The sequence below is a fragment of the Pelophylax lessonae genome (genome assembly GCF_965119305.1).
Source record: "Pelophylax lessonae genome assembly, chromosome: 1".
In the NCBI taxonomy this organism is placed as follows: domain Eukaryota; kingdom Metazoa; phylum Chordata; class Amphibia; order Anura; family Ranidae; genus Pelophylax; species Pelophylax lessonae.
In genome coordinates this window covers 326052624-326124712 of record NC_138768.1, presented here as the reverse complement: position 1 = coordinate 326124712, position 72089 = coordinate 326052624, and the positions used below count along the sequence as shown (strand labels likewise).

Below are 72089 nucleotides of genomic sequence, written 5' to 3'. Positions count from 1 at the left end.
GGCATAAGTGGGTGTGCTGGATGGGGGTGATTGGAGGCATAGGTGGGTGTGCTGGATGGGAGGGGGGGTGATTGGAGGCATAGGTGGGTGTGCTGGATGGAAGGGGGGGTGATTGGAGGCATAGGTGGGTGTGCTGGATGGGGGGGGGGGGGTGATTGGAGGCATAGATGGGTGTGCTGGATGGGGGGGAGGGGGTGACTGGAGACAAAGTTGTGCTGAATGGGGAAGGAGGGGGGGGGAATAGGAGGCATAGGTATGCTGGGGGCATATTGGTGGCAGAGTAGTGGTGGGGCAGGAAGGGCATACGTGGAAGAGATGTGCTTGGGGGCATCTATGAATGGGGAAGAGCTTCACATAAAAGCCCAAGGCTATTAACCCCCCCCCCCCAACAGAAGTTCAGAGTCTAGAGGAAGATGGGGCATCCCTGCACAGGATCCAGCTGCTTGGGATAACTTTCACTACTGGTAAGTACACTCACTAAAGCTAGAGATTTTTTTTTTTTTTTTTAGCTAAACTTCATCTTTAAACTAGTAGTAATGTCTAGAGATGTACCGAACGGTTCGCCGGCGAACGGTTCCCGGCGAACTTCGAACGTTCGCGTTCGCCGCTGCGGGCGAACATATGCGATGTTCGGTCCGCCTCCTATACATCATCATTGAGGCAAACTTTGACCCTGAACATCACAGTCAGCAGACACATTCCAGGCCAATCAGCATACCTCCCTCCCACACCCTCCCACCTCCTATAAATAAGCAAGGGCAGCATCCATTTTAGATCATTTCTGTGTTACTGAGAGCAGGGAAAGTGCTGCTGCTGCTGCTGTTATAGCTGGGGACAGTTCCCGGTCTTGTTAGCCAGTGTTCTTGGTACACTCCTGCTGTAAGGACAGCACCCCAAAAAGCCCTTCCTAGGGCTGGTATTTGAGGTTTTTTTTGGATATATATATATATATATATATATATATATATATATATATATATCTATTGTCCCCAAAAAGCCCTTTTGAGGGCTGGTATTTGTGTAATTTTTTTTGTTCTGTGATATATATATATATATATATGTATATATATATATATATATATATATATATATATATATATATATTGTCCCCAAAAGCCCTTTTGAGGGCTGGTATTTGTGTAATTTTTTTGTTCTGTGATATATATATATATATATATATATCTATTGTCCCCAAAAGCCCTTTTGAGGGCTGGTATTTGTGTAATTTTTTTGTTCTGTGATATATATATATATCTATTGTCCCCAAAAGCCCTTTTGAGGGCTGGTATTTGTGTAATTTTTTTTGATCTGTGATATATATATACATATATATATATATATATATATATATATATATATATATATATATATATATTGTCCCCAAAATCCCCTTTGAGGGTTGGTATTTGAGTATTTTTTTAATATATATATATATATATATATATATATATATATATATATATATATATATATATATATGTAGCATGTCCAGAACCAGAAAAAAAAGATCATATAGGTGTAAAAGGGGTTCCCACCATCCCTGCTCTACTGAAAAATTATCTTTTTTTCTGGTTCTGGACATGCTACAGAGCTGAAACTTCACAGGTACACTTTTTAGACCCCCTAGACACTACATCACACAAAAAAAGTTCTTAAAAATTGTCATTTTTGATAGAGAGCCAATTATTGAAAAAAAAAAAAAAAAACTTAACAAAAAAAACATTTCTTTGGATTTATTGTCTGGGGGGTCTAAAAAGTGTACCTGTGAAGTTTCAGCTCTGTAGCATGTCCAGAACCAGAAAAAAAATAGAATCAGGGTTAGGGCTAGGGTTAGGGTTAGGGCTAGGGTTAGGGTCAGGGCTAGGGTTAGGGTCAGGGCTAAGGTTAGGGTTATTTTTAGTGCTTAGGGTTAGAGTTAGAGGGGTAGGGGTAGGGCTACTAACTCTAACCCTAAGTATCTCACCGTAACCCTAACCCTAGCCCCTAACACTAAACCTAACCCTAACCCTCTAACCATAACCCTAACCCTCTAACCTTAACCCTAACCCTCTAAGCCTAGCCATAAAAATAACCCTAACCCTAACCCTAGCCCTAACCCTAGCCCTAGCCCTAACCCTAACCCTAACCCTAACATTAGCCCTAACCCTAGCCCTAACCCTAGCCCTAACCCTAATTCGTATTTTTTTCTGGTTCCGGACATGCTACAGAGCTGAAACTTCACAGGTACACTTTTTAGACCCCCCAGATGCTAAATCCAAAGAAATTTTTTATTTTTATTTTTTTTTAATTTTTCCAATAATTGGCTCTCTATCAAAAAATTTAAATTTTTAAGAACTTTTTTTTGTGTGATCCCTCTCCGGCATGCCACAGTCCAGGTGTTTGTCCCCTTCAAACAACTTTTCCATTACTATTGTGGCCAGAAAGAGTCCCTGTGGGTTTTAAAATTCACCTGCCTATTAAAGTCTATGGCGGTTCGCAATGTTCGCCGGTTCGCGAACATTCGCCGATGTTCACGTTCGCCGTTCGCGAACAGCGAATTTTATGTTTGCGACATCACTAGTAATGTCCTGTGTATATATTTTTTTCTTTTTAGAGGACCCGTGCAGGTATAGGCCATAATGTGCTAGTATGCACAGTATTTTATTACATTATGGCAGACTTACCTGTCAAAGAAGCCTTCTTGCATTGTGGTGTGATCTATCCAGTGGGTCCCAGGCACTTCCATCTTAGCCTGGTCTTCCTTGCGGGTTCCATGTCTTCAGCCACTTGAATATGCGGGCCACGATGATGTCACTCCCGCATAAACAAGGGAATCACATCGCTGCAGCATGGGGGCGGCCAATGTACACTGAGCTGCGCATGCACAACACATTGTACAGGTAGGAGGAAGCTTTTATGACAGAAGAGACCGACAGGGCATCTTCTGTCATAAAAATGTTGCCTGTCAGCATGTTTTCAAAACGTGCCTTTGCTACCGCTTTAACTATACACCTGTTTTAGAATCGCACCCATTTTAAAAGAATGCCCTGCCCCTAATTGAAGTTCACTCTCTGCCTATAGTGGTTGACTGGGCTTACAGCAAAAAAGTGGCCCTTGAAATGTTTTTCTAAATGTTGGCAACTATGGAATTCAGAGTTTTAAAATACCTGTCTTTGTTTCCCTAATGCTGCATCCTCTTTTCTATTGGGCGCAGCGTAGAAGTTTTAGGTTACCTCACCTGCCAGCTTCCCATAGCCAGTAAGGAAAAGCAGGGAATGCATAATCTCATTGCAGGGTTATGCATTTCCCGCTTCCCCTCACTGGCTATGGGAAGCTGGCAGGTGAGGCAAACTAAAACTTCCACGCTGTGCCCAGCCATATGCCAAATGGGTTTGCGGGGTTGCCTGTGTAGATAAAAATCCTTGCACCAGCGCTGCTGGGCCGATATGTGGGGCTCCGCCCCTTTTTTCAATTTACTGTATAGACAAACAGCCACTGGCCGGGGAGGAAGGTGACAGGGGGCAGGACCAATTGTAACTAATGTATGTGCACCCACAGGGGTGTATAATAAACCTGAATTATAATAAACCTGAATTATACACCGCTGTGGGTACACATACAGTAGTTACAATTGGTCCCGCCCCGTCACCTTCCTCCCTTGCTAGCAATGTATACAGGCCGCCGATGCCTGCTGGAACAAAGGGGTAGAGCCCCGCACATCGGCCCCGCCCATCCCCGACATCACTGCTTCATTTTGACAGCTTCAATCACTCTCATTGTGGCTGCCCCCGGCTAGCCCTCCAATTACTGGCTGTGCTGTATAGATGTTACACTGCTGCATGTCCTGCTATAGGCTGCACTCATTTATGTTCCATCTGATGCCGCCATTCTTGCCTCGGCTCCTGTACACTGCTAATTAAGACTTTAAGATAAGTGTGCTATATTTAACTAATTGATGTCTTTGCAGTTTAGCAAATTCCTGAACCTTGCACTCCATACAATGCAATCCTGAACCATGCACCCCAAACAATGCACTCCTGAACCTTGCACCCTGTACAACCCACTCCTGAACCTTGCACCCTGTACAACGCACTCCTGAACCTTGCACTTCATACAACGCACTCCTGAACCTTGCACCCCATGCAACGCACTCCTGAACCTTGCACCCCGTACAACACACTCCTGAACCTTGCACCTCGTACAATGCACTCCTGAACCTTGCACCCCATACAACGCACTCCTGAACCTTGCACCCCATACAACGCACTCCTGAACCTTGCACCCCGTACAACGCACTCCTGAACCTTGCACCCCGTACAACGTATTCCTGAACCTTGCACTCTGTACGTAACGCAGTGCTGAACCTTACACTCTGTACAACTCTGGGAGGGGCTGTGTAATGCAAAAGGGGTTCAGAGGTGTGGGGGAGTGGCTGTGTAATGTAAAGGGGTACAGAGGTGTGTGTGTGGGGGCTTTGTAATGTAAAGGGGTCCAGAGGTGTCGCTCCATCAAAATACTCTAATTGGTGCTACACTCACCTTTAATCCAGCGCCAGGCAAAGCTCCCTGGCGTTGATCTTCATGCCTCCTCCTGATGTCGGAAAGGGACGTTGTGGGATCAAATTTACCTTCGGGCTCAAGCCCCTGGTCTTTTTCCTACCTAGCAACACCCCTGCCCCCCATCAAAAGCTCACCCCTCCCTCCACAGCTCACCCTCTGCCCTTGTCCACAGCTCATTCCCCCTCCCCCATCCAAAGCTCACTTTCTCACTCCTTCCCACAGCTCACTTCAACCTTATCCACAGCTCACTCGCTCCACCCCCCTTCCCCCCATTCGACAGTTCACCATAGCATGCGCCACCCCTTCCCCCACCTTTTACCTCTACACCCCAGCTCCCCCAACAACTCCCCCCATGTCCCTTACTCCCCCCTAATGCACAGCTCACTTCCCCCCATCCAGAGGTCACCCTCTCCCCTCATCCACAGCTCATTTCCCTCCCCCCCATCCAAAGCTCACTCTCTCCCTCCTGCCCACAGCTCACTCCCCCTCATCCACAGCTCATTTTCCTCCCCCCATCCAAAGCTCACTCTCTCCCTCCTGCCCACAGCTCACTCCCCCTCATCCACAGCTCATTCGCTCCACCTCTCTCCCCCTCCATTTGACAGTTCACCATAGCATATGCCTCCCCATCCCCTACCTTTCACCTCTACACCCCTAGCTCCCCCAACAACTGCCCCAAACTCCCCCACCCTATCCACAGCTCACTCTCCCCCCATCTATAGCTCACCTTCCCCCCATCCATAGCTTACTTCCCCCCTCATCCACAGCTCACCCTCTTCCCTCATCCGCAGCTCACCCTCTACCCTCCATCCAGAGCTCACCCTCTCCCCCCCATCCACTGCTCACCCCCCCCCCCATGCACAGCTCACCCTTTCCCCCAATGCACAGCTCACCTTCTCCCTGCATCCACAACTCACCCCTCCCTCCACAGCACACCCTCTCCCACCACTCATCCGCAGTTCACTCTCTCCCTTCTATCCACAGCTCACTCCCCTCTCATCCACAACTCACTTCCTCTGCCTCCCTCCATTGGACAGTTCACCATAACATGCACTTCCCCCATCCCCCACCTTTCACCTCTACACCCCCAGCTCCCCCAACAGCTCTCATAAGTCTTTACAAATCCCCCTGCCAACAGCTCTTGCTTTGAACAATCTACCCCTCCAGCTTTGACCCCTGCAGAACATCCACAGCTTCCCTACTGCTGTCTCTCTGCAAAATCATCACCCCCCCCTCCCATCCCCTTCCCTCTATCTTACTTCTTCACAACTGCAGTGGTGCACCTTGCTCCATTCTATTAGGCAGGCTTTTTTTCTTAGTGCAGTCTCCTCTGTGCAGCTCCCCCTGTCAGATCTGTGTAGCACAGGGTCGAGGAGGAGTTTCAGAATGCTTCACTCTGCTCAGTGCTACACAGATCTGACACACACAGAAGCGGGCAGGGACAGAAGCTTTCTCCGGAATCCCCATGAAAAAAATACAACAGTTGTGGCATTTTGACTTTGCGGGAACCTATCAACAAATGTAGGGCAGGTGCCGGTGCTAGCACACAGAATGTCAGTGGGGAAGTGGGTAGAACTTCCTCTACCACCTTCTGTATTAAGTGACAGGCTGGGAGGAGAGGGCTGCCAGAGGTGGCGGAACAGTGTTACGCCACGTTTTGGCTGAAAAAAATCCCTGCTGGCGTCTCACCAATCACTGCATGTGTATATTGGTTGGGATTACATTTCTCACTCTTTACAAAGCTTTGATTTTTTCTAGGCTTAGTAAGATGCCCCCACTTCCATTGTTTTTCTGTAACGCAATACATGTACATTCTGTTTGTTATCATGTTACATTGTGGTTCTTCTTGAACAATAAAAAGAAGGGGACTCTGTGCTTATGGTGACACTGATCCTATTCTGCTTGATAAGCTGCTAAACATCTGCCTATAGTCCCATTGGTGGAAAATAGTAGTATCTATATATTTATGATTCTGAAGGTGCAGTGCTAAGGCAAAATATTAACCAATAAATAAGGTAAGTGAACCCCTATCAATACCATACCATAATCTGCTAGATCAATATGTAAATACATGCCTGCATAAATGTTACCACAAATCACAATCCATAGACATGCTTCACGGAATTGTTTTAAAACAGTTCCAATAAATATTTAAATAAATGAAAAAAGTGTTCATAACTGTGCCTGGATTTTATTTGTGCCACAAGTTTGAAAGATAATCAAAATTGTAATTTAAAAGTGCTGCTAGTACAATGTCCATTTTCTGTGCTACAGTCTATAAACAAATCATACAAATCTTTCAGTGTAATTAGGCAATAAAGTGCCACTCCAAAAGTGTTTTCCACAAAAATCAGTGCACTCCAAGTGCCACTCCTCTCACCCCTTGTGAGCCACACTCGCCGGACTACAGTGGTGATCGAAAGTTTGGGCACCCTAGGTAAAAATTTGTATTAATGTGCATAAAGAAGCCAAGGAAAGATGGAAAAATCTCCAAAAGGCATCAAATTACAGATTAGACATTCTTATAATATGTCAACAAAAGTTAGATTTTATTTCCATCATTTACACTTTCAAAATAACAGAAAACCAAAAAATGGTGTCTGCAAAAGTTTGGGCACCCTGCAGAGTTAATATCTTGGACTGCCCCCTTTGGCAAGTATCACAGCTTGTAAATAGTGTTGAGCGAACACGGACTGTATTATTCGTGTTCGTACCGAATAATTGGATTTTTGTTACCCGAACACGGACCCGAAAACTTTACTGTATGTTCGGGTTTAAAATCCGTGTTCGGTCATTTTATTTCCTGTTTTGTATGTAATGGCGCGCTTTTAATGGCGGGCTTTCAACAGCCAATCAACAAGCGTTTAACTGGTGTGCCTTAAGCCATCCCAGCCATGCCTACTAATGTATTAGTAGCTGTGATTGGCCATCTGAAGCATGTGACCATTTCTTTATAAGTTCGAGAGCCCCAGCGCGCTGCGTCATTCTGCTGTAGTTTAGGGACAGAGCACACATCATACGTGCTGGCTGCTGATTAGGGAAAGACAGTGATTCTGTGAAAAATTTTGTCCGAAAAGAATGCAGGGTCAGGTCGGAGTGCAGGCAGGGAGAGTTATTAGAGCATTTTAGGGGGAGGCTGGAGAATAGGCATGGTCAGTGTTCTACATCGATTTTGCTGTGTGGGGGGTTGTGCAGTGCCAGTGAACAATCTTATCGAGTATATTAGGGACAGGCTGGAGAATAGGCAGGGTCAGTGTTCTACATTGATTTTGCTGTGTGGGGGGTGGAGCAGTGAACACAATCTTTTTGCCCTCAGTTAAGCCCGCTGAGGAGGAGGAGGAGGAGGGAGAAAAAAAATCTATTTTTATCAGTCAGTTGTGTGCAGCGTTTTTGGTTCAGTGCTGACTGTGATAAGACACTGCTGTGTTCACATGTGCTATTGAGTGATTTTAAATTTTATACACTTTTTTCTATTCCACTATTCAATATACACCCTTTTGGGTTAAAAAAATTAAATTGCGGCATAGTCTGTACTAATCTATTTAAAAATTACAATACTTAAAGGGGAATTTTCTTTTTTTTTTTCCTTCATAGCCTGCAGCAGAGCTGACTGACATAAGACACTGCTGTGTTCACATGTGCTATTGAGTGATTTTAAATTTTATACACTTTTTTCTATTCCACTATTCAATATACAGCCTTTTGGGTTAAAAAAAATTAAATTGCGGCATAGTCTGTACTAATCTATTTAAAAATTACAATACTTAAAGGGGAATTTTCTTTTTTTTCCCCTTCATAGCCTGCAGCAGAGCTGACTGACATAAGACACTGCTGTGTTCACATGGGCTATCGAGTGATTTTCAATTTTATACACTTTTTTCTATTCCACTATTCAATATACACCCTTTTGGGTTAAAAAAATAAATAAATTGTGGCATAGTCTGTACTAATCTATTTAAAAATTACAAACTTAAAGGGGAATTTTCTTTTTTTTTTTCCCTTCATAGCCTGCAGCAGAGCTGACTGACATAAGACACTGCTGTGTTCACATGTGCTATTGAGTGATTTTCAATTTTATACAATTTTTTCTATTCCACTATTCAATATACACCCTTTTGGGTTAAAAAAATAAATAAATTGTGGCATAGTCTGTACTAATCTATTTAAAAATTACAAACTTAAAGGGGAATTTTCTTTTTTTTTCCCTTCATAGCCTGCAGCAGAGCTGACTGACATAAGACACTGCTGTGTTCACATGTGCTATTGAGTGATTTTCAATTTTATACACTTTTTCCTATTCCACTATTCAATATACACCCTTTTGGATTAAAAAAATTAAATTGTGGCAAAGTCTGTACTAATCTATTTAAAAATTACAAACTTAAAGGGGAATTTTCTTTTTTTTTTCCCTTCATAGCCTGCAGCAGAGCTGACTGACATAAGACACTGCTGTGTTCACATGTGCTATTGAGTGATTTTCAATTTTATACACTTTTTTTCTATTCCACTATTCAATATACACCCTTTTGGGTTAAAAAAAAATTAAATTGTGGCATAGTCTTTACTAATCTATTTAAAAATTACAATACTTAAAGGGGACTTTCCTTTTTTTTCCCCTTCATAGCCTGCAGCAGAGCTGACTGACATAAGACACTGCTGTGTTCACATGTGCTATTGAAAAATCACCAATTTTATATCATATTTTCTATTCCGCTATTCAATCTACACCCTTGGGGTAAAAAGAATTAAATTGCGGGATAGTCTGTATCGGTACGTGTGAGATACACCTTTCCAATTTTTGGGGCGCATCTTACACCGCCAAGGATTGCAGAGTGTTTCAGTTTGCCTCCTGCCTGTTCCTAACTCCTCCTACTCCTCATCCTGCCTTTGGGGTACAAAAAATAGTAATCAGGGCCTAGTCTGGGTCTGTATGTGTGAGATAGATACACCTTTTGATATCATATTTTCTATTCTGCTATTCAATCTACACCCTTGGGGTAAAAAGAATTAAATTGCGGCATAGTCTGTATCGGTACGTGTGAGATACACCTTTCCAATTTTTGGGGCGCATCTTACACCGCCGAGGATTGCAGGGTGCTTCAGTTTGCCTCCTGCCTGTTCCGAACTCCTCCTACTCCTCATCCTGCCTTCGGGGTACAAAAAATAGTAATCGGGGCCTAGTCTGGGTCTGTACGTGTGAGAAAGATACACCTTTTGCTATCATATTTTCTATTCCGCTATTCAATCTACACCCTTTTGGGGTAAAAATAATTAAATTGCGGCATAGTCTGTATCGGTACGTGTGAGATACACCTTCCAATCTTTTGGGGCGCATCTTCTACCGCCGAGGATTGCAGGGTGCTTCAGTTTGCCTCCTGTTCCGAACTCCTCCTACTCCTCATCCTCATCCTGCCTTTAGGGTACAAAAAATTGTAATCGGGGCCTAGTCTGTGTTTGTACGTGTGAGATACACCGTTTTATAAAATTTTTTCTATTCCGCTATTCAATCTACACCCTTTGGGGTAAAAAGAATTAAATTGCGGCATAGTCTGTATAGGTACGTGTGAGATACACCTTCCAATCTTTTGGGGCGCATCTTCCACCACCGAGGATTGCAGGGTGCTTCAGTTTGCCTCCTGTTCCGAACTCCTCCTACTCCTCATCCTCATCCTGCCTTTAGGGTACAAAAAATTGTAATCGGGGCCTAGTCTGTGTTTGTACGTGTGAGATACATAGTTTTATAAAAAAAATTCTATTCCGCTATTCAATCTACACCCTTTGGGGTAAATAGAATTAAATTGCGGCATAGTCTGTATCGGTACGTGTGAGATACACCTTCCAATCTTTTGGGGCGCATCTTCCACCGCCGAGGATTGCAGGGTGCTTCAGTTTGCCTCCTGTTCCGAACTCCTCCTACTCCTCATCCTCATCCTGCCTTTAGGGTACAAAAAATTGTAATCGGGGCCTAGTCTGTGTTTGTACGTGTGAGATACACCGTTTTATAAAAATTTTTTCTATTCCGCTATTCAATCTACACCCTTTGGGGTAAAAAGAATTAAATTGTGGCATAGTCTGTATCGGTACGTGTGAGATACACCTTCCAATCTTTTGGGGCGCATCTTCTACCGCCGAGGATTGCAGGGTGCTTCAGTTTGCCTCCTGTTCCGAACTCCTCCTACTCCTCATCCTCATCCTGCCTTTAGGGTACAAAAAATTGTAATCGGGGCCTAGTCTGTGTTTGTACGTGTGAGATACACCGTTTTATAAAATTTTTTCTATTCCGCTATTCAATCTACACCCTTTGGGGTAAAAAGAATTAAATTGCGGCATAGTCTGTATAGGTACGTGTGAGATACACCTTCCAATCTTTTGGGGCGCATCTTCCACCGCCGAGGATTGCAGGGTGCTTCAGTTATCCTCATGTTCCGATCTCCTCCTACTCCTCATCCTCATCCTGCCTTTAGGGTACAAAAAATTGTAATCGGGGCCTAGTCTGTGTTTGTACGTGTGAAATACACCGTTTTATAAATTTTTTTATATTCCGCTATTCAATCTACACCCTTTGGGGTAAAAATAATTAAATTGCAGCATAGTCTGTATCGGTACGTGTGAGATACACCTTCCAATCTTTTGGGGCGCATCTTCCACCGCCGAGGATTGCAGGGTGCTTCAGTTTGCCTCCTGTTCCGAACTCCTCCTACTCCTCTTTCTCATCCTCCCTTTAGGGTACAAAAAATTGTAATCGGGGCCTAGTCTGTGTTTGTACGTGTGAGATACACCGTTTTATATCCTTTTTTCTATTCTGCTATTCAATATACACCCTTTTGGGGTGAAAAAAAATAAATTTGCGTCATACTTTGCATATTTGACTGTGAGATACACCCGTTGTATTTGTATACTGGTTTTCTATTCCGCTATTTAATAAACACCCTTTTGGGGTAAAAAAAATTAAATTGCGGCATAGTTTGCATATTTGACTGTGAGATACACCCGTGCGATACTGTTGTTGTTTTGTTCCGCTATTCAATAAACACCTTTCTAGGGCAAGATCATAAATTACAGAAATATGAGGAGACCGTCAAATAGGGGCCGTGGCCTGGGTCGTGGTGCTGCTGGTAGAGCTCCTGTTGCAAGGAGAGGATGTGGTCGATCTGTGCCAGCTACACGCACAAGTGAAACACCTTCCTCAAGTGTGAGTAGGCGACAGAACCTGCAGCAGTATTTGGTAGGGCATCATGCGCCTCTAGAAGTGATGAGGCCAGAAGAAGTACAGGCGATAGTAGATTGGGTTGCTGACAGTGTCTCCAGTTCCTTCAGATTGTCTCCCACCCAGTCTACTGCAGAAAGGTCAGAGTTGGCACCTGCAGCCAATGTCCAACCGTCTTTCACCTCACCCCCTTGCAAATCAGGCAAGCAGTCTGAGCCCCAAGTCATGCAGCAGTCTCTTCTTCTTTTTGATGACTCTGTCAGCAGGGTTTCCCAGGGCCATCCACCTAGCCCTGCCCCAGAAGTGGAAGAGATTGAGTGCAGCGATGCCCAACCACTTATTTCTCAAGATGAGTACATGGAAGGACCATCGCAGCACGTCTCCGATGATGACGAAACGCAGGTGCCAACTGCTGCGGCACTCAGAATTGTGGAGACCGACAAGGAGGGCAGGGGTGAAGATTGGGTGGAAGATGATGTGGAGGACGATGAGGTCCTCGACCCCACATGGAATGAAGGTCATGTAGGTGACCTGAGTAGTTTGGAGGAAGAGGCGGTGGTCGCACAGAGCCACCAGCACAGCAGAAGAGGGAGCAGGGTGCAGAAGTGGAGCGGCCGTGCCCTAGAAACTACGCCTGCTACTACCCAACGCAGCAAGGGACCGAGTGCACCAAAGCCAGCTCAAAGGAGTTCTCTAGCGTGGAAGTTCTTCAGAAAATGTGCTGATGACAGGACACGAGTGGTTTGCACCCTGTGCAATCAGAGCCTGAAGCGAGGCATAAACCTTCTCAACCTGAGCACAACCTGCATGATCAGGCATCTAAGTGCAAAGCACGAGCTGCAGTGGAGTAGACACCTTCAAAACCAAGAAACGTCTCTGGCTCCTCCTGCTTCCTCTTCTGCTGCAGTCTCGGCCTCTCCATCCACCTCTGTAGTGATACCGGTCCCTGCCACCCCGCAAACAGACGATCTGTCAGCAACACCACCACCTGGGTCACCAACCATTTCCACAATGCCCCGTGGAAGAGTTCAGCTTTCCATCTCTTAAACACTTCAGAGGAAGAGGAAGTACCCCCCTACCCACCCGCGATCCCTGGCCCTGAATGCCAGCATTTCAAAATTCTTGGCCTTTGAAATGCTGTCATTCCGTCTGGTGGAGACCAGTGTTGGTCATCTTACTTTAAAAAAGTAATTAGTTACAGTTACAAATTACTTCTCCCAAAAAGTAATTGAGTTACTGACTCAGTTACCACATTGAAAAAGTAATTAGTTACTCAGAAAAGTAACTGCGACTTTTTTTTACTATTCTATAATGCAATTACGTTCTATGAGATCTTTAATAGTTGTGGCGGTGTGGCACACTGTGGGGGTCTGAGTCCTGAGTCCTCCTGACTGTGAGTAACTGTATTTTGTTTTGTTTTTTGGTACCTGCTGCCTGGAGTGGCTGGGGGTGGTGGCGGTGTGGCACACTGGTGGTGGTGGCGGTGTAGCACACTGGTGGCAGTGTGAAACACTGGTGGTGGCGGTGTGGCACATGGTGGTGGTGTGAAACACTGGTGGTGGAGGTGTGGCACACTGGTGGTGGTGGCGGTGTGGCACACTGGTTGTGGGGGTCCTCCTGACCTGACTTAATTTTTTTTTGGTATCTGCTGGCTGCTGCTGTCTCAGTCTGGACTGGCTGGCTGCTGGTGTTGGTGGCACACTGGTGGTGGGTGGGTGGTTGGCTGGTGGGGGTCCTGACTGTGTCTGTGACTGTGAGTGACTGAGTCTGTGAGTTTTTTTTTTTTTTTTTTGTACCTGCTGTGCTGGTGGTGTGTGGCACACTGTTGTTGTCCAGGTCCCTCTGGGCCTCTGGCTCTGTCCTCCTCAAGGCCTGCCTGTCTGTGCCTCAGCCTCTCTCCTCTTCTGGTGTGTGCGTTGGTGGAGTCGGTGGTGGACTTCTTGCTGCCCTGTTGTGGTGGACCGGTGGTGTTATATATATATTATATATATGGTTGTCACCAAAATGGGAATAGAGGGGAAATCGCCCAGTAGTTCTGGTGACCCTGGTGACAACCAGGTCAGATGTTAAAAAAAAAATCACAGTAGTTAAAACCCTCACTTACTCCATCCAAGATGAAAATAATGGTTTACATTGCCACTATTTTCCCTGTGCCACCACTAGAGGGCAACTTTGATAACACCTTGAAGATCTTCACCTTCACAATAGGAATGGGTCTGCTGACTTGCTCTGCTTTTGTAAAGGTCTCCCACTGTGAGAGTGAGCAATAAACAGCATATCAGGATATTATGCAAGTGCGGGATATTTTCTCACCTGCATCCAGCCCCCTATGTTTACAGCTCGTCAGCTTTCATCTCAGTTATTTCCTTTGGTTCCTTTATAACAGTGTTAAGTCATGTGCAGCTGGTGGCTGTCCCCCGACGAGACGATCGTGACTCACTTGCTCCTGAGTCTCCTCCTCTTCTCTCTCCACTTCCTGTATCACGGACAGCGGTCATAGAGGAGAGGGGAATACAATTACATCTACTGCCATCTAGCGGCGGTAGATGTAATTGCAGTAACGCAGCCGAAAGTAACGGCAGCGGCGTTAAAGGGAAAGCAAGAGTAATCTGATAGATTACTCGTTACCCTGAAAAGTAACTGCGTTAAGTAACGCCGTTTACTTAAACGCAGTTACTTCCAACACTGGTGGAGACGCACAGTTTTAAAAGCTTTATGTCGGTGGGTGTCCCACAGTACGTCGTGCCCAGCCGCCACTACTTTTCCAGGCAAGCCATCCCTTCCCTGCACAACCAAGTGGTGGAAAAAATCAGGTGTGCACTGCGCAACGCCATCTGTGCCAAGGTCCACCTAACTACCGATACGTGGACCAGTAAGCACGGTCAGGGGCGTTATATCTCCCTAACGGCACACTGGGTAAATGCAGTGGCAGATGGGCCTGAGGCGGATAGCAATTTGGCGCATGTCCTTCCACCACCGAGGATTGCAGGGCTCTTCAGTTTGCCTCCTCTTCCTAACTCCTCCTACTCCGCTTCCTCATCCTCTACCGCCTCCTCATCCGGTCAGCGTAACACCTTCACCACCAACTTCAGCACAGCCAGGGGAAAATGACAGCAGGCAGTTTTAAAACTTGCCTGTTTGGGGGAAAAACCACACACCGCGCAGGAGTTGTGGAGGAGCATGGAACAGCAGACAAATGAGTGGTTGCTGCCAGCGAGCCTCAAGCCCGGCCTGGTGGTGTGCGATAACGGGCAAAATCTCATAGCAGCTCTGGGCCTAGCCGGTTTAACGCACATCCCTTGCCTGGCGCATGTGCTGAATTTGGTGGTGCAGAGGTTCCTTAAAAACTACCCTGATATGTCAGAGCTGCTGCAAAAAGTGCGGGCCGTCTGTGCGCACTTTCGGCGTTCTCACCCTGCTGCTGCCCGCCTGTCAGCGCTGCAGCGTAACTTCGGCCTTCCCGCTCACCGCCTCATATGTGACGTGCCCACAAGGTGGAACTCCACCTTGCACATGCTGGAAAGACTGTGCGAGCAGCAGCAGGCCATAGTGGAGTTTCAGCTGCAGCACGCACGCGTGAGTCGCTCTGCGGAACAGCACCACTTCACCACCAATAACTGGGCCTCCATGGGAGACCTGTGTGCCTTGTTGCGCTGTTTTGAGTACTCCACCAACATGACCACTGCCGATGACGCCGTTGTCAGCTTAACTATCCCACTTCTATGCCTCCTTCAAAAAACGATTCGAGCAATGATGGAAGAGGATGTGGCACAGGATGAGGAGGAGGATGAAGAGGTAACATTTCCAAGGCTTTCAGGGCAGTCATTCGCAAGTGGCTCCGAGGGTGGGTTCCTGCACCCACAAATGCCAGGGACACAGTTTTCCAGCAGGGGCACAGTTCTGGAGGATGAGGAGGATGAGGAGGAGGAGATGGAGGAGGAGATGGAGCCATGTTCACAGCAGGGTGGCACCCAGGCCAGCTCATGGCCATCACTGGTGCGTGGCTGGGGGGGTACAGAGGACACAGACGATACACCTCCCACAGAGGACAGCCTTTCGTTGCCTCTGGGAAGCCTGGCACACATGAGTGATTACATGCTGCAGTGTCTCCACAACGACCGCCGAGTTGCCCACATTCTAACTTGTGCTGATTACTGGGTGGCCACGCTGCTGGATCCCCGTTACAAGGACCATCCTTAATTCACTCACTGGAGCGCGATCGCAAGATGCGCGAGTACAAGCGCACGCTGGTAGACGCGATGCTGCTGGCATTCCCACCTGACAGCAGGGCCACAGTGGAAGCACAAGGCCAAGGCAGAGGATGAGGAGGAAGAGGTCGCCAACGCAACCAGGGCACCGCCAGCACCTCAGAAGGCAGGGTTATCATGGCCGAAATGTGGAAAAGCTTTGTCAGCACGCCACAACAAACAGCAGCACCAGCAGCTCATATGGAACGTCTTAGCAGGAGGCAGCATTTCACCAACATGGTGGAGCAGTATGTGTGTATGTATGTATGTATGCCTACATGTAGTGAATGACGGGTCTGCCCCCTTCAACTTCTGGGTCTCCAAATTGGGCACATGGCCTGAGCTTGCCCTTTACGCCTTGGAGGTTCTGGCGTGCCCTGCAGCCAGTGTATTATCTGAACGTGTATTTAGCACGGCTGGGGGCATTATCACAGACAAGCGCAGCCGCCTGTCCAGAGACAATGTGGACAAGCTCACGTTCATTAAAATGAACCAGGCATGGATCCCACAGGACTTTTCCATACCTTGTGCAGAATAGAGATGGATACTGACCTTACCCAGCCATTGTTTTATTTTTGATCTTTCTCACTCTTTTGGGGTGTACCCTCATTTAAAATGACTGAAAAAAAAGCAGTGTTGGCTACCTCGTCCTCCTCCACCGCCGCTTCCACCTATACCGCCACATCCACCACCACCTCAACCTCCCTCCTACTCCATATGGACCTCGTCCTTCACAGATGAAGAACATTTTTTTTATTTTTCTGTTTTTTTTTGTTGTTTTTAGTTATTTCCCTATCCACATTTGTTTGCAGAGTACTTGCCATGCTCTTAACTACGTTTTGCTGCCATTTGCAGCACTCTAGCCCTTTCCATTGGTGTTTTAGAGCCATTTTAGTGCCTGAAAGTTCGGGTCCCCATTGACTTCAATGGGGTTCGGTGTCCGGGTAAAGTTCGGAAAAAGTCCGGGACACAGACCCGGACTTTTTTTCAAGTTCGGCCGAACCCGCCGAACACGGACATCCAGGTGTCCGCTCAACTCTACTTGTAAACGCTTTTTGTAGCCAGCCAAGAGTCTTTCAATTCTTTTTTGAGGTATCTTTGCCCATTCTTCCTTACAAAAGTCTTCCAGTTCTTTGAGATTTCTTGGATGTCTGTCACGCACTGCTCTTTTAGGGTCTATACATAGATTTTTAATTAGGTCAGGAGATTGTGAAGGCCATGGCAAAACCTTCAGTTTACGCCTCTTGATGTGATCCCCCGTGGATTTCGAGGTGTGTTTAGGATCATTATCCATTTGTAGAAGCCATCCTCTCTTTAACGTCAGCTTTTTCAAAGATGGCATCAAGTTACTATCCAAACAAGCTGACATTTTATTGAATCCATTTTTCCTTCTACTCGTGAGATGTTCCCTGTGTCACTGGCTGCAATACAACCCCAAAGCATGATTGATCCACCCCCATGCTTAACAGTTGGACAGAGGTTCTTTTCATTAAATTCTGTGCCCCTTCTTCTCCAAATGTACCTTTGCTCATTCCGGCCAAAAAGTTCAATTTTAACCTCATCGGTCCACATAACTTGTTTCCAAAATGCATCAGACTTGTCTATATGTTCATTTGCAAAGTTCAAATGCTGATTTTTGTGGTGAGGATGTAGAAGAGGTTTTCTTCTGATGACCCTTCCATGAGGACCATATTTGTACAAGTATCTCTTTATAGTGGAATAGTGTAACACAACTCCAGTGTCTGCCAGATCTTTCTGGAGGGATCGTGCAGTCAAATGTGGGTTTTGAATTGTTTTTCTCACAATCCTGCGAGCTGTTCTGTCTGATATTTTTCTTGGTCTTCCAGATCTTGCTTTAACTTCCACTGTTCCTGATGACTGCCATTTCTTAATTACATTCCGAACAGAGGATATTGACATCTGAAAACGCTTTGCTATCTTCTTATAGCCTTCTCCAGCTTTGTGAACGTCAACTATTTTCAGTTTCAGTTTTCTAGACAACTGCTTAGATTGTTGGGGCAAGGTCAGATGAGTCTGGGCATTTAAAACCTTTGAGATTGACATCACCTGGTCTTCCCAGACGATGATTGAGAACAATCCATGGCACTGGCAGGTCTCAGCCTTGCAAAGGGGGCAGTGCATGCTATAAATTCTGCAGGGTGCTCAAACATTTGCAGACGCCATTTTTTGTTTTCTGTAATTTTGAAAGTTTCAATGATGGAAATAAAATCTAACTTTTGTTGACATATATATATAAGAATGTCTAATCTGTAATTTGATGCCTTTTGGAAATGTTTCCATCTTTCCTTGGCTTCTTTATGCACATTAATACAAATTTTTACCTGGGGTGCCCAAACTTTCGATCACCACTGTATATATGACCCCTTATATAAATAAGAAGGTCCCAACCACTTTTTGTTATGCAATCTCACTGCTCCGGCTTTCCTCCTTATATTCTTCCTTGGGGGAATATTCCCAGATCAGTCATCCTCCAGCTCCAGGGAATAAATCCAGGGGAGAACCACAAATATTGTAATGCCACTGTAACGCTCCTGCGTTTTTATATGGTGTGGATTTTCAGCTGCAGAAATAGTTCCACGTCAGCAGTCATGTAAGAGATATGCTGAGATACCATTCCCAACCTCAATGACTCATCATGTGTGGAAGGTCTTATTTCAGCCAGTAAATACACACAATTAGCAAGCTGGTTCTTAGAGTGACTTTATGCATGTGGTAACACAATGATGAAGGTTGAGGGATAGGTTGAGTGGAGGTGGTAGGTGATAGACACTTGAAGGTGAGACAGTAGCAGATGGATGCAGGAAGGTTTAGCAATGTTGTATGATAGCAGATGATAGAATAGCAGGTGGACATACAAAAGAGATCAACCCAGTGCAGAAAAGTAGCAGTAGTCTCAAGAGCTAGCAATCTAGTTTATGCAGATGTGATAAACAGTCTCTACTATGCAGAGCTAGATAGTGTAAGCTTAGTATAAGTTTATAGAGAATTCCCCTGCGGGGTACTTAGCACTATTAGCGATACAGCCGAAGGGTGGTTCAGGAGAGGCGGATGATCCAGTAGCGGGATACAGGGATCAGCGCAGCGAGGTTCCGTCAGCAAAGTAAGCTTGCAAGCATGGAAGCTTCAAGCAAGGTTAGCATCCAGCATAGGGGTGTTTGAACGAACACATGTGAGTGAGAACCGACGCCTTAAATAGCCATCTAGTCCGGCGCTGAGTGATGACAGCTCCAGTCTTAAAGGTGTATGCCCACCTTTCCAAAAGTAAATGGTAGGGCGCATACACTTGTGGAAAGTGTAATTTAGGGTACCAAAGGTACCGGAACATTACAGCCACTTTATTTATAATACTTAAAACATAACAAATTACATTTGTACATGTGAGGTTTAGCCTTATGGTTTTCTGCTGCTTACTATCCAATTTGGCCATGCATTCCACAACAGCAGAAATCATGCCACAAACGTGGCTCCGCCCAACATGTTTCATCGATAGGACATCTTCAGATATTGGTCCTAAAAATTTGTGTTTGATAAATGGCTGTGCAAATATCTTTTGACATAAAACTTGCAACTGCCACCATTTTCTTCTCTGTGGTCTCTGTTTTCAGAAAATATAACATGTTTTGGGGTTCTAAGTTTTTTGCTAGAAAAAAATTGTGCTTGCCATATGTGTTTAAAAACATGCCCTGGACAAATTGGTCGAAGGACATGAATGTATTAAGCTACTTCGGTCACAGGTTAGCTCTTTTGTGACTTTGTTGACCCCTTCTTTGTGACCCCTTTTTGTAGCCTAGGGCATTGAAATAATCAAAAGTGCCTTTGGTGTGAGTAATGCCTTGCCTGCGCCCACCCTATGGCAGTTGTTCTGAGAAAGTGCAACTGTAAATGTTTCAGGAGTAGTGATGGACGAACATCGGCCGGGGCGGTTCGCGAACGTCAGCCGTAAATTTTCTCAAAAGTCTGCGAACCGCAAGTTTGCGGCGGGCCCCATTGACTTTAATGGTAGGCAAACTTTAGAAACCTTTAGGTCATATTTGCAGCCACAAAAGACGTACTAGCTGTGCACAAATAGTTCCAGCACATGGACAATGTCATAACAGAAGTATTGCAATTGGAAAAGTTGCCCTAAAATCTTTTTTTTTTTTTTTTACAGCAAAACATTTTTTTTTTTCATAAATCAGCCAGAACTGACAGCAGCCAGTAAATACATCTCTAATACATATAGGTTCCATTCACACATCTGTAAAATGGGTCCGCATCCATTCCACAATGTGGCGGAACCTTTACAGACCCATTGATTTTCAATTCCAGTCTGAAAAATTAGGCATTCACAGGATAAAGAAGTAAGTGTCGGCCATTCCAGGCCCCAAAAATTAGCCCACATACGTTTACCTGACAGCTAAGAAAGTAGTATTCTGTGGCTTAAGGTTCATTAGGCATTCACAGGATACAGAAGTAAGTGTCGGCCAGTATTGACCCCAAAAAATTAGTCCACATGGGTTTACCTGACAGCTAAGAACGTAGTACTCTGTGGCTGAAGGTACATTAGGCATTCACAGGATAAAGAAGTAAGTGTCGGCCAGTATAGGCCCCAAAAATTAGCCCACATGGGTTTACCTGACAGCTAAGAACGTAGTATTTGGTGGCTGGAGGTACATTACACATTCACAGGATACATAAGTAAGTGTCGGCCTGTATAGGCCCCAAAAATTAGCCCACATAAAGGGGCACTCTGACGGGGACACACTAGATATAAAGGGGCACTCTGACAGGGACACACTGTCAGCCTGTTTCCCCCCTCATCCAGCCTGTGTCCCCCCTCATCCAGTCTGTATTCCCCCATCATTCAGCCCATGTCACTGCTGTCATGCAGCCCGTGTCCCTCGCCGTCATTCAGCCTGTGTCCGTGTCCCCATCAGAGTCCTCCTTTACATCCATTGTGTCCCTTTCAGAGTCCCTCCTTTACATCCATGTCCCCATCAGAGTGCTCCTTTACATCCAGTGTGTCCCCGTCAGAGTGCCCCTTTATGAGTCCCGCTCCAAGTTCCCCTTTATTATTCCAGTCAGAGTGCCCCTTTAATATTGCGGTCAGAGTGTCCCTTTAATATTGCGGTCAGAGTTCTCCTTTATTATTCCCGTCAGAGTGCCCCTTTAATATTGTGGTCAGAGTGCCCCTTTATTATTCCCATCAGAGTTCCCCTTTATTATTCCCGTCAGAGTGCCTCTTTAATATTGTGGTCAGAGTTCCCCTTTAAAATCGCGGTCAGAGTGCCCCTTTATTATTCCTGTCAGAGTGCCCCTTTATTATTCCTGTCAGAGTGCCCCTTTAATATTTCGGTCAGAGTTCCCCTTTAATATTGCGGTCAGAGTTTACCTTTAATATTGCGGTCAGAGTGCCCCTTTATTATTCCCGTCAGAGTGTCCCTTTAATATTGCGGTCAGAGTGTCCCTTTAATATTGCGGTCAGAGTTCCCCTTTATTATTCCCATCACAGTGACCCTTTAATATTGCGGTCAGAGTGCCCCTTTAATATTGCGGTCAGAGTTCCCCTTTAATATTGCGGTCAGAGTGCCCCTTTCATATTGCGGTCAGAGTTCCCCTTTATTATTCCCGTCAGAGTTCCCCTTTATTATTCCCGTCAGAGTGCCCCTTTAATATTGCGGTCAGAGTGCCCCTTTAATATTGTGGTCAGATTGCCCCTTTATTATTCCTGTCAGAGTGCCCCTTTAATATTTCGGTCAGAGTGCTCCTTTAATATTGCGGTCAGAGTGCCCCTTTAATATTGCGGTCAGAGTTCCCCTTTATTATTGCGGTCAGAGTGCCCCTTTATTATTCCAGTCAGAGTGCCCCTTTGATATTGCGGTCAGAGTGCCCCTTTAATATTGCGATCAGAGTGCCCCTTTAATATTGCAGTCAGAGTTCCCCTTTAATATTGGGGTCAGAGTGCCCCTTTAATATTGCGGTCAGAGTGCCCCTTTCATATTGCGGTCAGAGTGCCCCTTTTGCAGCAACTCTCAGTCACTACACCTGCCACAATGCTGCACAGTGCACAATAATACTACTACAGTAATCCACTATAATATGCTTTCTACAAAGTATATTATACATTGGATTACCCCCCTCCCCCTCCCCCTATATAGTGCACTGCACACCAATACCAAAAAAAATTGCAGCCCTTTAAATGACTTTTGTGGACATTAACAGAGTGATTTTTGTCACTTCAGATGCCGATTTCTAACTGCCCCTAAAGCACAGACTGGATACCTCTCCCTATACTGAAGAGAGACTGGACCTATACCGAAATACCAGCCCTGAAAAGGACTTTTGTGGACATTAACAGAGCGATTTGTGTGACTGCTGCCGATCTCTAATTGCCCCTAAAGCACCGACTGGATACCTGCCCCTAACCTGAAAAGATACGAGTAGACCTATACCGAAATACCAGCCCTGAAAAGGACTTTTGTGGATCTTCACAGAGCTATTTGTGTCTGGCAATCTCTCCCTGATGCATACAGCAGACCTCTCCCTATGCTGACAAAATGCGGAATGTGAAATGGCCGACAGCTCAGGTCTATTTATAGGGTAGGGGGCATGTCCATGTGCTGAAATGTTACAATTGGCTGTCCCGTTCCAACTGACGGTTATGTCATGGGTCAAAGTTCTTCTGAATGAAAAAGAAAATGGCGGCACGGACATACTCGCGAACACCGGCAAAAGTCTGACTTTTTGCGAACAAGCTAAATTTGCCGCAAACCGACCGCCGGGCGAACGGCAAGGCCATCTCTATTCAGGAGCTTGTCATAACAACAAAAAGGCTGTTAACGTGTAATTTAAAAAAAAAAGCTAAAAGGTAGGATTTTAATGAAAGAAAATTGACCAATAGGGTATTATCTGTCATAAATCATTCTCCCTACCTGTTAGTGTGTGTGTAAACTGAGCATATGCAGATCAGTATACTTTTATGGAATGGATATGTGCTGTGATGATGTTACTCGAGTGTACAATTGAAGTGACATTAATGTGGCTCGGCCAACCAAGAGTCAGAATCTGTAAGGAAGACAGGGAGAAGATGACTGATAGAAGCACTGTCACCACAGAACTGGATGGGATCACTAGCCAGGTATGTCTGCCATGCTATTATGCTGTGTATACTAGCACATTATGGTTAAAAGCTTCTAAGGCCCAATTACAATTTTTTTTTTATTCTGCGTTAATGTCCAGAGAGACATTCTTTCTTCATGTCTACATATTGGGTGATGGATAAATATTTTTTTCTTCATTATATGTCAAATGCTGGAATCTCACCTGTCTCTACACTGGTATATTGATTTAAATTAAAATTTTCACTATTTACAAAGCTTTAGTTTTTTATAGGTTTACTAAGATGCCTCCATTGTTTTTCTTTAAAGCAGTTCATGTATATGCTGTTGGTTATTTTGTTACACTGTGTATCTTGCACAATAATATGTGGCAGATTCTTCCATTTTCATTCCAGTGAGTTTTAAAAACACTTCTCCTTTATTTGTGTCTCTGGACAGAGTCAGTCGTCCCTGAACAGAGCTGGCATAATTTATGACTGCATTATGACATATTCTCCCCAACCACACCAGTGGTTTCCTTTCTGATTGTCGGACCCATTCCACACAGTGCATGTTAGTGCTGTCAGTGAGGGAGGCTCCAGTCACTTTACAGGTCATTTCCAGAGTCTCTGATGGCTTCACAGTCCCAGGACCAGACTCCACCATTGTGATTTGTGATGTGACATCTGAAAAATATATATTGTATTTGGTTATACATTACATGTCCTGTAGCTTAGAAACTTTAAATAAGTAATCTAAATAAAAAGAAACACACATTGTACTGAAGACAAAATAAGGAGTAACCACAAGAGATGTGTCATGTCTGAAGTTGTGATTTGAATTCGGTTGCACTGATTCTGATCAGTTAACTTTCCCTATATAATGCTCTGTATTTAAACAGAAATTTACTTTGAATACGTTTTGCATAAACTGAAATGATTGGGTGAGTGGAACAGATGATATGCTAGATTTGTTTTAAAGCAGAACTGTTACTTTCTCCTGCAGGAAGTTCTTTGTTTAAACAAAATGTTTATAGAAGTAGTTTTCACCGACTGAAATAGCTGAGTTTATCTAAAAGGACAAGTGTAGTCACCAGTGGCGCTGGTGCTCAAAAGTTTTGGGGGGGAGGTTTGCGCAAAAAGAAAAATGCGGCAAAAAACTCGGTAAAAATTGCGTGACTTTGAGGTCCCCTGCCAGCACAAATCCCCCCAATCCCTCCACAAACCCCTGCCAGTTAACTTTCCCACTGGCATGGGAAAGCCTTCTCCAGCTTTGTGAACATCAACTATTTTCAGTTTCAGTTTTCTAGACAACTGCTTAGATTGTTGGGGGCAAGGTCAGATGAGTCTGGGCATTTAAAACCTTTGAGATTGACATCACCTGGTCTTCCCAGACGATGATTGAGAACAATCCATGGCACTGGCAGGTCTCAGCCTTGCAAAGGGGGCAGTGCATGCTATAAATTCTGCAGGGTGCTCAAACATTTGCAGACGCCATTTTTTGTTTTCTGTAATTTTGAAAGTTTCAATGATGGAAATAAAATCTAACTTTTGTTGACATATATATATAAGAATGTCTAATCTGTAATTTGATGCCTTTTGGAAATGTTTCCATCTTTCCTTGGCTTCTTTATGCACATTAATACAAATTTTTACCTGGGGTGCCCAAACTTTCGATCACCACCGCTTATATGACCCCTTATATAAATAAGAAGGTCCCAACCACTTTTTGTTATGCAATCTCACTGCTCCGGCTTTCCTCCTTATATTCTTCCTTGGGGGAATATTCCCAGATCAGTCATCCTCCAGCTCCAGGGAATAAATCCAGGGGAGAACCACAAATATTGTAATGCCACTTTATTTATAATACTTAAAACATAACAAATTACATTTGTACATGTGAGGTTTAGCCTTATGGTTTTCTGCTGCTTACTATCCAATTTGGCCATGCATTCCACAACAGCAGAAATCATGCCACAAACGTGGCTCCACCCAACATGTTTCATCGATAGGACATCTTCAGATATTGGTCCTAAAAATTTGTGTTTGATAAATGGCTGTGCAAATATCTTTTGACATAAAACTTGCAACTGCCACCATTTTCTTCTCTGTGGTCTCTGTTTTCAGAAAATATAACATGTTTTGGGGTTCTAAGTTTTTTGCTAGAAAAAAATTGTGCTTGCCATATGTGTTTAAAAACATGCCCTGGACAAATTGGTCGAAGGACATGAATGTATTAAGCTACTTCGGTCACAGGTTAGCTCTTTTGTGACTTTGTTGACCCCTTCTTTGTGACCCCTTTTTGTAGCCTAGGGCATTGAAATAATCAAAAGTGCCTTTGGTGTGAGTAATGCCTTGCCTGCGCCCACCCTATGGCAGTTGTTCTGAGAAAGTGCAACTGTAAATGTTTCAGGAGTAGTGATGGACGAACATCGGCCGGGGCGGTTCGCGAACGTCAGCCGTAAATTTTCTCAAAAGTCCGCGAACCGCAAGTTTGCGGCGGGCCCCATTGACTTTAATGGTAGGCAAACTTTAAAAACCTTTAGGTCATATTTGCAGCCACAAAAGACGTACTAGCTGTGCACAAATAGTTCCAGCACATGGACAATGTCATAACAGAAGTATTGCAATTGGAAAAGTTGCCCTAAAATCTTTTTTTTTTTTTTTTACAGCAAAACATTTTTTTTTTTCATAAATCAGCCAGAACTGACAGCAGCCAGTAAATACATCTCTAATACATATAGGTTCCATTCACACATCTGTAAAATGGGTCCGCATCCATTCCACAATGTGGCGGAACCTTTACAGACCCATTGATTTTCAATTCCAGTCTGAAAAATTAGGCATTCACAGGATAAAGAAGTAAGTGTCGGCCATTCCAGGCCCCAAAAATTAGCCCACATACGTTTACCTGACAGCTAAGAAAGTAGTATTCTGTGGCTTAAGGTTCATTAGGCATTCACAGGATACAGAAGTAAGTGTCGGCCAGTATTGGCCCCAAAAAATTAGTCCACATGGGTTTACCTGACAGCTAAGAACGTAGTACTCTGTGGCTGAAGGTACATTAGGCATTCACAGGATACAGAAGTAAGCGTCGGCCAGTATAGGCCCCAAAAATTAGCCCACATGGGTTTACCTGACAGCTAAGAACGTAGTATTTGGTGGCTGGAGGTACATTACACATTCACAGGATACATAAGTAAGTGTCGGCCTGTATAGGCCCCAAAAATTAGCCCACATAAAGGGGCACTCTGACGGGGAAACACTAGATATAAAGGGGCACTCTGACAGGGACACACTGTCAGCCTGTGTACCCCCTCATCCAGCCTGTGTCCCCCCTCATCCAGTCTGTATTCCCCCGTCATTCAGCCCATGTCACTGCTGTCATGCAGCCCGTGTCCCCCGCCGTCATTCAGCCTGTGTCCGTGTCCTCATCAGAGTCCTCCTTTACATCCATTGTGTCCCTTTTAGAGTCCCTCCTTTACATCCATGTCCCCATCAGAGTGCTCCTTTACATCCAGTGTGTCCCCGTCAGAGTGCCCCTTTATGTGTCCCGCTCCAAGTTCCCCTTTATTATTCCAGTCAGAGTGCCCCTTTAATATTGCGGTCAGAGTGTCCCTTTAATATTGCGGTCAGAGTTCTCCTTTATTATTCCCGTCAGAGTGCCCCTTTAATATTGCGGTCAGAGTGCCCCTTTATTATTCCCATCAGAGTTCCCCTTTATTATTCCCGTCAGAGTGCCTCTTTAATATCGTGGTCAGAGTTCCCCTTTAAAATCGCGGTCAGAGTGCCCCTTTATTATTCCTGTCAGAGTGCCCCTTTAATATTTCGGTCAGAGTTCCCCTTTAATATTGCGGTCAGAGTTTACCTTTAATATTGCGGTCAGAGTGCCCCTTTATTATTCCCGTCAGAGTGTCCCTTTAATATTGCAGTCAGAGTGTCCCTTTAATATTGCGGTCAGAGTTCCCCTTTATTATTCCCATCACAGTGCCCCTTTAATATTGCGGTCAGAGTGCCCCTTTAATATTGTGGTCAGATTGCCCCTTTATTATTCCCGTCAGAGTGCCCCTTTAATATTTCGGTCAGAGTGCTCCTTTAATATTGCGGTCAGAGTGCCCCTTTAATATTGCGGTCAGAGTTCCCCTTTATTATTGCGGTCAGAGTGCCCCTTTATTATTCCAGTCAGAGTGCCCCTTTGATATTGCGGTCAGAGTGCCCCTTTAATATTGCGATCAGAGTGCCCCTTTAATATTGCAGTCAGAGTTCCCCTTTAATATTGGGGTCAGAGTGCCCCTTTAATATTGCGGTCAGAGTGCCCCTTTCATATTGCGGTCAGAGTGCCCCTTTTGCAGCAACTCTCAGTCACTACACCTGCCACAATGCTGCACAGTGCACAATAATACTACTACAGTAATCCACTATAATATGCTTTCTACAAAGTATATTATACAGTGGATTACCCCCCTCCCCCTCCCCCTATATAGTGCACTGCACATCAATACCAAAAAAAATTGCAGCCCTTTAAATGACTTTTGTGGACATTAACAGAGCGATTTTTGTCACTTCAGATGCCGATCTCTAACTGCCCCTAAAGCACAGACTGGATACCTCTCCCTATACTGAAGAGAGACTGGACCTATACCGAAATACCAGCCCTGAAAAGGACTTTTGTGGACATTAACAGAGCGATTTGTGTGACTGCTGCCGATCTCTAATTGCCCCTAAAGCACCGACTGGATACCTGCCCCTAACCTGAAAAGATACGAGTAGACCTATACCGAAATACCAGCCCTGAAAAGGACTTTTGTGGATCTTCACAGAGCTATTTGTGTCTGGCAATCTCTCCCTGATGCATACAGCAGACCTCTCCCTATGCTGACAAAATGCGGAATGTGAAATGGCCGACAGCTCAGGTCTATTTATAGGGTAGGGGGCATGTCCATGTGCTGAAATGTTACAATTGGCTGTCCCATTCCACCTGACGGTTATGTCATGGGTCAAAGTTCTTCTGAATGAAAAAGAAAATGGCAGCGCGGACATACTCGCGAACACCGGCAAAAGTCTGACTTTTTGCGAACAAGCAAATTTGCCTCAAACCGACCGCCGGGCGAACGGCAAGGCCATCTCTATTCAGGAGCTTGTCATAACAACAAAAAGGCTGTTAACGTGTAATTTAAAAAAAAAGCTAAAAGGTAGGATTTTAATGAAAGAAAATTGACCAATAGGGTATTATCTGTCATAAATCATTCTCCCTACCTGTTAGTGTGTGTGTAAACTGAGCATATGCAGATCAGTATACTTTTATGGAATGGATATGTGCTGTGATGATGTTACTCGAGTGTACAATTGAAGTGACATTAATGTGGCTCGGCCAACCAAGAGTCAGAATCTGTAAGGAAGACAGGGAGAAGATGACTGATAGAAGCACTGTCACCACAGAACTGGATGGGATCACTAGCCAGGTATGTCTGCCATGCTATTATGCTGTGTATACTAGCACATTATGGTTAAAAGCTTCTAAGGCCCAATTACAATTTTTTTTTTTATTCTGCGTTAATGTCCAGAGAGACATTCTTTCTTCATGTCTACATATTGGGTGATGGATAAATATTTTTTTCTTCATTATATGTCAAATGCTGGAATCTCACCTGTCTCTACACTGGTATATTGATTTAAATTAAAATTTTCACTATTTACAAAGCTTTAGTTTTTTATAGGTTTACTAAGATGCCTCCATTGTTTTTCTTTAAAGCAGTTCATGTATATGCTGTTGGTTATTTTGTTACACTGTGTATCTTGCACAATAATATGTGGCAGATTCTTCCGTTTTCATTCCAGTGAGTTTTAAAAACACTTCTCCTTTATTTGTGTCTCTGGACAGAGTCAGTCGTCCCTGAACAGAGCTGGCATAAGCTGTGTATGCATTATGACATATTCTCCCCAACCACACCAGTGGTTTCCTTTCTGATTGTCGGACCCATTCCACACAGTGCATGTTAGTGCTGTCAGTGAGGGAGGCTCCAGTCACTTTACAGGTCATTTCCAGAGTCTCTGATGGCTTCACAGTCCCAGGACCAGACTCCACCATTGTGATTTGTGATGTGACATCTGAAAAATATATATTGTATTTGGTTATACATTACATGTCCTGTAGCTTAGAAACTTTAAATAAGTAATCTAAATAAAAAGAAACACACATTGTACTGAAGACACAATAAGGAGTAACCACAAGAGATGTGTCATGTCTGAAGTTGTGATTTGAATTCGGTTGCACTGATTCTGATCAGTTAACTTTCCCTATATAATGCTCTGTATTTAAACAGAAATTTACTTTGAATACGTTTTGCATAAACTGAAATGATTGGGTGAGTGGAACCGATGATATGCTAGATTTGTTTTAAAGCAGAACTGTTACTTTCTCCTGCAGGAAGTTCTTTGTTTAAACAAAATGTTTATAGAAGTAGTTTTCACCGACTGAAATAGCTGAGTTTATCTAAAAGGACAAGTGTAGTCACCAGTGGCGCTGGTGCTCAAAATTTTTTGGGGGGGGGGGGGTTTGCGCAAAAAGAAAAATGTAATAGGTATTGCTTTGCGGCAAAAAACGCGGTAAAAATTGCGTGACTTTGAGGTCCCCTGCCAGCACAAATCCCCCCAATCCCTCCACAAACCCCTGCCAGTTAACTTTCCCACTGGCATGGGAAAGCCTTCTCCAGCTTTGTGAACATCAACTATTTTCAGTTTCAGTTTTCTAGACAACTGCTTAGATTGTTGGGGCAAGGTCAGATGAGTCTGGGCATTTAAAACCTTTGAGATTGACATCACCTGGTCTTCCCAGACGATGATTGAGAACAATCCATGGCACTGGCAGGTCTCAGCCTTGCAAAGGGGGCAGTGCATGCTATAAATTCTGCAGGGTGCTCAAACATTTGCAGACGCCATTTTTTGTTTTCTGTAATTTTGAAAGTTTCAATGATGGAAATAAAATCTAACTTTTGTTGACATATATATATAAGAATGTCTAATCTGTAATTTGATGCCTTTTGGAAATGTTTCCATCTTTCCTTGGCTTCTTTATGCACATTAATACAAATTTTTACCTGGGGTGCCCAAACTTTCGATCACCACCGCTTATATGACCCCTTATATAAATAAGAAGGTCCCAACCACTTTTTGTTATGCAATCTCACTGCTCCGGCTTTCCTCCTTATATTCTTCCTTGGGGGAATATTCCCAGATCAGTCATCCTCCAGCTCCAGGGAATAAATCCAGGGGAGAACCACAAATATTGTAATGCCACTTTATTTATAATACTTAAAACATAACAAATTACATTTGTACATGTGAGGTTTAGCCTTATGGTTTTCTGCTGCTTACTATCCAATTTGGCCATGCATTCCACAACAGCAGAAATCATGCCACAAACGTGGCTCCACCCAACATGTTTCATCGATAGGACATCTTCAGATATTGGTCCTAAAAATTTGTGTTTGATAAATGGCTGTGCAAATATCTTTTGACATAAAACTTGCAACTGCCACCATTTTCTTCTCTGTGGTCTCTGTTTTCAGAAAATATAACTTGTTTTGGGGTTCTAAGTTTTTTGCTAGAAAAAAATTGTGCTTGCCATATGTGTTTAAAAACATGCCCTGGACAAATTGGTCGAAGGACATGAATGTATTAAGCTACTTCGGTCACAGGTTAGCTCTTTTGTGACTTTGTTGACCCCTTCTTTGTGACCCCTTTTTGTAGCCTAGGGCATTGAAATAATCAAAAGTGCCTTTGGTGTGAGTAATGCCTTGCCTGCGCCCACCCTATGGCAGTTGTTCTGAGAAAGTGCAACTGTAAATGTTTCAGGAGTAGTGATGGACGAACATCGGCCGGGGCGGTTCGCGAACGTCAGCCGTAAATTTTCTCAAAAGTCCGCGAACCGCAAGTTTGCGGCGGGCCCCATTGACTTTAATGGTAGGCAAACTTTAAAAACCTTTAGGTCATATTTGCAGCCACAAAAGACGTACTAGCTGTGCACAAATAGTTCCAGCACATGGACAATGTCATAACAGAAGTATTGCAATTGGAAAAGTTGCCCTAAAATCTTTTTTTTTTTTTTTTACAGCAAAACATTTTTTTTTTTCATAAATCAGCCAGAACTGACAGCAGCCAGTAAATACATCTCTAATACATATAGGTTCCATTCACACATCTGTAAAATGGGTCCGCATCCATTCCACAATGTGGCGGAACCTTTACAGACCCATTGATTTTCAATTCCAGTCTGAAAAATTAGGCATTCACAGGATAAAGAAGTAAGTGTCGGCCATTCCAGGCCCCAAAAATTAGCCCACATACGTTTACCTGACAGCTAAGAAAGTAGTATTCTGTGGCTTAAGGTTCATTAGGCATTCACAGGATACAGAAGTAAGTGTCGGCCAGTATTGGCCCCAAAAAATTAGTCCACATGGGTTTACCTGACAGCTAAGAACGTAGTACTCTGTGGCTGAAGGTACATTAGGCATTCACAGGATAAAGAAGTAAGTGTCGGCCAGTATAGGCCCCAAAAATTAGCCCACATGGGTTTACCTGACAGCTAAGAACGTAGTATTTGGTGGCTGGAGGTACATTACACATTCACAGGATACATAAGTAAGTGTCGGCCTGTATAGGCCCCAAAAATTAGCCCACATAAAGGGGCACTCTGACGGGGAAACACTAGATATAAAGGGGCACTCTGACAGGGACACACTGTCAGCCTGTGTCCCCCCTCATCCAGCCTGTGTCCCCCCTCATCCAGTCTGTATTCCCCCGTCATTCAGCCCATGTCACTGCTGTCATGCAGCCCGTGTCCCCCGCCGTCATTCAGCCTGTGTCCGTGTCCTCATCAGAGTCCTCCTTTACATCCATTGTGTCCCTTTCAGAGTCCCTCCTTTACATCCATGTCCCCATCAGAGTGCTCCTTTACATCCAGTGTGTCCCCGTCAGAGTGCCCCTTTATGTGTCCCGCTCCAAGTTCCCCTTTATTATTCCAGTCAGAGTACCCCTTTAATATTGCGGTCAGAGTGTCCCTTTAATATTGCGGTCAGAGTTCTCCTTTATTATTCCCGTCAGAGTGCCCCTTTAATATTGCGGTCAGAGTGCCCCTTTATTATTCCCATCAGAGTTCCCCTTTATTATTCCCGTCAGAGTGCCTCTTTAATATCGTGGTCAGAGTTCCCCTTTAAAATCGCGGTCAGAGTGCCCCTTTATTATTCCTGTCAGAGTGCCCCTTTAATATTTCGGTCAGAGTTCCCCTTTAATATTGCGGTCAGAGTTTACCTTTAATATTGCGGTCAGAGTGCCCCTTTATTATTCCCGTCAGAGTGTCCCTTTAATATTGCAGTCAGAGTGTCCCTTTAATATTGCGGTCAGAGTTCCCCTTTATTATTCCCATCACAGTGCCCCTTTAATATTGCGGTCAGAGTGCCCCTTTAATATTGCGGTCAGAGTTCCCCTTTATTATTCCCGTCAGAGTTCCCCTTTATTATTCCCGTCAGAGTGCCCCTTTAATATTGCGGTCAGAGTGCCCCTTTAATATTGTGGTCAGATTGCCCCTTTATTATTCCCGTCAGAGTGCCCCTTTAATATTTCGGTCAGAGTGCTCCTTTAATATTGCGGTCAGAGTGCCCCTTTAATATTGCGGTCAGAGTTCCCCTTTATTATTGCGGTCAGAGTGCCCCTTTATTATTCCAGTCAGAGTGCCCCTTTGATATTGCGGTCAGAGTGCCCCTTTAATATTGCGATCAGAGTGCCCCTTTAATATTGCAGTCAGAGTTCCCCTTTAATATTGGGGTCAGAGTGCCCCTTTAATATTGCGGTCAGAGTGCCCCTTTCATATTGCGGTCAGAGTGCCCCTTTTGCAGCAACTCTCAGTCACTACACCTGCCACAATGCTGCACAGTGCACAATAATACTACTACAATAATCCACTATAATATGCTTTCTACAAAGTATATTATACATTGGATTACCCCCCTCCCCCTCCCCCTATATAGTGCACTGCACACCAATACCAAAAAAAATTGCAGCCCTTTAAATGACTTTTGTGGACATTAACAGAGCGATTTGTGTCACTTCAGATGCCGATCTCTAACTGCCCCTAAAGCACAGACTGGATACCTCTCCCTATACTGAAGAGAGACTGGACCTATACTGAAATACCAGCCCTGAAAAGGACTTTTGTGGACATTAACAGAGAGATTTGTGTGACTGCTGCCGATCTCTAATTGCCCCTAAAGCACCGACTGGATACCTGCCCCTAACCTGAAAAGATACGAGTAGACCTATACCGAAATACCAGCCCTGAAAAGGACTTTTGTGGATCTTTACAGAGCTATTTGAGTCTGGCAATCTCTCCCTGATGCATACAGCAGACCTCTCCCTATGCTGACAAAATGCGGAATGTGAAATGGCCGACAGCTCAGGTCTATTTATAGGGTAGGGGGCATGTCCATGTGCTGAAATGTTACAATTGGCTGTCCCGTTCCACCTGACGGTTATGTCATGGGTCAAAGTTCTTCTGAATGAAAAAGAAAATGGCAGCGCGGACATACTCGCGAACACCGGCAAAAGTCTGACTTTTTGCGAACAAGCAAATTTGCCGCAAACCGACCGCCGGGCGAACGGCAAGGCCATCTCTATTCAGGAGCTTGTCATAACAACAAAAAGGCTGTTAACGTGTAATTTAAAAAAAAAGCTAAAAGGTAGGATTTTAATGAAAGAAAATTGACCAATAGGGTATTATCTGTCATAAATCATTCTCCCTACCTGTTAGTGTGTGTGTAAACTGAGCATGTGCAGATCAGTATACTTTTATGGAATGGATATGTGCTGTGATGATGTTACTCGAGTGTACAATTGAAGTGACATTAATGTGGCTCGGCGGAGTCAGAATCTGTAAGGAAGACAGGGAGAAGATGACTGATAGAAGCACTGTCACCACAGGACTGGATGGGATCACTAGCAGGTATGTCTGCCATGCTATTATGCTGTGTATACTAGCACATTATGGTTAAAAGCTTCTAAGGCCCAATTACAATTTTTTTTTTATTCCGCGTTAATGTCCAGAGAGACATTCTTTCTTCATGTCTACATATTGGGTGATGGATAAATATTTTTTTCTTCATTATATGTCAAATGCTGGAATCTCACCTGTCTCTACACTGGTATATTGATTTAAATTAAAATTTTCACTATTTACAAAGCTTTAGTTTTTTATAGGTTTACTAAGATGCCTCCATTGTTTTTCTTTAAAGCAGTTCATGTACATGCTGTTGGTTATTTTGTTATACTGTGTGTCTTGCACAATAATATGTGGCAGATTCTTCCGTTTTCATTCCAGTGAGTTTTAAAAACACTTCTCCTTTATTTGTGTCTCTGGACAGAGTCAGTCGTCCCTGAACAGAGCTGGCATAATTTATGACTGCATTATGACATATTCTCCCCAACCACACCAGTGGTTTCCTTTCTGATTGTCGGACCCATTCCACACAGTGCATGTTAGTGCTGTCAGTGAGGGAGGCTCCGGTCACTTTACAGGTCATTTCCAGAGTCTCTGATGGCTTCACAGTCCCAGGACCAGACTCCACCATTGTGATTTGTGATGTGACATCTGAAAAATATATATTGTATTTGGTTATACATTACATGTCCTGTAGCTTAGAAACTTTAAATAAGTAATCTAAATAAAAAGAAACACACATTGTACTGAAGACAAAATAAGGAGTAACCACAGGAGATGTGTCATGTCTGAAGTTGTGATTTGAATTCGGTTGCACTGATTCTGATCAGTTAACTTTCCCTATATAATGCTCTGTATTTAAACAGAAATTTACTTTGAATACGTTTTGCATAAACTGAAATGATTGGGTGAGTGGAACCGATGATATGCTAGATTTGTTTTAAAGCAGAACTGTTACTTTCTCCTGCAGGAAGTTCTTTGTTTAAACAAAATGTTTATAGAAGTAGTTTTCACCGACTGAAATAGCTGAGTTTATCTAAAAGGACAAGTGTAGTCACCAGTGGCGCTGGTGCTCAAAAGTTTTGGGGGGGGGGGTTGCGCAAAAAGAAAAATGTAATAGGTATTGCTTTGCGGCAAAAAACGCGGTAAAAATTGCGTGACTTTGAGGTCCCCTGCCAGCACAAATCCCCCCAATCCCTCCACAAACCCCTGCCAGTTAACTTTCCCACTGGCATGAATGGATGGAGACATGGATAGATGGATGGAGACATGGATGGATGGATGGATGGAGACATGGATAGATGGAAACATGGATGGATGGAGACATGGATGGATGGAGACATGGATAGATGGATGGAGACATGGATGGATGAATGGAGACATGGATTGATGGATAGAGGCATGGATGGATGGAGACATAGATGGATGGATATATGGATAGATGGATGGAGGCATGGATGGATGAAGACATGGATAGATGGATGGAGACATGGATGGGTGGAGACATGGATGGATGAATGGAGACATGGATGGATGGAGACATGGATGGATGGATGGATAGATGGATGGAGACATGGATAGATGGATGGAGACATGAATGGATGGATGGAGACATGGATGGATGGATGGATGGATGGAGACATGGATGGATGAAGACATAGATAAATGGAGACATGGATGGATGAAGACATGGATGGATGGAGACATGGATGGATGGATACATGGATGGATGGATGGATGGACACATGGATGAATGGATGGAGACATAGATGGAGACATGGATGGATACATGGATGGATGGATACATGGATGGATGGATGGATGGATGGGGACATGGATGGATGGAGACATGGATAGATACATGGATGGATAGACACATGGATGGATGGATGGACACATAGATAGATGGAGACATAGATAGATGGAGACATGGATGGAGACATGGATGGGTGGATGGAGACATGGATTGATGGAGACATGGATGGATGAAGACATAGATAAATGGACACATGGATGAATGGAGACATGGATGGATGGATGGATACATGGATGGATGGATGGAGACATAGATGGATGGAGACATGGATGTATGAAGACATAGATAAATGGAGACATGGATGGATGGACACATGGATGGATGGATGGATGGATGGAGACATAGATGGATGGATACATGAATGGATACATGGATGGATGGATGGATGGATGGATGGATGGATACATGGATGGATGAAGACATAGATAAATGGAGACCTGGATGGATGGAGACATGGATGGATGGATGGATGGAGACATAGATAGATGGAGACATAGGTGGATGGATACATGGATGGATCCATGGATGGATGGATGGATGGATGGAGACATGGATTGATGAATACATAGATAAATAGAGACCTGGATGGATGGAGACATGGATGGATTGAGACATGGATGGATGGACACATGGATGAATGGATGGATGGAGACATGGATAGATGGAGACATAGATAGATGGAGACATGGATGGATACATGGATGGATGCATGGATGGATGGAGACATGGATGGATGGACACATGGATGGATGGAGACATGGATGGATGGATGGAGACAGATAGATGGAGACATAGATGGATGGAGACATGGATAGATGGAGACATAGATAGATGGAGACATGGGTGGATACATGGATGGATGGAGACATGGGTGGATGGACACATGGATGGATGGATGGAGACAGATAGATGGAGACATGGATGAATACATGGTTTTGAAGAGCCGACGGTCAGCGCTCTTGGCAGAGCTAAGATCAGAGCACACAATGCACAGTAGCATACTGAGACATGCAGCCTGCAGGGGGACTCGGAGAGAACGGGAGGCTGTGGATCAGCTGCAGAGGGAGAGAGCTGCTTGTCAGCTGCAGGGCCCCACTGACTGTTAAACTGAAGGAGCATGCACGGGGAAAAGCAACGATGAATGTTTTATGGAGCTGGCTGGATCAGGGATTGAGAGGTGATGTTTTGGGATCATGTGGTTTCACTTACCTGCTCCGGCTGGCACTCGACTCTGTCTGTGAGACGTCCACGCTGCTCCTCCTCGCTCTGAGTCTGACGGCGGGCGGGAACTGAGTGAGTCAGAGTGACTGACGCACGCACCACCTCGTCAGATGGGATGTCCTGAATGATTGGTCCAGGCTGGAGTCTGGACCAATCACAGGACTAGAGTGTAGAAGTGGGGAGTGTCGGGGGCACATTGCTCTGCGCCCCAATGACACCCAGAAGGCCGCCAATCGGCGCCTCTGCTCTCTCTCCACGTGGGATGCCAAACCACACCCCCCCCATAGACTTCAATAGGTTCGGCACCCCTAGTTGGCTTTAAAAGGTATTTTTTTTTCTTTGAAGATGCTGATTGGGAAGTCATTTCCCAAATACATGATCTCCTCCAGGATACCTCAAAAGGGATCAATCTGTGGCCCGGAGGGAGACCATACAGTAAGAGAATCAACATACAAACGAATATAACGTGAGAATTATAGGTCACTGTGCTCAATTTGGAGCAATAAGATAATAAGAAAAATGTAGGCATGGGGTGTCCTCTAAAGACACCATGAGATAGGACCCGAGTATTTGGAAAATAGATGACTGTAGCTAAAAATAATTGTATTTAAAGAAACCCATATAATAAGGGTGTAGGAAAGAGACAAGAGGAGTAGAAAGAAGGAGGGCCGAGCCGAATAAGAATAGAGAAAAGAGGCTGCAGAGTCAAGAAAAGGAAGGAAAGAAAGGTAGGAAGTACAAAGTAGATCTCGAGAATAGGGCAGGAATCCATATAATGCATGAGACGGTTTGGATAAGGGCATTACCAAAAAAGTAGCACAGATTTATTAAAATCTGGAGGAAGAATTTTATAAATCCACGGTCTCCAGATGGAGTCAAATTTGCTCAAGGTTGCGTTATCCAAAGCTGTCATTTTAGCATGTAACATGGCACAATTAATACGGTGCTTGGTTTCACAGAAATTTAAAGAAGGGGATTTCCATGCTTTGGCTATTGTCTGCTTTGCAGCTGTGAGGAGTTGGATAAAAAGTCTAAATTGTTTGCATGAAAGACAATCCGGTTTAGCATTCAAAAGAGCCGTTACCAGGTCAGGTAGAATTTGGGTGTCAACCATCGTGGATGCAAGATCAAAGATCTTAGCCGAAAATGAGGTGATAATTGGACAATGCCACCAAGTATGTAGGTGTGTGCCTAACTCTGTACAGCTGCTGAAGTGTCAGGAGCAAATTTGGCAATCCTGGCAGGAACCACATACCAGCGCATGAGGACCTCATAGGAGGCTTCAACCACAACAGTGTTGGTGGAGGAGGATTTGGTATTAGTCCAGATGTCCAATCATATTGTGTCATTTAAGGTGCGACCTAAATCGGATTCCCAATTTGCCACATATGTTAGGGGATCAATATCAGGTTTGGTAAGAAACTGCAGGTACAATTTTGAAATGAAACCTCTGGCATGAGGCTCTGTATAGCATGTATGTTTGAAGGGCAATAGCTTATTCAAAGGGACATCTCTAGACGTGTGCGTAGAATAAAAAATTTTGATTTGCAAAAAACAGAGTATTTCAGAGTTGGGCAAGTGAAAAGTTTCACATAGATCCAGGAATGGTAATAGGCCTGAGGGAGAGGCCATGTTATACAAGCGAGTTAGACTGGTGATGGTCCAATTGCGGAAAGATCTTGGGGAAACCCAGGCAGGATTGAATAATGGATTTTGTAAGAAGAAAAGAAGGGGGTTGTGTGCAGACTGAAGTCCATATTTGTTTTTCACATTATCCCAGATTGAAAGGATGTTTTTAGTAATTGGGTTCAGAGAAGGTGGATGAGATTTAGGATTCAACCAGAGTAGGTTGGATACTGAATAGGGATCAAGTTCGGTAGATTCAATAGCTTCCCAAAGTGGAATTTCTTTAGTGTCATGATATTTGGTAACGGGAGCAATCTAGGCAGCCCTGTAATATGAAACAAAGTTAGGAAAACAGGCCTTGGGAAAAAAAACAAAGTAGACCTAGGGCGGCACAGTGGTGTAGTGGTTAGCACTTTCACCTAGCAGCCAGAAGGTCGCTCGCTGGTTCGAATCCCAACCACGATACTACCTGCCTGGAGCTTGCATGCCTGTGCCTGCGTGGGTTTCCTCCAGGTACTCCGGTTTCCTCCCACACCCCAAAGACATGTTGGTAGGTTAATTGGATCCTGTATAAAAAAAATTGGCCCTACTGTGTATGTATGTGAGTTAGGCACCTTAGATTGTAAGCTCCTTGAGGGCAGGGACTGATGTGAATGTGCAATGTATATGTAAAGCGCTGCGTAAATTGACAGCGCTATATAAGTACCTGAAATAAATAAAAAATAAAATAAATTCATGGCCGGGTGCGATCCCATGTAAATGAGAAAGCTCTACTCTGTAATACGCGGAAGAAGTGGGCCGGTACCGAGACCAGGAGAACTCTAAACAAATAAAGGAGTTTGGGAAGAATTGACATTTTGATAGCGCTAATCTTTCCAATCCAAGAAAGTGGGAAAGAGGCCCAGAACTTCAAAAGGTCAGTTATTTTCTTCAACAAAGGGGTGTAATTTGCTGAAAATAAGGTAGAAATGTTGGCTGTGAGTTTAATGCCAAGATACGAAAGGTGGTGTGGGGACCATGAATAGGGTAAAGCTGATTGCGCAAGACTGAGCGCACTGTCAGATAATGAGATGTTCAAAACTGTAGATTTGTGAAAATTTACCTGTAGGCCTGAAATGTGGGCAAACTCTTTAAGAGTGTTAACAAGATTGGGTGCAGAAATGTGGGGAGGAGAGAAATACAAGCACATCGTCAGCAAATAGACATAATTTGTGGTGGTGACTCCCCAGTTCAGTACATTTGATGGAGGTATTTAATCTAATATGTTGGGCCAACGGTTCAATGAGTAGGGCGAAAAGTAGAGGTGATAAAGGAAAACCTTGATGTGTTCCCCATTGTACAAGAAAAGTATCCATTTTAAAGCCTGCATATTTAATGTAGGCACTAGGTTTATTGTATAAGGCAGCCATCCAGGTCAAGAAATGGGGTCCAAAGCCCCACTTGCGAAGGGTGAGATTCATGTAGGACCAAGAGATAGTATCAAATGCTTTTTTGAAATCCAACGATAGAAAACATGTAGGGACGCGCCATTTTTTTAACAATGTGAGACAATAAGATAGCCCGCCGATTATTGTCACATTATTGGCGCCTGGATATAAAGCCCATTTGATCACGATGAATGATCTCATCAATAAAGTTATTTAGTCTCTGAGCAATAATTTTAGGTAGGGTTTTAATATCCAAATTCAATAAGGAGAAAGGTCGATAATTAGACCAGATGGAATCGTCCACATGAGGTTTAGGAATCATACAGATAGTAGCTGTGAGGGAGTCCTTACCTAGAGAAGTACCATGAAGAAGAGAGCTAAAAGTATTGGATAGAAGAGGGGCTAAAACAGATGAAAAAGTTTGGTAGTAAAGTGCAGAGAACCCATCAGGGCCTGGTCTTTTATTACGTTTTAAAGTTTTAATGACCTACAGAATTTCACCCTGCGCAATAGGAGCCTCCATCAATTCCATTTGAGTAGCAGAAAGAAAGGGAAGGTTTAGATTAGAAAAAAAAGAGGTGACTGCGTTAGGGTCTAATTCACCTACAGACATATACAATGTTGCAACGTGAGATCTAAATTTTGTGAGAATTTTGACAGGGTTACTAGAATAGGTATCTTTTGCGATTTTAAGTATGATATGCTTTGCAGGGCCACGTAATGCCTTAAGCATCGGAGCCATAGGGGTGTCTGGTTTATTAGATTTGAGATAAAAGTTATGTCGGGATCTGCAAAGAGTTTTGTCTGCTGACTCGGTAAGAAATAAGCCAAATTCCAGTCTAGCTTTTTCTAATTCAAGTTTCTAAGGGTTCTATGTTCCCTTTTAAAATGGGCCATTTGACACATACATATTCCCCTGAGAACCGGTTTGTGCGCTTTTTTATTTTTTGCGCTATAAAATGAGTATATCTCCTTTTGGTTGGATTAACCACTTAAGGACCGCCCACCGCAGTTTTACTGCGGCAGGCAGCCCCTCCTGCGCGATCCGACGTAGGTATACATCGGTCGCGCACCTGCAGCTAGGGGGCTCTGCAGCAGGGACCCAGATGCACTGAGTAGGTGGCTTGCCGCCTGACTCCCACGATCATTCCCCGCTGAGAGAGAAGAACGGTCAGCTGTTGTAAACACAGCTGACCGTTCTCTCTGGAATGATCACAAAGTGCCTGTGATATATAGGATATATAGGATCGCAGGTCTCTGTGATCATTTCACAAGCCCCGCCCCCCCACAGTAAAAATCACTCCCCTAGGCTCACATTTAACCCGATGATCACCCTCAGTATTAACCCCTTCCCTGCCAGTGTCATTATTACAGTGACAGTGCATATTTTTAGCACTGATTACTGTAGTAATGTCATTGGTCCCCCCAAAAGTGTCAAAAATGTCAGATAGGGCGCCGCAAAAATAACAGAGGTGATTAAATACCACCAAAAGAAAGCTCTATTTGTGGGAAAAAAAGGACATCAATTTTATTTGGGTACAGCGTAGCACATCCGCACAATTGTCCGTTAAACTAACGCAGTGCCTATTCGCAAAAAATGGCCTGGTTATTAAGGGGGCAAATCCTTCCGGTCAAGAAGTGGTTATGTTCCCTCCACGAGTCAACAAGGTTGTATTGTATGAGTAATTGAGCTAGAAAGAGTCTTTTGGAGTTCAACGAAGGAGCTTGCTGGGGATTTGTCCAAAAAAGGTGAGATAACTTGGTTTGAATCACCAGCTAATATTAATGTACCAATTTTATGGGAGTCAACCACCTGTAAAAGATAACATAGAAAGGGTGCAGGATTTTTATTGGGGGCATAATAACATACAATGGTGACCGCCATGCCCATGAGATGTCAAGTGAGGATCAGGTATCGTCCATCAGGATCAATGAGCGGAAGTCTGTCATAATGGCAAAATAGCATAGTAAGTTGAATATAAGGTGGGTCCATGTAGTTGGTGAGGTCAAACAGGGACAATAAAGTAGTAAACCCAAAGAGAAGGGAGAAACCACAGCAAAGCGGGACTACAATATATACCGCTGGTGGTATTTGTCCATAGAATCCACCGGGTCAGGAGCTGGAGAAATGAAGCGACCACGTTTATGCAGGCTTTGTCTGCCTTTCCTTCCATTGATTTGTGGATGTTTCTATGGAAAGCCTGAGGTAGATTTCTGACGAGGAGTTTCGTTAACTTGTGGAGGGTCCGTCAAATGTAGGTCTTGAAGAATGGACTGTAGGTCCTCTGCCGAGTGACAGACGTACTTGGTGTCTTGGAGGATAAAGCGGATGGAGAAGGGGAAACCCCATTGGTAGGAAATTTGGTTTTGCAATAAAACTTGCAGTAGAGGTTTCAAAGCTCTACGTTTGTTGATGGTGAGAGGAGAAAGATCGGCAAAGATTTAACAGGTATGACCCTGAAAGTTCAAAATATCTTTCTCTCTAGCTGCAGATAGATGTTGCTCTTTCGTGCGATAGAATTGAAATTTAGCGATAATATCGCAAGGTGAACAGGTTTTCTAACTTATAGTGCACGATGGACCCTGTCCATTTCTAATCGCTCAACTGGGATAGCTGGGTGCAGCTATTGAAAAAGTGCAAGCATGGTGGCATGTAAATCAATCACAGTTTCAGGTATGCCCTGAATGCATAAGTTAGAGCACCGTGCCCTATTTTCAAAATCTTCCAGGCGAGACTGTAATAGGTGTTCTTCTTTAAAGCGGAGTTCCGGGCACAAAATCGACCTAATCGATTTTGTGCCCATCCACTTGCTTTGCTTCACCTGAAAAGAAATTGGATAGTTAGGAATATTTTTTTTTTTACTTACCTTGTAATTGTAGAAAGAAATACTCACCTTTCGTCACTTCCTCCCTCTGCGGCCTTGGCCCGCGCCGTCTCTTCCGGCTTGCAATGATTCCTGGGAGCTGAACGTCATCGCTCCCAGGAATCAATGCGCCTGCACCGGCCCCACTCGTCACTTCCGGTGCGACGCCACATTCCCTGCTAAACAGCTTCTGGGCATGCCCAGAAGCTGTGTAGGAATGCGGCGCCGTGTCGGACGTGATGAAAGGGGCCGGTGAAGGCGCATTCTGGGAGAAGAAGACGCGGAAGAGGATGCAGAAGAGGATCGCGCTGGCTTCAGCTGCCCACAACAGAGATGGCAACGCTGTGGAAGAAATTTTATAAGTGAGTATTTCTTCTTGCAGGTAAGTGCGAACCGGGACAGATCAGAGGGTAGCCATTGTGGAATGTACTAGCCCTGACTGTCCCGGGGGTATGTTCACTGAAAAAATGTTTCTGTGCCCGGAATTCCGCTTTAAGATTCTCTATTTCTGCCGTGTAAATTTGTGTGTTATTCTCAATATCATCCACTCGTGTTTCAAGGTCTGATAGTCTGTATCCCAGTTCTCTATATCTCCTTTGTGAGACTGTTAGTAATGTGGTCAGAGGTTTGGGTAAGTCATTTCTGGAACATATGTTCCAATTGATTTAGCAAAGCAGGGGAAGCCATTTCTTTATCTGTATTTCCCTGCAAATTATCATTTAAATCCTGCTGAGCAGAGAGAGTCCCTGTAAGCAGAAAGGAAATGGAGACCTGAGCGGGCTTAGCTGAGTGTGGGGAGAGACATGCTGAGGCTGAGGTGGAAGCTGCAGCCGTTGCCATTTTGGCGGGAACAAGGGCCAAGGCTTCTTTAAAGGATTTTTGTTTTGTTTTGTGTCGGTGTCCGACCAACACCATACCACCGTGAGCCAGGGACTCTCAGATACCTGTGTGGTAATTTGTGAGGCAAATGTCATCCAATGAACCTACTTATTTACTGGTTATCAGCCCTCTGGGAGCGGAGCTTCACCTAGGCATAACTGCTTCGGCTGGTCCTGCGCATACGCCCCCCCCAAATCATCAATGTTTTAATCCCATGGGAGCTGAAACATGCAATCAGACAGAGAATCCAAAGTTCATGATGTTCAAAACAGTGATAATACAAGACAGTAAAACCTCTTGTTAGCATACAAACTCCATGCGAAAAACTGTGCTCTCCCAAATCCACCTTATGAAACAAATGCACACACTGCTAATCAGGGCTTTTTTTCTCGGAGAATAGGTGCAGGAACCCACCCTCCCCAGCCAGCTCCTCGCCCCCCAATCCCACCCCCAATCCCGGCATTTCTTGGGAAGTAAAGTGATGCCAAATAAAGTATTTGGTCAAGGCTCACCTCCCCCCCCTGTTTACAGCTCACCTTTCCCCCATCCAAAGCTCACCCTTTCACCTGTCCACAACTCACCCTCCCCCCATCCACAGCTTACCCTCTCCCCCCTGTCCCCCCTGTCCACAACTCACCCCCCCCAAACCACAGCTCACTCTCCCCCCCTGCAAATGCACAGCTCACTCTCCCCTCCCCATCCACAGCTCACCTCCCCCCGATCCACAGCTCAACCCTCCCATCTACAGCTCACTCCCCCCTCCCCTCATCCACAGCTCACTCCCCCATCCCCCCATCCACAGCTCACCATCTCCCCCATTCCACAGCTCACTCTTCTCCCCATGCGCAGCTCACCCTCTCCCCTCCTCCACAGCTCACCCTCTCCCCCAATACACAGTTCACCCTCTCCCCCCATTCACAGCTCACCCCTCACAACCATAGCTCACTCCCCCCCATCCACAACTCACTCTCCACCCCAGCCACAGCTCACTCTCCCCCCGATCTATAGCTCATCTTCCCCACATACATAAACTGGGTAAAAGCTTCCGCGCTAATGGATAAAAAGGTGAGGCTGCAGCCAACCTCAAGATATAGTCAAAAAGACTATATCGATAAATGTAAGGGGTAATGAGGTAGGTGGCGCTGCCCATGTGTAAATATAGGTGTGGAATAAAAATGGAGAGGGGGGGTTCCTCACACCCAAATAATAAATAAATAAAATTGAAATATACTCATAAAATCTTATCGCACATAATCAGTAATGAACAATAATAATACAATAAAATGTGGTCGGTGTAAGTGATGTGAAAGGAATAAATATAAAGTGCCGAAGTGAGCAGTAGATATCTGGTTTAAGCTGAGAAAAACCAGAAACTACATACAAAGGAATTAATATAAGAGATAAAATGAAGAATGCTTCCGTGCATATGTGCACTTACAAAGTGCTTATAATGAACAATGAGTGATATTGTGTATAACAGGAATAAATAATATAAGTGATAAAGTGAATCTGAATCTACATAAATAACAATTTCATGGAAGGTGACAATAAATATATGATCTGAAGTCCATAAAAACGGTGATAAGTGTAAAAAATGCTTAAATAATTCTGCTGGGTGATACTCGAGGTGATCCGGGTGCAGGGTGCCAGGTGAAGGAATGGTGCACCCCTCCAATATATCCCGCACTCACCAGAGTTAGGAACCCCTACAGGGGTAACCAGCCTTTTGATATTAGTGGGTTTCCTCTGTCAGGCAATTCCTGTGTACTGGGCTCATGGAAAGGATCCCTGGATCATCTCTCTCATACATACAATATGTATTCAATGCGATTAATACAGCCTCATATATCCATCCATCATAGGTAGGCAATTATCCCAGATGATATGAAAGAAGAAGGCCTCATATAGTGATGTACCGTTTTAAATCAAATACTTTATTAAGAATAGGTAAATGTACTCACATAGAAACTTGGTAAACGAGCAAGTAAAGGATTAGGGTCCGCAAAACCCTCGTTCGCGGCTGCTTCCGGGACGCTATGCGTGTCAGTGGCCGGATCTGCATTCCAGTGGGGCGGAAATGACGTAACCACGCACAACGCGTTTCGTCACCATTGACGTCATCAGGAGCTTTTTTTTATAGCACAAAAAATAAAAATGCAGAGGTGATCAAATACCACCAAAAGAATGCTCTATTTTCTATGTGAGAAAAAGTTTTATCTATGTGGGAAAAAAAGTATATACATTTGATTTGGGTACAGTGTGCAATTGTCAGTTAGGGAAAAGCAGTGCTGTATCTCAAAAAAATGGCCTAGTGATGAAGGGGGGTAAACCTTCTGGAGCTGAAGTTGTTAAATTCCAAAAGCTTCTGTGCTGTCCTCTTTTCCTTATATCAGTCCCCTTCTGTCCATACCTTTACCTTGCTAATCTTCTGATCAAACAAAAGGGGTGATATATGTATAAGCTTCAGTGTCCTTGTGGATACCATTACATAGAACGTACTACTTGAACATTGGTTGAACATATTGGATAGCATGTGTAAAAAAAAAAGGGGGTTATAACCACTTGCATACTGGGGTATTTTTTTTTTTTTAATTTGCACGCTTGTTAAAATCTGCAATTTTGCTAGAAGTTACTATAAACCTTTACAAAGTGCAGATTTTCTGAAAGCAGAGACTTTGAAGGCTATAGGGAGTGTGATAGAGTGGGAGAATGATGGTAGTTGTTTTTTTTTTTTTTATTTTGCATGGTATTTTCACAGTTAGTAAACACATTTTTTTCAGGAAAAAGTACACTAAGGCTGGGTTTCCACTAGTGCGACTTCAAAGTCGCGCGTCTTCAATAGCGACTTTGTACTTTGATAAACGCACGACTTGTGTATGAATTTACAACGACTTGTTGCGGCTACGACTTGTTGCAACTTTGATGTATGCGACTTGCACATAAAAGATTCCTTTTCCTGCTAGTGATGTAATTCCTTTTCCTGCAAGTGATGTAATTTCCTGTTTTGGAATAGTAGTGTATGTTGCAGGAAACATGTTGGCTATGCAGTATGTTGGAGCAGCAGTAATTATGGCTGCTGTAGCAGCTGTTATTGATGAGGAAGAAGAGGACCGGAGAAGGAGAAGGCATCGCTTCTGGATCCATCCTGTCATCTCCCAAAGGGAAGAGAGAGGCCAGTTCAGGATCCTTTATCATGACCTCCGTGCTCATGAAGACAAATTCTTTAATTACACACGGATGTCAATTAAAAGGTCAGAACATATGTTCATGTCAACTCTTTAACAAATATGTCTCTATGTATGTTATTTTTTACATGGATAATGTTGATAAATGCCATATATGTTTTTTTTTTTTTTACAGTTTTGATGAATTGTTGGCTCTGCTCTCCACACATCTAGAGAGACAAAACACTAGATTCAGAAGGAGTATTCCACCCATAGAAAGACTGATTATCACATTGAGGTAAATTTTCCAACCTACTTAACTCCTGAGGCATTTGGAGAGACACATTATCATGTAACATATATGTAGTAGTGGTTGTGATTATGTTTGCCATGTTTTTTTCAACAGTGTCTTTCTCCTGCCTATCTTCTTCCTTCATTTCCTCAGGTACCTTCGTCCAAGCCAGTTTATGCATCATTCTAACATTATTTTTTTATTTTTAGGTACCTGGCAACTGGCCATACCTTTACAAGTTTACATTATGAGTTCTTGGTTGGCAAAACTACTGCCAGCTATATTATCCATGATACCTGCAGAGCCATATGGAATGTTCTTAAGGATTTGGTCCTGAAGAAACCCACTACAGAAGACAGGTGCAAGATAGCAGAATATTTCTGGGACCACTGCAATTTTCCAAATTGTGTTGGTGCAATTGACGAAAAACACATTAGAATATTGAAGCCCATTGGCAGTGGAAGTAAATTCTTCAACTACAAAAAATACTTTTCTTTTGTCTTATTGGCAGTGGCTGATGCCAAATACTGTTTTAGCTATGTAGACATTGGTTCGTATGGAAGCAGCTCAGACTCGAGCATATTTGCGAGATCCACATTCGGAAGAATGTTGAGGGAAAATGGACTTCAGCTGTCACCGGACTGTCCACTACCAGGGACAAACGGACCACCACAGCCATTTGTTTTTGTTGGAGATGAGGCTTTCGCTCTCAGTCATCATCTATTAAGGCCCTATTCAAATCGGTCTCTGACTGTGGAAAAAAGAGTTTTCAACTACCGCTTAACCAGGGCAAGACGAGTTGTTGAATGCGCCTTTGGAATTTTAGCTAACAAGTGGAGGTTCCTGCACACATCTATCAATTTAAAAATGGATAATGCAATATGTGCAGTCAAAGCAGCATGTGTTCTTCACAACTATGTTGCACTTCGTGATGGGTACAATCATGAAGATTGTGGCATGAATGACATGGAGGGTGCAAGTTTGAGTGCCAGTAGGGGCACAAGCAATGGTGCTACTGTGCGTGAGGGATTCACATCCTTTTTCATGTCTGCTGCTGGTTCTGTCCCCTGGCAGCTGGACGCTATTTCATAATGTATCACACGTTCCAACACTGTCCAATTTTGAATAAAATTCTTTCTGTTATGTTTTCCTTATATTTCTGTGCAATTATAACCAAAGTCTGCATATTGTTCCAGTTCTAGCTATAATAAAAATACATTGCTTAACCTTCTGTTTTGCTGTTTTCTACTGTAGATATAATTATATAGCATACACACATTATTGACAGTACTATAGAAGCAAAAATAGTCCAAACAAAAACCACAGAGTAGAGTAACAAGGTAATTTTTTTTTTTTTTTCAAAATTTAGAAAAAAATAAACTTTTTATAACAACATCACCAATGTTTTGGAGATACCAGCACCAAAACAATGAAAAAATAAATTAACAGGTAAAATGTTAACAACACCAAAAACAAAAAAAATTACAATTCCTGGTATGTAATTGGTGATTCAGTTGACCCAGAATGAGAAATATTTGATGGGCCAGATGGGCTTGGGTAATTACTTGCAGATCCCTGATGGTATTGCCTTTCCAGGAAAGGCGTAACCTGCATGGGAGCAGGTTGGCACGGTCTTGGTGTGTCAAGGGTGGAGGCAATAGGGGGCGGTATTGGGTGCAACATGCGGGGCCTGGAGATATTCGGCATGTTGCCATACTCATCGTAGTATGGGCGATTTACTTGGTGCCCATACTGTGAACTTGGTGGTGGTGGTGGTGGTGGTGGGTACTGGTAATTGGGGGGATATGTGTGGTGGGGGGGGGGGTTTCCATACATGCTGTAGAGCTTGCCTCCCCAACCACAAAAGATTGGGCGGTTGACATGAGAGCCATCCTTAGTGCATACTTTTTCTCAGGGGGGACCTGCTTGCACATACCCAACAGCACGGTCATGAAAGCAGTGTCATCACACATGCTTTCCTTCATGTGTGCGTTCATTACCTTCACCACCTTCAGAACCTCCTCCATGGGTTTACCACCCCTAGGATTCGCCCTTGATGAAGACCTTGAGGAAGATCTTCGTGAAGGCCTTTGTTCTGTACTAGGCCCTGGTTCAGCCTCCACCGCAGCAGGAGAATCAATAATGGTCTTGACATTACTCCCTCTGATTCCTCACCATCAGGGTCAGGGTCACCAGGGTCTTGGCATCCCTCCTCCTCCTCCTCCTCCGCTGCCGCCTCCTGTGACCCCTCCTGCTGTTCAGAACCAAGTGAGGAGTCTTGCCAGCTTGCTTGGGTTCTGAAATATAATGAATACATTTCAAATTTTAGGAATATTAATACATTTTATATGTCAACTACAGTATCTAAAAAAATGCTGACAACTTACTCTCGCATCTCCAACACCGGCCTTAAAAATTCCAGCTCCTGGGCGTGCGCATAAGGGACAATTCTGGAGGACCCAGAACCACTCCTTGCTTCTCGTAATTTTCTGAGATAGCGGTTATAGCAGTCTTTTATGCTTCTCCATCTGGTTTGTAAGGAGTGCACTGAAAAAAAGAAAATAACGGTACTGTACTGTACATATGGGGGCAAGCAGCAATGTGATAAATTGCATATATGAAACACTTACATTTTTCAGTCCGTTCTGTAGCTGTAAGACAGTCCCAATTCTCAAAGTAGATCCTAGCAATCTCCAGCCATGCTCTCTCCTTCCTCACATGGTCCTTATATAAGGGGTCTCGGGTGTCGTATATTGAGGGGCGAGCTCTGACCAGACGAATGATCTCCTCATTGTCATGAGATGTGCGTTTATTCTTCCTGGATCTTGGCATGCTTGCTGTATATACACTCTCCTCTCCTCTGCTAACTATGGGAAGTGATGTTTTTGGGAGGTGCAGAGATCATGTGATTTGGGGCGGAACATAACAATAAAAAAAATTTACTGTAACTTCCGTGCAAATCACAACGAAGTCGTGACGAAGTCGCGTTCAAAACCGTGTACTGCGACTTCGTTGCGACTTACATTACCTTCTATGAGGGACATATCGCACTAAAGTCGGCCCAAAGTAGTGCAAGAAGCAATTTTGAAGACGCTGCATCTTGAGTCGCAGCAGTGGAAACGGTCCATATTGGAAACAATGGGTTTTGACTTGCGGTGCGACTTGACATGTGTCAAGTCGCACCGCAAGTCACACTAGTGGAAACCGAGCCTAAAATGATTTTTAACAACAAACATAATATTTTACACATTTTTTTTTATTGGGTACAATATAAAAGATTGGGTTGAGTTGAGTAAATAGATACCAAATATGTAAATTTTCAAAATTGCACAAGCCTGTCACGAAATCACAAAAAAAAAAAAAGAAAAACTATCCTCTTCATGAAGTCATTTTGATAATTAAACGTGTGTTGAATGCATTAAGATAAAAAAAAAAAAAAAAATAACCTTCTGCCTTTTACAACCACTTTAGGTTCCCTGGTTGACCACTGCATCTATACAGTCTTCGACATTGCCTGTTTCTTTGTGCTTTAAAAGAGTTTGACTAGCACAACTCCAGTCTGCTTTGAAATCTTTATAAAGATTCTCATAAATTAAAGGGCTACTTCCCATGTCATAAGTATGAGCTTTGTAAAATGAATCAGGTGATAGCTAAAAAGTAGTGTAGTATATACAGTGGGGATCGAAAGTTTGGGCAACCCAGGTAAAAATTTGTATTAACCACGATTTACGTCGGCAGTCAGCCCCTCACAGGCAAAGTGACGTAGGCGCACTCCCACTCCCACTCCCACTCGCTCACGGACCTCCCCCCCCCCCCCGCGCGCGTATGAGCGGCGGACCCGATGTCCGCCGGTCACTCGCGATCGTCCGTTACATCGGGAGAAAGGCAGGCGGCTAATGTAAACAAAGCCGCTTGTCTTTCTCCCCTGTGTAACAGCAGAGATCATACGGTCCTGCTATGTAGGACCGTAAATCTCTGCTGTTACATGCCACATCCAATCACAGTTAGAAGCACGCCCCTAGGGACACACTTAACCCCTCCTTCTCAAATAAAGTTAACCCCTTCCCTGCCAGTGTCATTTTTACAGTAACAGTGCATATGTATAGCACTGATTACTGTAGTAATGTCACTGGTACCCCCAAAAGTGTCAAAAATGTCAGTTAAGGGTCCGATCTGTCCGCCGCAATGTCGCAGTCCCGCAAACAAATTTGCAGATCGCCGCCATTACTCGTTAAAAAAAAACCAATAAAACGGCTTTTTGCTATTTTTTTTACCAAACATATGTAGCAAAAAACAAATTGGCCTAAAATGTTAAAAAAAAATTGATTTTTACATTTTTTTGGGAGGGGAATTTCATTTAAAAAAATTTGAAAAATATTGTTATTTTTGCAAAATTGTTGCTCTTTTTTTGTTTATAGCGCATGATTAAAAAATCGCACAGGTTATCAAATATGACCAAAAGAAAGCTCTGTTTGTGGGAAAAAAAGGACGTCAATTTCATTTGGGTTCAGCGTCGCACGACCGCGCAATTGTCCGTTAAAGTCACGCAGTGCCGAATCGCAAAATAGGCCCTGGTCAGGAAGGGGGTAAAATCTTCTGGGGCTTAAGTGGTTAATGTGCATAAAAAAGCCAAGTAAAGATGGAAAAATCTCCAAAAGGCATGAAATTACAGATTAGACATTCTTATAATATGTCAACAAAAGTTAGATTTTATTTCCATCATTTTCACTTTCAAAATAACAGAAAACAAAAAAATGGCGTCTGCAAAACTTTGGGCACCCTGCAGAGTTAATATCTTGTACTGCCCCCTTTGGCAAGTATCACAGCTTGTAAATGCTTTTTGTAGCCAGCCAAGAGTCTTTCAATTCTTGTTTGAGGTATCTTTGCCCATTCTTCCTTACAAAAGTCTTCCAGTTCTTTGAGATTTCTGGGCTGTCTGTCACGCACTGCTCTTTTAAGGTCTATCCATAGATTTTCAATTATGTTGAGGTCAGGAGATTGTGATGGCCATGGCAAAACCTTCAGTTTACGCCTCTTGATGTAATCCCCCATGGATTTCGAGGTGTGTTTAGGATCATTATCCATTTGTAGAAGCCACCCTCTCTTTAACTTCAGCTTTTTCACAGATGGCATCAAGTTACCATCCAAAATTTGCTGAAATGTTATTGAATCCATTTTTCCTTGTTCCCTGTGCCACTGGCTGCAATACAACCCCAAAGCATGATTGATCCACCCCCATGCTTAACAGTTGGACAGAGGATCTTTTCATTAAATTCTGTGCCCCTTCTTCTTCAAACGTACCTTTGCTCATTCCGGCCAAAAAGTTCAATTTTATCCTCATCGGTCCACAGAACTTGTTTCCAAAATGCATCAGGCTTGTCTATATGTTCATTTGCAAAGTTCAAACGCTGATTTTTGTGGTTAGGACATAGAAGAGGCTTTCTTCTGATGACTCTTCCATGAAGACAATATTTGTACAAGTATCTCTTTATAGTGGAATAGTGTACCACAACTCAAGTTCTATTAGTGCTTTTTGGTTTATAATATGATTGACTGGTATCACAGCTTCACAGTGGCTGCTTGTTGGATTAATGAGCTAGCATGGATTTCAAATAATGTTTATTGCTTTGAAATCTCTGACTTGGAGAGACCTTGCTGATACAGTAAAACCACATTGTGTCTTATTGCTTTGCTCAGTGTTGCCATGGTGTATGCCTGTGACATAAAACTGTTTTCTACAACCTCACCTTAGTAGCAGAGTTTGGCTGTTCCTCACTCAATTTTAAGCCTTTTACACAGCTGTTTATGTTTTTTTATGACTGTTAATGACTGTGTTTCAACCTACATATGAAATTGATTATCACCAGCACCTGCTTGGTATAATTTGGTAATCATACACCTGACTCTAATGCTACAAAATCCCTGACTTTGTGCAAGAGTACAAAATGTGCATGTATAAGAACTGATAAGAGTTGATTTGAAGCCAAAGGGTACACCAAACATTCATTGTATTTCAATGTGTCTTCTATTTTGCAAGCATTTTTACTTTACAGCATTTCTTTACACCAAAGTGTATATATATATATATATATATATATATATATATATATATATATATATATATATATATATATACACAGTATCTCACAAAAGTGAGTACACCCTCACATTTTTGTAAATATTTTATTATATCATTTCATGTGACAACACTTGAGAAATGACACTTAGCTACAATGTAAAGTAGTGAGTGTACAGCTTGTATAACAGTGTAAATTTTCTGTCCCCTCAAAATAACTCAACACACAGCCATTAATGTCTAAACAGCTGGCAACAAAAGTGAGAACGCCTCTAAGTTACAATGTCCAAATTGGGCCCAAAGTGTCAATATTTTGTGTGGCCACCATTATTTTCCAGTACTGCCTTTAACCCTCTTGGGCATGGAGTTCACCAGAGCTTCTCAGGTTGTCACTGGAGTCCTCTTCCACTCCTCCATAACGACATCACTAAACTGGTTGATGTTAGAGACCTTGCGCTCCTCCACCTTTTGTTTGAGGATGCCCCACAGATGTTCAATAGGGTTTAGGTCTGGAGACATGCTTGGCCAGTCCATCATCTTTACCCGCAGCTTCTTTAGCAAGGCAGTGGTCATCTTGGAGGTGTGTTTAGGGTTGTTATCATGTTGGAATACTGCCCTGCGGTCCAGTTTCCGAAGGGAGGGAATCATGCTCTGCTTCAGTATGTCACAGTACATGTTGGCATTTATGGTTCCCTCAATGAACTGTAGCTCCCCAGTGCCAGCAGCATTCATGCAGCCTCAGACCATGACACTCCCACCACCATGCTTGACTGTAGGTAAGACATACTTATCTTTGTACTCCTCGCCTGGTTGCCGCCACACACACTTAACACCATCTGAACCAAATAAGTTTATATTGGTCTCATCAGACCACAGGACATGGTTCCAGTAATCCATGTCCTTAGTCTGCTTGTCTTCAGCAAACTGTTTGCGGGCTTTCTTGTGCATCATCTTTAGAAGAGGCTTCCTTCTGGGATGACAGCCATGCAGACCAATTTGATGCAGTATGGGGCGTATGGTCTGATCACTGAAAGGCTGACCCCCCACCCCTTCAACCTCTGCAGCAATGCTGGCAGCACTCATACATCTATTTCCTAAAGACAATCTCTGGATATGACGCTGAGCATGTGCACTCAACTTCTTTGGTCGACCATAGCGGGGCCTGTTCTGAGTGAAACCTTTCCTGTTAAAACACTGTATGGTCTTGGCCACCATGCTGCAGCTCAGTTTTAGGGTCTTGGCATCTTCTTATAGCCTAGGCCATCTTTATGTAGAGCAACAATTCTTTTTTTCAGAACCTCTTTGCAGTGAGGTGCCATGTTGAACTTCCAGTAACCAGCATGAGAGAGTGAGAACAATAACACCAAATTTAATACACCTGCTCCCCATTCACACCTGAGACCTTGTAACACTAACTAGTCACATGACACCAGGGAGGGAAGATGGCTAATTGGGCCCAATTTGGATATTTTCACTTAGGGGTATACTCAATTTTGTTAAAAAAACAATTAGAGTGCAGCGCTTCAAATAATTACAAGAAAATAAAAAACATAGACAAATGTGGAGTGTGATCATGCATACAAACATAAATAGTGCTCCGCTTGGTGAATCCGACACCCGTTAATGAAGTCTCCTCACCTAAAGAGTAGCCCCTATGTTACCAAATGGGTTACCAGGGCATAAGACCTTCCCAGATAATGGAATACTCAGAATCCTGATGACCAGCGATCCATGCACAAGCAGATTCAGTGACTAGCAGACCTCTTCCTCTAATCAGAAAGCATTATGCCAAACAAACTCCCATCTCAGCAGTGGATTCACTCAGACATAAAAAGAAAGGGCCTACCATAGTGCTTTAATCCTTACACCACTTTAATAAATGCATATAAATAAAAATTACCTGTAATAGCACTGAGCACAGTGCACTAAAAACGGCTCACAACATACATAAAACTTCCAATGGATGGCGGGTGACGTCACCAGCCCCTCCCCCTCTGAAGGCTGTGATCTGTGGGGTGATCTGAAGAGGCCTGTGCACAGGAGATGCCCCCTCAAACTGACAGATTTGGAGTGTTTTTGCAAAGAAGAGTAGGCAAATATTTGCCAAGTCAAGATGTGCCATGCTGATAGACTCATTCCCAAAAAGACTGAGTGCTGTCAAAAAATGAAAAAGTGTTTCAACAAAGTATTGGTTTAAGGGTGTGCACACTTATGCAACCATAATATATATATATATATATTTTTTTTCCTCCACCTAAAATATTTCAGTTAGCTGCTCAACTGAGTTGTACAGCTTATAGGTCACATTAAAGGTGGAAAATGTTCTGAAATTTTTTATCTTTGTCTTATTTTTTTACATCACAGAAACCTAACATTTTAACAGGGGTGTGTAGACTTTTTATATCCACTATACATCTGTTTTTGGTCCGATCCATTTCTGTTTTGATCCGTTCCAAAAAACAGGTCGCTAATAGAAACGGAAGCTAATTCATTTTCAATCAGAATGCTATAAATACATATAGGACAGACATGCTTCTCTGAGATTGTCACGTTTTCCTAGACATAAACACATTTTTCTAGGTTTTGTTTTATTGCTTGCATTTTTGTTTAACTTACATAGAATTGTTATATTAATTTAACTTTTTGTATTTATATTGCATTTTGATGCCATTGTGTGATAAAATAAAAGCACACTTTGTAATCAGCTGGACAGCTCATCACATTTATCATGCAATCTCCTTAAGACATTTTTTAATTACAGTATAAGTGTCACAAAATTCTACAATAATACTTGTCTTTAGCTTTATTAACCACTTTACCACCAGAGGATTTTGCTGTCTTACGTCCAGGCCACTTTTTGCGATTCGGCGCTGTGCGACTTTAACTGACAATTGCGCGGTCGTGCGACGCCGTACTCAAACAAAATTTACGTCCTTTTTTTCCCACAAATAGAGCTTTCTTTTGGTGGTATTTGATCACCTGTACGATTTTTACTTTTTGCACTATAAACAAAAAAAGAGCATTTATTTTGAAAAAATAACAATATTTTTAACATTTTTTATATGAAATTCCTCCCAAAAAATATGTAAAAATCAATTTTTTTTTAAATTTTTGGCCAACTTGTTTTCTGCTACCTATGTTTGGTAAAAAAAAATCACAATAAGCATATTTTGATTGGTTTGCGCAAAAGTTATTGCGTTTACTAACTAAGGGAAAGATTTTTGTCAATTTTGGTGGTTTTTTTTTTAACGAGTAATGGCGGCGATCTGCGATTTTTTTTGCGGGACTGCGACATTGCGGTGGACAGATCGGACCCTTGACTGACATTTTTGACACTTTTGGGTGTACCAGTGACATTACTGCAGTAATCAGTGCTATATATATGCACTGTTACTGTAAAAATGACACTGGCAGGGAAGGGGTTAATTTTATTGGAGAGGGAGGGGTTAATGTATGCCTGATGCTTACTAACATGTGGGGGGGGAGGTGACTGAGTGAGTCAGGGACAGATCGGATGTTCAGCTATGCTGAACACTCCGATCTGTCACTCCCTGTCACTTAGGAGATCCGCCCGCTCTGTTTACACAGGCGGGCGGATCTCCAAACTAGATTCCCCAACGATCGGGGAAGAGCGGCGACGATCGCCGCCGCTCCTCCCCTGGCCCGACTCCCGCTGTGAGTGAAAATAGCAGGAGCGCGCCTCCGGCGGCGCGCGAGCGCCGCCTACAGGGGGAGGAGTCCAGCGACGTAGGTCTACGTCGCTGGACGATAACGAGCCACTGTGCCAGAGGTAAAGTGGTTCATTTGTTCTTCACACTTACACAACCTTGCCTCTATTCTTTATACATTTAAATGGGTTACTAAACCCACAACAGTAAAAATCAGTCTGTATATGCAGTAAAGCATGCTTGTTATACTCATTGTGGAACCTAAGGGGGTTAATCTGCTGCATTGTGTAAAAAGGCTGTTTGATCCTGTATGCACAGATCCTCTCCTTCTTCCACTGACTCCAGAACATGTCCAGATAACACAGAACCTTTGGAGTCAGGCTGCACATGCTCAGTGTGGTGTGTATTGCTAGAGAGCAGACAGAGGGTCAGGGGTCCTGCATCCTGATAGGACAGCTCAGTGCAGTAAGAAAACTCCTCCTACAAGTTTTACCCAGACACTGATAGAAGTCACAAGACTGCTAAATACTGCTGATGAGAAATGGTATTTAGCAGTTGATATTTACTAAAATAATTGCATTTTTATGTTCTGTGGACTGTAGGAGACCAGATATTGTGAATGCAGGTTCTTGGTTTAGTAACACTTTACTACATTGTGTTTGTGTGTTCAAAAATTAACTTTACAGAAATTCACTGAAAAGTTGTTCTTGACAACTGACAAGCCTTTGTGCTAAAGGTGTGTGACATAAAAAATTGGAACTAGAACTATTTTCTTCACCATGGTCTCTGCTTTTAGAAAATATTTAAAAGATAAGGTAACCTTTCCAAGAAAAAAAAATGTACTAAATGCACATCTTTTTGAAGGTAAAAAAAAAAAAAAAAAAAAGTGCACTTATTCGTTTTTTTTACTCTGCAGCCTGTAAGGCAGCCTGCGATTGTGGGTGCAATGTCAGGCTCCTGCAGACTCTCGGTCAGCTGTCTCCCCGTATCTCCCATATGGGCAGACGGTTACTAAATGGCAGGAAGATCAATGAACTATGAGAGTGCTCTCCACTGCCCTCATAGTTCATTGTGAACTACAAGCCATCAGCAACTTGTTCATTCATTCACAGAGCTCTGTGAGTGAATGAATGACATTAGAGGAGGGGAGAAGATCCCCTGTCTGCTGTCATGGGAAAGGGGGAATCTGGGAGAGAGGAGACAGTAGCTGGAACATGTTACGTGTTCCACCTTTAATATGGGTAGAAAATATAAAATGTTCTAAATGTGAACTTATCCTTTAATTCTTTGAGGTTTTATCTAATATTCAGGCCTAAAATGATTTTGTAAACAGATGTGGTAGAATGGCTCAGGCAGTTAAAGGGATACGTTGAACTGAGTATATTTAGTTTGTGCACAGTTGTAGTTTGAATAAAATGCATTAGTAGATTACTTAATTTGTTGTCTGAAATTACTTTTCAAGCGACCATGTCAGGGGGTCAAGAAAATTGTATATGAATGAAACAGCCTTCTACATACCTTCTACAGTTGGCTCATTTACTAAAACCTCACTCAATTGGTAAACTCCAGATGCCAATCTGATTTGACTCCTCAGGCTGGTTGAATAGCTGCTCCCTCCATTGACTGATGTGGTCCCTCCTGCTGACACCCAGTCACTACAGTACACAATAGTGACAGACGGGGCACCAGGAGGAACCACAGCGAAGGACATACTATTCCACACACCTGGAAGTATGCAATCGGATCAGTACCAGAAGCTCTGATATAGCGTGAAGTTTTAGCAAACAGGCCAATGGACAAGTATGTTTCATTCACAGGTTAGCTCTTTTGTGATTTTATAGACTCCTTAGCAGGGTAGCTTTAATATTAATTTCTTTGTGACATCTTTTTGTAGCCTGGGACACCACAATAGTCAGAAATGCCTTTGATGTGACGGGACGTGTTGCCTTGGCCCTTCTATAAGACAGCTATTCGGGGGAAGGGCAACTATAAATGTTTCAGGAGCTTATCAAAACAACAGTAAGGCTGCTAAAGTGGAATTATATCTAAAAAAACAAAAACTAAAAATTCTGACAGGTAGGATTTTTATGACCGAAAAGGTCCTATTGATTTCTTCCATTATAACTGCTTCTCCCTGCCTGTCAGCATTTGTGTTCACTGAGGTGAGCATGCACAGCTCAGCGTATGTTTACATCTGCATGCACAGGAGTGCCAGCATTGCAGCCCATCCAACCAGGTGGCTGAAGAGTGTGAACCTGGAGGGAAGACTTGGAGAAGATGACACCATCTGTGACCAATGGCAGCGCTGACACCACAAGCACTGGAGGGGATCACTAGTCAGGTAAATCAAAAACGAAGGGATTTCCAGTCACTACTTACCAACCAGCCAGCAACCAAGCAAATTAACCTGTCTGTGTTAAAAACAGGGGTTTAGTTGCACACATTTGCAAATACATGCGTAAGCTGCAGGCCGCGCCAAGGCACCCTGATATCTGCAGTCCCTGTTACCTTTAAAGTGTCTCCACAATGGGAGCACATGCATTCTGATGAGATAGATGGAGGACAGGTGACTGGAGGGAGCACACCCCTCCTTAAAGGCACAGGGTCACACTGAACACCCAGCACATAGCACAATGGCAGCGAAGGTGTCAGTGCGTTGCCTGACCAATATAAACGTTATACGATATTGCAAAAAGTGGTCACCTCCTCCACCTATAACTGGTCTAGATAGTAAGGAGCACTGGAAGGGCAAACGCAGATCAAAAACGAAGGGATTTCCAGTCACTTCTTACCAACCAGCCAGCAACCAGCCAAATTAACCTGTCTAACAGTATGCTTTAAAAACAGGGGTTTAGTTGCACACATTTGCAAATACATGCGTAAGCTGCAGGCCGATGCAGATCAAAAACGAAGGGATTTCCAGTCCAGCCCTATTGATTTCTTCCATTATAACTGCTTCTCCCTGCCTGTCAGCATTTGTGTTCACTGAGGCGAGCATGCACAGCTCAGTGTATGTTTACATCTGCATGCACAGGAGTGCCAGCATTGCAGCCCATCCAACCAGGTGGCTGAAGAGTGTGAACCTGGAGGGAAGACTTGGAGAAGATGACACCATCTGTGACCAATGGCAGCGCTGACACCACAAGCACTGGAGGGGATCACTAGTCAGGTAAATCAAAAACGAAGGGATTTCCAGTCACTACTTACCAACCAGCCAGCAACCAAGCAAATTAACCTGTCTGTGTTAAAAACAGGGGTTTAGTTGCACACATTTGCAAATACATGCGTAAGCTGCAGGCCGCGCCAAGGCACCCTGATATCTGCAGTCCCTGTTACCTTTAAAGTGTCTCCACAATGGGAGCACATGCATTCTGATGAGATAGATGGAGGACAGGTGACTGGAGGGAGCACACCCCTCCTTAAAGGCACAGGGTCACACTGAACACCCAGCACATAGCACAATGGCAGCGAAGGTGTCAGTGCGTTGCCTGACCAATATAAACGTTATACGATATTGCAAAAAGTGGTCACCTCCTCCACCTATAACTGGTCTAGATAGTAAGGAGCACTGGAAGGGCAAACGCAGATCAAAAACGAAGGGATTTCCAGTCACTTCTTACCAACCAGCCAGCAACCAGCCAAATTAACCTGTCTAACAGTATGCTTTAAAAACAGGGGTTTAGTTGCACACATTTGCAAATACATGCGTAAGCTGCAGGCCGATGCAGATCAAAAACGAAGGGATTTCCAGTCCAGCCCTATTGATTTCTTCCATTATAACTGCTTCTCCCTGCCTGTCAGCATTTGTGTTCACTGAGGCGAGCATGCACAGCTCAGGGTATGTTTACATCTGCATGCACAGCTCAGGGTATGTTTACATCTGCATGCACAGGAGTGCCAGCATTGCAGCCCATCCAACCAGGCGGAAGAGTCTGAACCTGGAGGGAAGACTTGGAGAAGATGACACCATCTGTGACCAATGGCAGCGCTGACACCACAGCACTGGAGGGGATCACTAGTCAGGTAAGTCTGCCATGGTAATACAATGTGCATACTAGCACATTATAGCTAAAAGCTCCTGAGGCCCAATTTCAATGTTTTAGTGTAGAGGTTTATTTCTGCCGTAATGTTCAGAGAGACATTTCCACATGTTGAATGCTGGCTATATCTTTTATTCATTATTTGTAAAAAGCTAGTGTCTCACCAATCACTGCACAGGTATATTGATCAAGTATATTGATTACATTTTTCACTATTTATAAAGCTTTTGCTTGGGTTTACTAAGATGCCTCCACTTCCGTTGTTTTTCTGTAAAGCAGTTTATGTATATGCTGTTAGTTATCTTGTTACATTGTGCTTCTTCTTGCACAATAATATGTGGCGGATTCTTCAGGTTTCATTCCAATGAGTTTTAAAAACACTTATCCTTTATTTGTGTCTCTGGACACAGTTAGTCGTCCCTGAAGATCTCTGGCATAATTTACACCACCAGTATACCATATTTCCCCCAACCACTCCAACTGTTTCCCTTCAGATTGTCAAATCCATTCCACAGCTGGCATGTTAGTGCTGTCAGTGAGGGAGGCTCCGGTCACTTTACAGGTCACTTCCAGAGTCTCTGATGACTTCACAGTCCCAGGACCAGACTCTGCCATTGTGATTTGTGATGTGACATCTGAAAAATACAAATTATATTTGATTATATATTACATATCTTATATCTCAGACCACTTAGAAACTTTTAAATGAGTAATCTAAATAAAAAGAAACACACGTTGTACTGAAGACACAATAATAAGTAACCACAGGAGATGTGTCATGTCTGAAGTTGTGATTTGGATTCGGTTGCACTGATTCTGATCAGTTAACTTTCCCTATATAACGCTCTGTATTTAAACAGAAATTTTCCACGAATATGTTTTGCATAAACTGAAATGATTGGGTGAGTGGAACTGATGATATGCTAGATTTGTTTTAAAGCAGAATTGTTTCTTTCTCCTGCAGGAAGTTCTGCAATTAAACAAAATTTTACAGAAATATATTTTGTATCAATTGAAATAGCTGAGTTTGTCTTAAAGTGCAAGTGTAGCCACACAAGTAGAATATTTTATGGTGGCATACACTCAACGATCTGATTGAACGTTTCTTCACACAATAAGGTAATATGATTAGATCTATGAATTATCGAAAAAACACTTACTGTATTATCAATTGATCTCAAGCAAAACTGATTGATTTAATCAAAATTATTCAGATCAGTCTGAATGGTAAATCTGATCGTAAGAAAGTAGATATTTTGGCATGATCAGTAAGGGTAAACAGAACAATCTTTTCTAAAAAAAAAAAGGTGCAATATCATCAGTGATACTCTAATAATAATCCACAGTAGCACAAATGATAGGAAAAACTAAATCAAAACAAACTAACATAATCAAATGATCACAAACTAATAAATAGGTGATTTAATAAATGTCCATAGAAGTGCTGAAAAATATATCCATCAAAGTGCTAGAAATAGTGCTTAATTTCTTCTCACTGGAGGTAAGAGACCAAACGTTCATCACACTCTGAAAGTGCAGATCCCTCTTCCTTTGTAATATCACTCAGTGGACCTTATTGTTACTCATTCTCATGACTGGAAATAGCGCTTGTATGATGATAAAGCTCCAACTTGGAAATTCAAACATCACCTCCAATTTATTACTCCGGCTCTCATAATAATAGCCACATGTAGAAGAAAGAGGGAAATGCCTCCATTGGTGTAATATCTCAAGATATCTGCTTTTATTAAAAGAAATGCATTTACTTTCCAACAATATAAAAAAAGCCTATATCATAAAATGGCAATGACAGGGTATATAATATGTTCCTACGTGATGAAAGCCATTCAGCCTATCCTCCGAAGATGTCAATCTGACAAAACATGTTAGACGTGGCCCATTCGTTACGTCATCACGTATTGGTATCGGTCCGTGCTGTCTTCTGGTCCTATTGAGCAGTATTTACTGGAGCTATCAGCCTGCTATTCACATTTTTTGTAAAGGATATTTTTTCCTACTACATTTTATCTACATAATGAGGATATGGGAATCGTGTTTTTAAATAAATAAACAGTTCTTTAAACATACTTCACGATGGGAGACTGATCCTTTTGCATCCATTGGTGAAATCAGTTGTTGGGAACATCTGCTTGCCATGTTTGAGCCATCTTAGGATATGTCCTGCTGAGCCCATTATAATCATTTATAATATAATGGTTCATCAGATCTGGTAAGAGGTGCTTTTGAAAGGTGTCACATTGGGGTGGAATCTCCTCTATTATGGTGGATCTTATCACATACATTGAAGAAAATTGATTTCTATTCACATTTTATGGAATGGATTTTACATGGAAGGAGGAGTGTTAAAAAAGGCTTTGTTAGTCTCACCCCCCCTCTTTTTTCATTATTTCATTGGACTGTTTTTAGGGTTACTCACCTACTTCTTTTGTGTATGCAATATATAACTTGGTTATAGGGTGATATATTCACGTCTTTTCTGTATTTTGATTGATGTTTATATGTTTTTAATTTTCACTTCACTAATTGATTATCAATTCTATTAGTGCTGCATTTGGTTCATAATTTGATTGACTGGTATCAGTTTCACAGTGGCTGTTTGTTAGATTAATGACCTAGCGCAGATTGCAAGTAATTTTGATTGCATGCATAAAGAAGGGGATTTATTCCAAAGATAAAACTATAATTCTGCCACCTTATAAAACACTGCTCCAGCCACATCTGAACTATTCTGTCCAGTTCTATTCACCATTCCTCAGAAGGGATGTGCTGTAACTGGAGAGAGTCCAAAGAAGGGCAACTAAACTAATTAGTAGATTGGAGAACCTTAATTACGAGGAGCGATTACAAGTGCTTAACTTATTCTCCCTGGAGAAGAGACGCCTGAGAGGGGACTTGATAGGGATTTACAAATACCTCAATGGCGATCCCAGCATAGGAAATTAACCATTTAGTCTCAGGGAGTGTAAGAGGACACGTGGCCACACAATGGGATTAGAGGAGAAGCGGTTTAACCTTAAGCTGCGTAGGGGTTTTTTCACTGTCAGGGCAGTAAGAATGTGGAACTCTCTTCCACAATTGGTGGTATCAGCGGGGAGTATCAATACTTTTAAAAGACTCTTGGAGGTGCATCTCAAAGAACACAATATTCAGGGATATGGGAAATAAATATTGTCACTGACACACACCTGCACAGGTTGAACTGGATGGACTGTTGTCTTTATTCAACCTTAACTATTATGTTAGACCAAAGAAGTGCAGTGCCATTTATATAAATATTTATAAATATATGTAGCAAGGTTTCCAGGCCTGTGGCCTGATGTGGGTCTGCCATTAGTACCGGTAGTTTCTCCAGCCCATGTGAGCTGTGACCCTGGGTGTGATAACTAAAGCAGCGACAACTCCGGCGTCTTTGTTTGTGGTTTTTTATTTGATTTAATGGGGGATGGGAGAAGAGAATGAGTGGGATACTCCTTGAGGCTTGAACTAATTACACTTGGGACTTTTACTCCTGAAAATGCCCGTTGGCGCTTCCTTGATGCCAACCGGCGCTCACTAACGATGAGAATACTTTGTAGAACACAGAAGTGCTGAATCCTCAACTTTTAATCCAGAAGATTCAGGACTGAGAACTGTAGAACTCCTGACACTGTTGTGCTGTATAAGTCACTGAATACTGTCCCCCGCTTTTGCCAGCTTGAGGTAGTATGACGTAGAACTCTGTATAGCTGTACTTGCAACTGACACACTATACAATTCAGGGCCCAACTGCAGGTGCCCCCTTTGACTTTAACTCTTCAGGGTCCACTGACTATGTACCCCCTTTGTAACTTCAGGGTCCTCAACCTAGGTACCCCCTTTACAGCTAGCTGACTCTGGATCCCAGAACCTCTTCCGGAGTGGTCCCCTTCTGACTCTAGGCAGACCCCCAGGGGCAATCCTCAGTACTCACGACCTGTGTAGGCTTTCCTGGGACTGGACCCCTCTCACTCTCCGCAGGTTCTCGGCACACCGGATCCCCCTCAGCTCACTCAGCACTCTCTGGATACTCAGGCGACACCCCGAGATATCCGCTTCCTCAGACAGGAGGAGAGACAGCCGTACTCTCCCTCCTGGGACTCTGCTCCCGCCAAAGACACAGTGCCAAGCACTACTCTCCAAACTTATACCCACTCCCAGAATCCCTTGCATCCTAACCTGCCTTCTGGGGTAGTTACAAGCTGGGATGTGTCCCCTGATTGGGCTTCCTCCACTGCCCTATGAGAAGCATCTCACAGGAGCCAGTGGGGAGACTTCCCCCTCAGCAAACACACCTGGAAACCATGACACGCTAACCAAATAAATCCCAGAATCCCTTGCAGCCTAATCTGCATTCTGGGGTAGTTACAAGCTGGGATGTGTCCCCTGATTGAGCTTCCTCCACTGCCCTATGAGAAGCCTCTCACAGGAGCCAGTGGGGAGACTTCCCCCTCAGCAAACACACCTGGAAACCATGACACCCTTACCAAATAAATCCCAGCCTTGCTGTTAAGCAGACAAGGCACACTATACATTTACCTAGCACCTACCTGCAGGGTGCTACACCCACCCCACACCAAAATGAGTCAGGTCCCTCTGACTCTGAGGCAGCTGCCTCCTATCAAAAACTCTGCCAAAAATCAGGAGTATCCCAAAAACCTGGAGAAGTGGGAAAAGGGAAAAATTAATTTACAAATAAATTAGCGTAAAAAAAAATATATACAATCTGCTGTACATGTATGATACACAGTTTAAGGTGCATGATAACTGATACACCCCCCCCCCAAATAAACTCACTTGGTGGGGAACAACAAGAAATACATCGCAATATCCTGGATGTCTAACTCTAAGGTGATCCCACCTGTATGGAGAAAGGAAGCAAAAGTTAGTCAATCCCATCACATAGAAATAACAACACATTTCTAACTAACTGAAAAGTTTAATGGAAAGACCCTACTAAAAAAATAAAAACACAAAGGCGACCTTTGCATTCCCTCCCTGACTGCCTCTGCCAACCAGTGTCTTGACGTGCCGGGGTCCTCCTTTAACGTGGAAGAGCTGATTCCTCTCACACTAGCTGTCTAGACAGAGTCCTCTTTATTGAAGTGGAATAATGGAAATTCCCCTAGAGGTGGGATTTTTAAGGCAGAAACCAGGACTTGAGTCGTTCAAAATTTGCTTTATTATAAAGAGAGACTATACATGACATGTAATAACAATAACCAAAGAATACATGGAACAGTGTAGAAGAAAGAAAACATATGGTCATAAATACGTCTTGACAGAGGAAATTGGTCTGAGATGGCTGAAGAGGACCAGACGCGTTTCGGATTTTCCTTTTTCAAAAGTCCAATACTAAGAGCCAGATCTCAGACTAGGAAATGCAAAAGATGGTAGTTAGCACTCTAAAATTGACGTTCATGAAGGTACATTTTTAACAATAGTAAAGGAATTAACACATACATATTATCCATAATATTTGCTTTGTCAATACCTAAAAACAAGAAAGTCAATGGAGTGAAAATATGGATGCATACCCAGGTGAGCTGTTCTCTGTAGAATGGTGATGACTGACCATGTAGAGAGTTAAAATCCTATCAGGAGTGTGGGCACGTAGTGCCAAAAGGCCGCCATTTGAAGCATACTTGTTTGTAGTTGTCTAGTACGTAATTTGTTTGGAGGAGTCACCTCAAAAGCTTAAGATTGCTGAATCAAAAATACAAGGAGAACGTGGGGGGAATAGAGGAAAGCCCTCTCAACGGATCGGTCTCACAATATATTTTGGTCCCCGATCACCACAAGGATCCCATATAAGGGGAGGTCCGTAAGATGGGGTATCGTAGTAGTAGGAGGGGTAGTGCTTGTCTCCCGTGGACTCATGAAGGTGTGTTGCTCATACTGGTGATCCCCAAAAAATGGGTGCACATGTTCCCTGTGATCCTTAGTGTGCTGGTAATGGCGGTGCGCCATCATTTGCACCAGCTCCTGAGGAAGTGTTACACACACGAAACGCGTAGAGCAATTATAATGCAATTCTGTGGATTATGTATTTATTTTGTTATACAATGTTCTTTGTTCTTACAATCATCTTTTCTATATCATTTTGACATGCGAATGTATATCTCCTGACATGTTTTGATCATTGGAATTATGTTTGATACCCACTGTTTTACGCTGTTACCATCTGTGCATATTCATTAAATTCACTCATATGAGAAAATATACATACATTCAATTTGTTTGTATAATTGATGGTCATGACCACACGCCTCATCCAAAGTCCCAAACCCCCCCCCACCTCATTATTAGGGATGGAGATACAAACTATCCTTGTAACCTCATTCAAAGTCCTGTTTTCCCTGTCTTTGTCTCATTCAAATAGGGAATGGAGGCGTGTGACCATCATTGACCATACCCTGTTGTTCATGCATTGTCTATTACATTCAGGGAGCAGGCCCTATTTACTCGGGGGTTGGCAATACTACTATATAATTATTTGATGCTATACAATCATATTTAATATACACACTATCATGCTTGGACAATGGCCTTGTCGGGAGCAATATACATTGTTGTCATGACCATTTTTCTCTCGGTGCTTGTTGTTTGGCGGTCATCCTCTTCCTTCCCTCTGCTCCGGGAGCTGCGATGCGCCCTGGCCGCCCTCCCCCTCCTCCTTCGTCCTTGTGATGCAGAGGTGGGGGCAGGCCAGGCCGCGGCGCATCGGCGCCATGCCCCTTCCGTGCGGTACTAGACGCCAATCCCTTGGTGCTCTGGCCGGCACGCTGACGCACTATCCACGTTCCTGCACGAGGTTGGCTTGGCGCCAACTCTGGCTCGGCAAGCCGCCAGCAGTTGCTGGGGCTTCCACCCTGGAACAGTGAGCGTGACGCTGGGAGCTTTTTCCTGTGCGCGCTTGGATGGAACTCTTTCAACTTTTTACTCCCTCATTGGATCATTGTTATTGCTATTCCTTTCCTTTCCTCTCCGGCTTTATTTGACCTTGGAAGTTACTCACCTATACTTGGTAAATATATTTGGGTTCCTGGCTATATTTCTTTTCTTTCCTATTCCTCCATTTCACTCTCTGTACAAACGGCTTTCCCTATTACACAGTCTTCATTTTGGTTATCCCTTCCTATCCATCTTTGTCTTCAGTTTTCTTTTGCTATTCACTGGTGTGTTCATAATCATACCATGGTCACTCCAACTATGCTATATTTTCATTACAGCTTTACTTGTACTCCCATTAGTATACAGCATGCATATTTTTATGGGGCACCCCTTGCTCATCCGTATCATTTGGTTTTTCTTTTGGATTTTCCTCTGGCTTTGGGAGTTTTCAATATTCTCTTCTCTATCTACTCTTGAACCATCTCACCATTTCGTCAATATACTCTATTATAACATATCTACTCTAATTTACTCTTAGAAACCACACGAAATGGACTATTGAGATGATGATGATTTTTCTCCCAGCCAACATGATTCTTTTATACCATTTCAACGGTTCATCCCTATGCGTGCCTGGCATTGCTCCCTCAGCTCCCGGGGCGGATGGTACAGGGGTTCTTCCGCAGCAGGTCACGAGAGGCAACAGTTTCCAAAATCCAATTTCATTGTAAGCCATCTTCTATATTTACTCATTTGCCCTAGATAGGCGTTTATATACTCTTACATACATTGTGACTCTCATTATATCTCCCTTTCCATAGTTAATCATTTGCACCAGCTCCTGAGGAAGTGTTACACACACGAAACGCGTAGAGAAATTATGATGCAATTCTGTGGATTATGTATTTATTTTGTTATACAATGTTCTTTGTTCTTACAATCATCTTTTCTATATCATTCTGACATGCGAATGTATATCTCCTGACATGTTTTGATCATTGGAATTATGTATGATACCCACTGTTTTACGCTGTTACCATCTGTGCATATTCATCAAATTCACTCATATGAGAAAATATACATACATTCAATTTGTTTGTATAATTGATGGTCATGACCACACGCCTCATCCAAAGTCCCAAACTCCCCCCCACCTTTCATGTCATTATTAGGGATGGAGATACAAACTATCCTTGTAACCTCATTCAAAGTCCCGTTTTCCCTGTCTTTGTCCCTTTACAATTTTTGGGGTGCATCTCATACTGCCGAGGATTTGAGGGTGCTGCCTGTTTCGAACTCCTCCTACTCCTCATCCTGCCTTTGGGGGTACAAAAAATAGTAATTGGGGCCTAGTCTGGTTCTGTACGTGTGAGATACATACACCTTTTTTTGATAATATTTTCTATTCCGCTATTCAATCTACACCTTTGGGTATAAACAATTAAATTGCGGGGTAGTCTGTGTTGGTACGTGTGAGATACACCTTTCCAATTTTTGGGTTGCATCTCATACTTCCGAGGATTTGAGGGTGCTGCCTGTTCTAAACTCCTCCTACTCCTCATCCTGCCTTTGGGGGTACAAAAAATAGTAATTGGGGCCTAGTCTGGTTCTGTACGTGTGAGATACATACACCTTTTGATATCATATTTTCTATTCCGCTATTCAATCTACACCTTTGGGTATAAACAATTAAATTGCGGGATAGTCTGTGTCGGTACGTGTGAGATACACCTTTCCAATTTTTGGGGTGCATCTCATACTGCCAAGGATTTGAGGGTGCTGCCTGTTCCGAACTCCTCCTACTCCTCATCCTGACTTTGGGGGTACAAAAAATAGTAATTGGGGCCTAGTCTGGTTCTGTACGTGTGAGATACATACACCTTTTTTTGATAATATTTTCCATTCCGCTATTCAATCTACACCTTTGGGTATAAACAATTAAATTGCGGGATAGTCTGTGTCGGTACGTGTGAGATACACCTTTCCAATTTTTGGGGTGCATCTCATACTTCCGAGGATTTGAGGGTGCTGCCTGTTCTGAACTCCTCCTCCTACTCCTCATCCTGCCTTTGGGGGTACAAAAAATAGTAATTGGGGCCTAGTCTGGTTCTGTACGTGTAAGATACATACACCTTTTGATATCATATTTTCTATTCCGCTATTCAATCTACACCTTTGGGTATAAACAATTAAATTGCGGGATAGTCTGTGTCGGTACGTGTGAGATACACCTTCCCGATTTTTGGGGTGCATCTCATACTGCCGAGGATTTGAGGGTGCTGCCTGTTCCGAACTCCTCCTACTCCTCATCCTGCCTTTGGGGGTACAAAAAATAGTAATTTGGGCCTAGTCTGGGTCTGTACGTGTGAGATACATACACCTTTTGATATCATATTTTCTATTCCGCTATTCAATCTTCACCTTTGGGTATAAACAATTAAATTGCGGAATAGTCTGTGTCGGTACGTGTGAGATACACCTTTCCAATTTTTGGGGTGCATCTCATACTGCCGAGGATTTGAGGGTGCTGCCTGTTCCGAACTCCTCCTACTCCTCATCCTGCCTTTGGGGGTACAAAAAATAGGAATTGGGGCCTAGTCTGGTTCTGTACGTGTGAGATACATACACCTTTTTTTGATAATATTTTCTACCCTGCTATTCAATCAAAACCTTTGGGTATAAACAATTAAATTGCGGGATAGTCTGTGTCGGTACGTGTGAGATACACCTTTCCAATTTTTGGGGCGCATCTCATACTGCCGAGGATTTGAGGGTGCTTCAGTCTGCCTCCTGCCTGTTCCGAACTCCTCCTACTCCTCATCCTGCCTTTAGGGTACAAAAAATTGTAATCGGGGCCTAGTTTGTGTTTGTACGTGTGAGATACACCGTTTGGAAAATTTGTCCTATTCCGCTATTCAATATACACCCTGTTTGAGTGTAAAAAATTTAATTGCGGGATAGTCTGTATCGGTACATGTGAGATAAATCTTTTTAAATTTGTTTGGCGCATCTCCTTCTACCGCCGAGGATTGCAGGGCGCTTCAGTTGGCCTCCTGTTCCCTACTCCTCCTACTCCTCTTCCTCATCCTGCCTTTAGGGTACAAAAAATTGTGTATCTCACACGTACAAACACAAACTAGGCCAAACTACCCAAAGGTGTAGATTGAATAGCGGAATAGAAATTTGTCCTATTCCGGGGCCTAGTGTGTGTTTGTACGTGTGAGATACATACACCTTTTGATATCCTATTTTCTATTCCGCTATTCAATCTACACCTTTGGGTAGTTTGGCCTAGTTTGTGTTTGTACGTGTGAGATACACCGTTTTGTAAAATTTGTCCTATTCAATATACACCCTGTTTGAGTGTAAAAAATTAAATTGCGGGATAATCTGTATCGTTACATGTGAGATACACCTTTTTAAATTTGTTTGGCGCATCTCCTTCTACCGCCGAGGATTGTAGGGCGCTTCAGTTTGCCTCCTGTTCCCAACTCCTCCTACTCCTCTTCCTCATCCTGCCTTTAGGGTACAAAAAATTGTAATCGGGGCCTAGTGTGTGTTTGTACGTGTGAGATACACCGTATTATAAAAGTTTTCCTATTCCGCTATTCAATATACACCCTTTTGGAGTGTAAAAAATTAAATTACGGCATAGTCTGTATCGGTACGTGTGAGATACACCTTTTCAAATTTGTTTGGCGCATCTCCTTCCACCGCCAAGGATTGCAGGGCGCTTCAGTTTGCCTCCTGTTCCCAACTCCTCCTACTCCTCTTCCTCATCCTCCCTTTAGGGTACAAAAAATTTTAATCGGGGGCCTAGTCTGTGTTTGTACGTGTGAGATACACTGTTTTTTATCCTTTTTCCTATTCCGCTATTCAATATACACCCTTTTGGGGTAAAAAAAAATAAATTGCGGCATAGTTTGCATATTTGACTGTGAGATACACCCGTGCGATACTGTTGTTGTTTTGTTCTGCTATTCAATAAAAACCTTTCTAGGGCAAGAT

General features: G+C 43.3%; 1 protein-coding gene across 1 annotated transcript; it reads left to right on the top strand.

Annotated features, from left to right (window-relative positions):
- Positions 1-34034: 34034 nt before the first annotated feature.
- On the top strand, positions 34035-59073 carry LOC309544375 (uncharacterized protein; the record flags this gene model as incomplete). Its single annotated transcript, XM_082243290.1, has 3 exons — positions 34035-34084; positions 47805-48346; positions 59006-59073. The coding sequence occupies 3 exons, from the start codon at positions 34035-34037 to the stop codon at positions 59071-59073; spliced, it is 660 nt and encodes a 219-aa protein (XP_082099416.1).
- Between the last annotated feature and the right edge of the window lie 13016 nt (positions 59074-72089).